A 71,356-nucleotide genomic window follows, 5' to 3' on the forward strand; every position below is an offset into this window, starting at 1 on the left:
TCTTTCTTTCTTTCTTTCTTTCTTTCTTTCTTTCTTTCTTTCTTTCTTTTTCTTTCGTTTCATTTCATTTATTTATTTGACAGAGAGCACAAGCAGGCAGAGGGATAGGGAGAAGCAGGCCCCCCGGAGAGGACCCTGAGATCATGACTTGAGCTGAAGGCAGACGCTTAACCGACTGAGCCACCCAGGTGCCCTAGTCACAGCTCTCTTAATGAATATGTGACAATGAGGAAAAGGTGTTTTCTTAAGCTTTTCCTCCACTCACATATTTCAGTCCTGAGGCCTGCAAATTAAACTGACAAAAGACAGATCAACAGGAGAAAAGGCATACAAATGTTGTTGATGTTAATATTTTTACACGCACAGAGGCTTCACAGAAAAGAAGTGAAAGCCTAAGGAAGTAGTTAGATTCAGGGGTTGTACATTTTAACAAAGGGCAATAAACTGTAAAAAAAAAAGCCACTAGACAAAGTAAAGGGAGGTTTGGACTTCTAGAGGTGATAAATTATGGGAAAGTGAGAAGGAAATACATGAGGAAAACTAATGGAAGCGTTATTTTAGTAATGTATATTTATACAGACTCATCTTAACGCCTCCATCTCGGGATAATGGTCACTCTCCTCATCTGGCACAGGAGATGGGGTGAATCTATGCCACCTTCACAAAGGGAAATTTACACTCTGCTTTAAGGCAGATAAGAAGAGGGCAGAGAACTTTTCCTGTATTTATTGATTCTCAATTTCCTTCAGCTCAAAATAATCCAAAGCCAAAGTGGCATATTTTGGGGTGGCATATTCTAGACTGTTTCATTACATACATCCACAGCCATCATGTATTTATGATTTGGAACTCTTTTTTTTTTTTTAAGATTTTATTTATTTATTTGAGAGAGAGAGAATGAGAGAGAGCACATGAGAGGGGGGAGGGTCAGAGGGAGAAGCAGACTCCCTGCCGCGCAGGGAGCCCGATGCGGGACTCGATCCAGGGACTCCAGGATCATGACCTGAGCCGAAGGCAGTCGCTTAACCAACTGAGCCACCCAGGCGCCCCTGATTTGGAACTCTTTTAAGTGCAAATGTCAGAAGCCCAAAACAGATTCACTCAAAAAAAAAAAAAATCTATTGATTCACTCATATGAAAATGACTCAAATATCCATTAACTGATAAGTGGACAAATAAAATATGGTATATCCATACAATAAAATAATCTTCGGCCATAAAAAGGAATGACATAATGATATATACTATAACATGAGTGAACCTTGAAAACATCCACCATTTTTTGTTCCCGCAGCTATAATTCAACCTTCAATCCACTGAACCCACCATTTCTCACTATTCATCAACCTCCTCTTGGCTTCATATTGGGAGCTACTTGTCCAGCCTAGATTTCATAGTCTCATGCTTAGAATCATTTCTCTGCGAATATCCACAATTATTTTGCCCCTCTCTGTCATCCATGCCTAGTATCTTAGTCAGTCAACTTAGGTTGCCATAACAAAATACAATCGACTGAATGGCTTAAACAACAGATAGTTGTTTTCTTGCAGTTCTGGAGTCTGGAAGTCCCAGATTAAAGTCCCGCAGAGTTGCTTCCTGGTGAGAGCACGCTTCCTGCCTTGCAGATGACCACCTTCTCACTGTGTCCTCATATATTAGGGTGGTGGAGCCCTCTGGTAGGTCTTCTTATAAGGACACTAATCCTATTCAGGGCCCCACCCTCAGGATCTGATTTACCTTAGTTACTTCCTTATTCCAAATATAGTCACACTGAGGGCTAGGGCTTCAACATAAGAATTTTGGGGACAAAGTTAAGTCCATAGTACCTAGAAAACCCCAACCCTAAGTGAATCCTACCCCTCATTTTCTCCATTCCTGCACCAAACAGGTAAAATTTGCTACCCAACTGAATGGACTAGTTTCCCCTGAAATTCATGATCACAAGTCTCAAAGAGCACACAGCAATTCATCAATGTCAGGCAATCCCATCATGCTTCTTAAGTAGATTCATTTTTCCATTCCTCAAAATAACTTCCTTCCTAAACCTCATATACTTTCTCTTCCCACTCTACCCTGACTTTCAGCTGCTGGCCTTGCCTCAGACTTCATTACAGACTGAAGTCAAACAAATCTCCCTAATTCTCCCTGAGACAAACTTTAAAATTCACCTGCATCTGCCCTACCTTTACCTACCCTTACCTTTCTTCTGTTACAAGTCAAGAGTAGTTTCCTTGATGTTGAATGAGGACTTTTCCTACTGCATCAGAATTTAGGTTAAGGCTCCAAAACTGAAAATTATGAGTGATAATTATGCCAACAGTGAAGAAGATATATCACTTAAATAGAATGAGTCCATAATTAATCAGCTCCCATCTTCCACTCCAGTCCAAATAGAGAATACTAGAAATTTGGAAATGAAATTGAAAAGAGTCACTGAGCAGAGAATTTCCAATTTAGTTAGGAATGATGTGATATCTTTCCTCCCTATTCTGTAGAGGAAGACAGAGCCTTCCTTGCTTGTCCCACCCTCAAAACCACGCCAAGCAATGGGAGCCCAAGAGAACCACTGATAGAGAATGAGGAAAATATTGGCATTTATTAAGCTGTAGAATAGCCCTGTGCTACCATGAAATAGGAGCAAACACAGTAAGAGAGTTTTCAGGAAGGTTTGACGTATGTCTCCTAGAGCTGGAGGACTATAAATAAAGAATTTGAATAAATTTTTTAATGTTTAATTGCTGATAACTTCTAACCCTCATCACTCTCTCTTCCCTTTATGCCCTACAGCTGGGCAAGCTGATAAGAAACTTTGAGTGCTCTCTCCTTTGGCACCACTGTAAGTAATTATTTAAACAAACAAACAAAAATAAAATATTACTTACATAATAAACCTTTTCATACCCATTTGGGATTTGTGTGTGTGTGAGAGAGAGAGAGAGAGAGAGAGTGCGTGTACATGAGAGAGACATCAGTCTTGACATCCAAACCAAATTTTGGATGAGGGTCCATTCTGCTACTACAATGTGGCCATAAAGGGATATTTAAGAATATAGACACCAGCGCCTGCTTCCCAATAAGAGAATTTAGAAGGTAGAGGCTTACTGAATCCACCTGCAATGAGAGGGCAAGAATAGAAATCACTGTTTAAGATAGGCTCCAATTCTACTTGTTTGTGGATGTATGTGGGCCAAAAGAACCCAAGAAAGCCATTTTGATGGTATTTCACCCTAGAAGGCCAAGAGCCAAGACAAGGGAATCCCAGCAATAAGAAGCTGTGCAACAGACCACCAGGAGTGGAAGCTGGAAGGGTCACAAGAGGTCACTCAGAGAGTACCCACATCAGGGAACTATGCGGTTTTGGTGTTCCCAGCAGAGGTCACCAGATAATCTCCACATCCACCCCATATCATCACCAGCTTTTGGATGTCTGCAGTAATGGTAGATATGAAAACCAACAAGCATCTGTCAAATAAAAACTCCACTGGCTCCAGAATTTAAATTCTTCCATCCCTCTTTTATTCCCTGTTCCTGTGTCCCAATCCTGGAAGAACCATAAAAATTATGGAGGCAGGAGCAAGCTAAAAAATACTGTGGCAAAACAAATTATATCCTTTTTTTCACTTCTCTAGGCTAAGAGAGAGAAGAGGTCTTCAAAAGCACGTGAGACTGGCTTTTGCTTAGGATGCAGAAATCTGGAAAGATCACCCCACCCTCATAACAACAGGGGAGTAACAACAGTAATAACAAAGCCAGACAGTGAAAATTCACAACTTTTCTGGAACCCATCAGAGAGCTAAAAGTGACAGGAAAACCAATGAATCTGAAATCTAAGAAAAGATAGGAGCCTCCAAAGAGAAACAGGACATGAGCTCTTGCTCACCCAGTATAGTCACCAACAGACAAGGGTAAGAAGAATTAAACTAGGGCTGCCTGGGTGACTCAGTCAGTTAAGCATCTGATTCTTGATTTCAGCTCAGGTCTTGATCTCAGGGTCGTGAGTTCAAGCCCCACACTGGGCTCCATACTGGGTGTGGAGCCAGAAGGAGAAGAAGAAGAAGACTTCAACTAGACCTTTTAACCAATCACTAAGGGCTGAGTATAGACTAAGGAAAGTAAACAGAACCCCTGAGAGCTGCAGACACAGGAATTTGCAACACCTCACAGGCTCTTCTCCTTGGACATCACTGAGCGCTCACAAAAAAGACTAGGGTAAAAGCAAGACTCCTGAGAAAGGTGCAGGCCTGGGGAAGGCACACAGCAGCCACTGTGGGGAATGCAAAAGCCCTACTGGATTCCTATGTCTCCATAGGAATCAAAGCTTTATGCACTGTGGGAATGTGACAAATACTGCTACTCCTAAGGCACTGTGAAAACCCACCACAGATAGAAGAAGGAACAGAACATAACCCTTTACCCCTGGCCCAGAATTACAGCTGGGAGAGGGGCAGGAGCACTGAGAATCCATGGACACAGTACCTTCCTAAGACTGAGGGTTAGTCAGAACAGCAGAGAACAGCATGCCCCTCACCTCCCACCTCCAGAGTAATAAACTTATTCTAACAAATAACAGTGGTCTAGGGCTGGGACAGAGGTCAGAGCATGCTCTCAGAAGAGCAGTGCAAAGGGGAGCAAGGAACAGAGGGCATACTCAAATGAGTTCTATCCCATTTTTTTTTAAAGATTTTATTTATTTATTTGACAGAGAGAGACACAGCGAGAGAGGGAACACAAGCAGGGGGAGTGGGAGAGGGAGAAGCAGGCTTCCTGCCGAGCAGGGAGCTCGCCGCGGGGCCCGATCCCAGGACCCTGTGATCATGACCTGAGCTGAAGGCAGACGCTTAACGACTGAGCCACCCAGGTGCCCCCTCAAATGAGTTCTAAAGAGAACTTAATGAAGAGACTATTTACAGAGGTTAAGGCAGATTCTGGAACTAACAAGGAATGCGGAAGGCACTGAGTGATCACCAATAGTAGGAAAATCTGAAGGCTTAAAGTGGCAAGAAAAAACAGAGTAATTGGAGTGATAGCTAGAGCCACACAAGCAGAACCTGGCAGGTGCTGTACAGGTGGTTGCAGTCATTGCCACAGCATAAGGAATTATGGTTCTATAATTTTAGTTTCTCTCTCATCTTACCCTCCTGCTAGTGTCTCTCATTAGCTGACCCAACCAAAAAAGAGGGAGTTTGGGTGTTGTTATCTATACATTAGCTCCATAATGGCACAGAGAAGAGCCAAAGGAATGGATGGAATGGGTGCAAATGGAAAACACCCAGCATAATACAACCTACCTTGACTTCTCCATCAATGTTGGCTCCATCTCCATAGACTTGGCAGCCTCTCCCTCCTCAGAGCTCAGACCTGGGCCTTCCTTTTTCTCTCTCTACCATCTTTCTAAGTGATACAAAGCATTTCCATGGCTTATGATATCACTGGTACGCTGATTACTCTTATATTAACACTAGTCCTTTCCTTGAGTCCTATGCTCAGATCCAACTGTCTTGACAGCTACTCTCAGGTGTCTCAGACACTACATTTATGACCCATCTAAGCCTGTTAATAGTCTTAATTCACACCTCCCAGTATCCAATTCACCAACAAGTCCTATTAATTCCAACACTAAAATATATTGCAAATCTCTCCATCCTTTCTCCTTGTCACCCTTGACACCACATTACTCCTGATTTCTATACCTCCCTCTTATCATCCTCCAATCCATTCTAGATTCAACAGCCAGAGGGATCATCTTAAAATGTAGACTAGGTCATGCCACGTCCCTGTTTAAACTTTCCAGTGCATTCCTCTCCTACCTCATCTTTGCCACTTTCCTACTTACTACTCTCTAGCCACACTGGCTTTATCAAGTCCTCACAGAAGCCAAACTCTCTCCTAACTCAGGGGCAACCCTCCTCCCTCCAAGTCACTGCTCCCACCTGGCCCCCATGTTTCAGAACCTGTCTCTTTTTCATCCTTCAGGGCAGCTTAAATGTCTCCACAGAAAGGTTTTCCCTAGCCACCATATTTTCATCCATCCCATTATTCCCTATTTTCTCATCTAGTTTATTCCTTCTTACTATTAATCACACTCGAATTTTTCTTTTTATTTGTTTGGTTGTGTTTTTATCAGTCTCTCATGCTAAACTTCAAGCTCCATAAAGCAGGAATTATTATGCCCTATGACTATCTTGACACCCCTACATCCCTCAGCCTAGTATAGTGCCTGGCATAAAACAGGTATTCCATGGGCCAGGGACTATGCTAAGTTCCATAAAAATAAGATTGCACTTAAATCTGCCTAACAACCCTAAGAGGTAGATATTTTTATCATTTTCACTTTGCAAGTAAGGAAACTGAGACATAGAAAGGGTAAGCAACTTATCAAGAATCACATGTTTAGGAGGTGACAGGTGAGATTTGAACCTAGACAATTTGATGCCAGAGCCAGCACTTTTAACCACTACACAATACCTACTTCCACATTCATTTCCATGGATGAGATAATGATTGTATAAATTAATAAAGTGGAAGGATGGACATAGGTTGTACCTACAGGTCAGCATGGGGAAGTCAGAGAGGCTAGTATTGAAGGCTTCCAGTATTAAGATCTGAAGACTGATTGTACCAGGCTGACACATTGGAGAGAATATGTACCAGGCACACGGAATCATATATACAAAGACACAGAGGCAGGAGAGAGGGTTGTATGTTAGAGGGGAATGAGTAGTTCAATTTCCTTGGATTATAAAATGAGAGGAAGGGAAGAAAATAGGTAGTAAAAATTGATGAGGTTAAATAGGGAGAGTTTGTAGTCAACACAAAGCAAAGATTAGGAAGTGATTGAAGAAAATCAATCAGAATGGAGACACAATTAGGTTTGCAATTTAGAAAGGTCCCTCTAGCTACATTCCTTCAAGAGAAAAAAATTTTCATGGATACCCTTGGTGTCCACTGATACTTTTTGTACAAATATATAACAAGACACAAACTCCTTAATCTTGTACCTCTTATACAGTCATAAAACTAAAATAATCGTATATACTTTATAAGCCAAACTACAAACCAAATTAAATCTTAATTAACAGTAATTTAATGCAGTGATGTTTTACTTCAGTGAAATTGCTACTCAGAGCCGGTAGTGGTATTAACTATTTTGACACACATTCATTGGAGTTTGAAGAAAAGAAAAAAGGAGATCTGAGGAATATTGCTGGTGGATTTAAATTAGATCATCTTTAATGTCCTTCAGAAGTTATAGGTAAAGAACTTCCTTTTAAATTATATTTTGGCTGTCAAACTATACTTGGTAAAACTATTATTTCTAGAATGAGACATCTCAGATTGAACCTCAATGGATCATAGCTTCTGTGAATAAAACTGATGCTGGCAGGCTGGGTCCAGGGACCCAAAGAGGGTCTCCAGGACCAGCTAAGAGGGTCCTTGGCTTCACGCAGGATGAAAATCAAATGCAAGCCAGCAGGAAGTGATAGCAGAGTTTATTGAAGATACAGAGAGATCAGATACAGATGGAGCATCTGGGAAATTCAGAAAGAAAAGGAGCATGAGCCACGTCTTTGTTCAGGGTTTTTATTGAGGATTGTGGTCTGGCATCCAGGAACCAGTTAGAATAAAGACAAGGGCCCAGGTGTTATTCCTTGGAGCCAGAGGGTCTTGGCCTCAAAAAAAGTCTAGTGCTGGTGGTCTGGAATATGCATATGATAGCTTTGTCCAGTCATTCTCATCTGGTCTTTCCTTAGATGTTATCTTTTCTAAAGAAATCATTAACTTTTTGTCCCATACAATAGCGACATACACTATTTGCATCTTGAGGCATGTGTAAAGTGGACGTGCAGGTCCTAGCAAGCATAGAAGCAGGGAAAAGAGCAAAAACCATGTTTTTATGGAGTCCTTCAGTTTCCCTATCTTACAACCACAAGAATTTAAACTTTTTATACTTCCGTTTCTGTGTTAATCTTAAAATGCTTAATGTAGAGGCTGCTTTTATGCAAACAGGGTGAGCAATGGAATTTAGACCTTTCTAGATTGGCGCAGCCTGGAGCAATCCCCTGGCTGAATATAGACAGGCTGATCAGGCAACCCACACAAAATATCCATAGGCCCTAACTAACCAATGGGCTACTTACAACCAGGCACAGTTACCAAAAAAGGGAAAATTCCATAAGTTGCACACCTCACCTACCCCCTTTAAAAACAGCCCCCACCCACTGCCTCCTGGCAGACAGTCTCTTCTTTGCTGTCTTGCTGGCTCCTCTGTTGCAGTGTATTCAGTAAACTTCTATCTCCTAGGTTCTGCTTTGGGTGAATCCTTTTACCACCCCCGTCGATGGCTTCCACCGGATCACTGCCCTACATTTGGGGGCCCCCATCCAATCAAGAGAGACACCACACTTAATAGAAACACAGTCTGGATCATCTTTATGACTACTTAATAACAAATTTCAATACCCACATGGCCTTTAAATTTATGAAATGATTACTACCATATCAATTATTTGGGGTTGGTGTGAGGAAACAGGTGGACTTAATGTGTAAATACTGCTTTCCAATATTTCCAGATGGATGAAAGCTTAACAGATTCATGGGGCTCTACAGCAAAGAGGGTTGTTCAGTATTTCAAACAGGAAACTAGAGGGAAAATTTAAAAAAGCCTAGTCAAAGCTGAATCTACCATTTATTGAGTGCTGACAATGTTGGCAGGTACTGTGATAAACATCTTACATGCTCTGTCGCATTTAATCTTTACAAAAACCCTATGAAATTCATATTAATATCCATATCTATAAATGAGGAAACTGAGGCTTAGAGAGATAGGGTCAGACAACTAGTAAATGGCAGAGCTAAGATTGGGACCACTCAAGACTAACTTCAAGTTTATGCTCCGAACTATTACGCAACACCACCTGAATGAAATGATTAAATAGTACTTAAGTGCTTTAGCAAAAGGTGATTTAGTATTCTTATTTTATAAATTCAAAATCATGTTGTATTATGGCAAGTAGATTATGATAGATTTGTCATTAGGATAGGTTTCAATAGATTGGTCTAGAAAACACTGTAGCAACAGGGGGTAAAGTCAAATGTAGAGGAAGAGGCAAAAAACTTCTTTAACACTAAATATCCCTAGCAGATTTAGTAGCAATTCCTTCTATTGACATGGAAATTCCAAATCTGTGCTAATATCTCATGGAAACCAAGGTGTCAGGGAGCTGCTTTGCCACTAAATCATTTGTCTGTTTGAAGTTCAACATTTTTAGTTCTTAAAACCATGTTTGAATGTATGTTGGATTTTGTTGTTTGGATTTCTTCGGAGGAAGGGGGTTATGATCTTAAAAGAGAAATATGACCCTCATAATAAAAAAAATATCATTGATTCATTCAAGGAACCATATGAAGATGTTCTAACAGGATTAAGAGGGGTGGGAGAGATTTATTTACTCCCTGAAAATTTATCAAATTCAAATTTCAAACACTATTTTTCATTTTCCAAAACATTTAAATAGTAGCTGGCATTTTGCATTTAATAAGAGTTGGTTTAAAAAATAGTAACACTTGATCAAAAGGGGCAAAGAAATGAATTCTAAATATTAACAATGGAAACGAAAATGAATAACAAATGATGTCAAAAATCTAAAATGGTGATATAGATCAATAAGAACTGAAATTAACTTACTAGAAATAAATTAACATAAACCTTTTCAGTAATATTTGTGTGAAATTTACAAAATAAAAACCAAGGCAGAGAACAGGAGAGAGAGATCTCTTTCCATGGTCCACTACATAAATTCTCCTCTAATTCTCAGTTTACAGAAGCCAAATAATGTTTTGTCTGATGGCTTCTATTATTACTATATTTACCCTACTTATTCAACATTTGCATTATTCTAGGACTTTCTTTTAAATGACGATAGCACACACATACACAAAAGGCATTAACTTTCTAATTGCCTTTCACTGGCAGATACTTAAATAGGAAAGATAAGTTGTCACAATTGCGTTCAGATAGGTTTGACCCTTTCTAGGCTTCGTAGAAAGCGACCTAGGTATCCGCTTCCCCGCGTTCCCCCGCCCCGCCACCACGGAAACGAAACTGCACCAGGCTCCGCCCCACCATCGGCAGAGTGAGCCAATCAAGGTGCAGCCCGGGGTGATCGCGTGCCGGGTGTCATGGCGGCCTGCAGGCATTGCTGCTCGTGCCTCCGACTTCGGCCGCTTTGCGATGGTCCCTTTCGTTTGCCAGGGCGGGATCGGGTGCTCACCCAGTTGCAGGTGCGAGCACTATGGGGTGGCGCGAGGTTCCGAGCCGTGGCCGTGGACTTAGGCAGCAGGTAAGGAACAGCGTGTGTTCTATGTCCTTTCACAAGGCGTCCTGTCCAGGCAGCCCGAGGTAAATTCATCTCCCAGGCTAGGAATCCGGCAACGCAGATCTCATTTACCCCTCTTTATCCCAAACCTAAATACCAGATTTCTCTTTCCGGGTTTGGAGTCTGCTTCCTGGCACCCTTCCCGCACTGTCTCAGACTCGTGTCCTTTGCTTCTCGGTCCTCCTTTTTACCCTGTTCCGGCTCTTTTCTCTAGCTGAGTCAGTCCACCTGACTTTCATCCCCTTTATTTGCGGGGACTCCTGGACTCTGAGGGGGGAAACATTTCACTTCAAGATAATGAGTTGACAGTGGATGCGTACGTCATCCAATCCAATTTACTGCCTAAATGCATGGCCAATATGACCCTAGGTAGGAAGGGAAGGAAAACATCAATTTATTGAACGCTAGTTACGTGATACACGCTTTTTAAATCTGCAGTAAAGGTGCTCTTACCTCATTTCATAGTTAAAACAGAAGCTCAAAAAGGGTAACTTTCTCAGAGTCACCTACTTTGAGAGTAGGTGGATTTTGTTTTCTCTCCAAGCCCATACTTTTTCCATGGGTCCGTTTGCCATAATTCACATTTAAAATCACTTTTTAGGGACGCCTGGGTGGCCCAGTCGGTTAAGAGTCTGCCTTCGGCTCAGGTCATGATCCCAAGATCCTGGGATCGAGTGCTGCATCCTTGCTCAGCGGCGAGCCTGCCGTTCCCCTGCTTGTGCTGGCGTGCTGTCTCTCTCTCTCTCTCTGACAAATAAAATCTTTAAAAAATAAATAAAATGACTATTTAAAAACGGATTTTTAGAGTAAATGAAATTGCTAATGCTTACTTTATATATCTAATTTTTCACATGTACTAAATTTTTTTACCCTAGTGTGTACAAAAAGCTGAAAAATCTGCCATTGATTACAGGTCTGCCTTCCTAACTTACTGAATGACTGATCCTGAACAAGTTACTCACCTTTTTTGTCACAAAATAAGAAGACTGGCCTAGGTCAAGGGTCAAATTTTTCTGTAAGGGGCCAGATGTAAATACTTTAGGCTTTGTTTTGCTGCATACTGTCTGTCACATAGTGGTGTATGTTTACAGACCCTTTAAAAAATGTAAAAACATAAATAACTGAAAGGCTGTACAAAAATAGGCTATATAGTTTGTTGATCCCTAGACTAGATGATCTCTAAAGCTCTTTCCACCTCTGGCATTCTCTGATTCTGATTTTTTTTAAAAGATTTTATTTATTTATTTGACAGAGACAGCGAGAGAGGGAACACAAACAGGGGAAGTGGGAGAGGGAGAAACAGGCCTCCCACGGAGCAGGGAGCCCAATGTGGGGCTCGATCCCAGGACTCTGGGATCATGACCTGAGCCAAAGCTTAACAACTGAGCCACCCAGGCGCCCTTGATTCTGATTTTTTGAGGGAGAGAATCTCTTCCATTTTTCAATGACTTCACATTCTTTGAATAAATGCCTCAGAACAGACACCTGCTGTGCATTAAACGGACCTTTTTAACGGACTCAAAGCAAGAGTAGTAGCCCCTGCCTTCCAAATTTTCCATAATCTACTTTAAATATTTCATTTATCAGTCAACCTGGATCTCTTGTAGTTAGTTCTTGAACCTGTGTCATATGTTGTAACAACCAGATTCCTACATATCATACCTTCTGGGTAAATCAATTCTTCCATCTTTGTGTTAAGTTTTTGTTTGTTTTTTTTTTTTTTGCAACATTTATTGAATTTGACTATGTACCATTCACTTTATACTTGTTACCATGTGTATTATATACAATGCTTTAGGAGACTATATACTATTGTGTTTTTCAAATGCTGTACTTAATACTCAGAGTAGCCTTTAAGGCAACTGTTTAATTTTCAGTTCAACAAGCTTTTATTGAGTATCTACTATGTACAGGGCACTGTAGATACAGATTCTGATAAGGGAGTAAGATAAACAGAGATGCTGGGAAAATCACTGTAGGAGAGGTGTGAATGGGGTGCCAAAGGAGCACAAAGGTATATTTATCCCACCCTAAAGCTTGTCATTGAAGGTGAATCTTGAAGGGGGAGGAGGAGGAATTAGCAAGGAGAAAGTGGAAGTGCAATTACAGGGAAGTGACAGAATACATTTGAGTAGCTACAAATAACTCACTATGTATGAAGCAAAAGGTGAAATGTGAGTTTAGCATCAAAGGTAAGGCCAAGTGACAGGCAGAGGCTGAATCTTAAAGATGTTTCGGGTTTTTGTTTTTGTATTAGTGAATTTTTCCTGGTGGAAGTTGGAGGAAGTTGGTTACACTCCACATCATTCTGTAGATGTTTCTAAAAATGTTTTTTTTTTTTTTTTAACATCTCTCTCCCTGGAATTGTACTCCCTGTGGCAGCTGGCTCTGCTCTTGCCCTTCTCTTCCTCAGCCACCTTTTCCCACCCTTCTTCCCACCAATAGAATCTCACTTCTCCTCCTAATCCTTTTTATTTATTGTTTTCAAGTGGTTTTTTTATTAGTTATTCATTCACATTAGGCAAACAACTCATATGGCTCAACATTTTTAAAAAGCTCAAAAATCTCCTTCCGTAGCCACCCAATTCCAATCCCCAAAGGCCATGTGTGTTATCAATCTTGTATGTATCTGGAGCTATTTTACAAGTAAAATACTGAAGAGTAAATTGATAAGAGGTAAAATCAATCATGATGTATAAAAGTAATAATAAGCCTACACCAAAAACTGAACTAAAATTGCATGAATAGGAAAAATTTACATGTCAGTTAACACCAGCTGAGATCATGAGATATAATGAAAAGTAACCACCTGGTTCTTTGTGTTAATATAAATTGCACACACCTGGAAGAAAAACAGTTCAAATCAGGGCAATCACCAAGGCAGGACCATAGAACTATCTGGTGGATGGCCTAGGACCCCTTCTGGAGACACTGAGTAGACTCAGCAGAGGGAACAAAGAAGGCAGGAGTATGTAGTGTTTGAATAAATATATAAATCCTAGTGTTGTTTGAATAAGCATATAAATGGAAGTGCATGTATGAGAATATTTGGGGTAGTGCAGACCTGTTTGTTTTTCTCACTGATTCAGTCAGTTCCCATTCTCTGCCTGCTGATACAATTGGGAAGGGCTGGTTAGCAGAGGAGTGGGTCATCTACTCCTTGCCCCAAGCTTTGTGAGTATGTGTGCTCTCTTTGGTATACTGCTAGTCCCTACATAGGTGGGGCCATGTGACTGGTATTCACCAGTGGAACCTAATAAAAAGTGATACATGTCATCTGCAGGCTGAAGTATTTTATTCCAATGAAACTTACCATTATTCACAGAGAACCCATGTTCTTAACCTCTGTTCTCTACTGCCTTCTCTTGGTCCCCTGTACAAATTATATCCCCATTAAAGAATAAAGACTATCACTGAGGACATGCAAAAGAATATGCCACTGTGGGCATTCTCAAAAATTCTGGGGCAAGATTCCCATTAATGGAATAGAACTAGAGCTTTCACAGCTCCTCTTCTGTCAATGTACAATTCACAGTTTTGCAGCCATCACCATAATCAATTTTAGGACATTTTCATCATCCCCAAAAGAAACCTCAGGCCCATTAGCAGTGACTTCCCATTTCTCCCCAACCTCCATAGCCCCGGGTACCACTAATCTAGAGACTTTCTGTCTCTTTGGATTTGCCTCTTGTGAGCATTTCATAAAATAGAGTCAGTGACATACGGTCTTTTGTGACTGCCTTCTTTCACCTATTATGTTTTTTTGGGTTTTTTTTTAGGTATGAAAATTCTTTTTTTTGTTTTTTTTTTTTAAGATTTTGTTTATTTGCCAGAGAGAGATTGAGAGAGCGCACAAGCAGGGGTGAGGGGCAGAGGCAGAGGGGAAGCAGGCTCCCTTCCAAGCAAGGAACCCAATGCAGGACTCGATCCCAGGACCCTGGGATCATGACCTGAGCTGAAGGCAGTCACTTAACTGGCTGAGCCACCCAGGCGCCCCCACTTATTATGTTTCTAAGTTATATCCATGTTGTAACACATAGCAATACTTCATTTTTTTTAAACGATTTATTTATTTTTAGGGGGGGAGAGAGTGTGCGAGAGTGGGGGGAGGGGCAGAGGGAGAGAATCTTTCAAACAGACTCTCTGCTGAGTGAGGAGCTTAATTTTTTCTGGGGGGAGGGGACTCGATCCCATGACCCATGAGATCACAACCTGCATGGAAACCAGGAGTTAGACACCAAACCGACTGAGCCATCCAGGTGCCCCAATACTTCATTTTTTAAATGGCTGAATAATATTCCATTGTATGCAGTGAGACCACATTTTGTTTATTCATTTATTAGTGGACATACATTTTGATTGTTTCCATTTTGGGGCCATTATGAATAATGCTGCGGCTATGAATGTTCCTATGCAAATTTTTGCATGGACATAAAAAGTTTTCATTTCTCTTGGGTATTTACCTTGGAGTAGAATTGCTAGATCGTTTGGCACTTATGTGTTTAACCTCTTGAGGAACTGCCAGATTATTTCCCAAGGGAGATGGACCATTTTACATTTCCATAAATACTGTATGAGGGTTCTAGTTTCTCCTCACCAACACTTGTTACTGATCTGTTTGACTATACCCATCCTAGTAGATGTGATTTTGATTTGCACTTCCCTAGTGGCTAATGATGTTGAGCATATTTTCATGTACTTACTGGCTACTTAGAAGATTTTCTTTGTATAGACTTCTATTCAAATCCTTCACCAATTTTAAAATTAGGTTGGTTTTTTATTGAGTTATAAGTATTCTTTACATATTCTAGATACAAGTCCCTCATCAGGTGATTTGCAAATATTTTCTTTTATTCTGTGGGTTTTCTTTCACTTTCTTGATACCCTTTGAAACAAGAAAATTTTTAATTTTGATGAAGTACAATTTATTTTTTCTTTTGTCACTTGTGCTTTTGATGTCCTATATAAGACATTGTCTAACCCAAGTTTATGAAGATTTACTCCTATGTGTTTTCCTTAGAATTTTATAGTTTTAGCTCTTACATTTAGGTCTATACTACATTTTGAGTTAGTTTTTTTTTTTTATAGTATGAGGAAGGAGATCCAACCTTGTTAACTTGTCTACATATGGGTATCTAGTTGTCTCAGCACTACTTGTTGAAAAGGCTATTCTTCCCCAACCATTGACTTGTCTTGGCACCATTGTTGAACATGAATGTCTCTGTAGGCAATATTTAGGAATTTATATTTTGTCCTGAAAGTACTGGGGGATACTTTAAAGGATTTTAAGTAGAGATATTATCCTGTTTGTCTGTTAAAAGGCTACTTTTATCAACAAGGCAAGAGATGACACACTAAACAAAGGTTGTAAATGGGAATTAACATTTAGGAACACAGCTCCTGCACCCCCAAGTACTTTATCTCTCATTCAGATTTTTCCTATGCCTTGGTTTCTGTATTTTTCCTTAAGCAGGTCTTAAATTCGCCTGGTACTTTTAATAACAATTGTGAATTCGATCCCTTTTTTGTTTTTTGCTGGGTGGGGGCCTGTGTGGCTTGGTTCTTCTATTAGAATCTTAGATTATTTTATACTGAGCTGGGATCTGTATTGATGACCTGAGTCCTTTTGTATTGAATATTTATTTTTAAACAGAAAACTAGAAATATCCTCTGGAAAACTGGCCAGATTTGCAGATGGCTCTGCTGTAGTACAGGTAAAAAGTCCACATTTTTAAATTTTCGTCTTAAAAATGGTTATGGAGACTGCTACTAATTATCTTTACAACATCATGTCACTTCTTAGAACTGTGGTAGTGTAAGTTAATGCAGACCATTTCTAGTTTCAGAACCATTTCAGAGAACCAGGGAGTCAGAGGGCTGGATATACTAAATGACCTTTAAGATCTCTTTGAAACCTGGGGTTCTGTTTTATTCTGTTAATAAATTCTGTAATGTTTCTCTATAGAAAGTGATTTTACTGTTTTCTTTAATTGTGATAAATTTTTCTTTTCATATAGCCTAAATTTCTTCTTAAGAAGTAGAAAATACGATTGCTTGTGACTAAGCTAGCAGTAAGCCTTTTCTTGATTTCGTAAAAGGGATCAAGATTGGACTAGTTGTGATTAATTATTTTCATTATCATTGTGTCATGGAATAACAGTTCTCTTTCCTTGTATTTAACTGGAGCAAGGATTCATTCACTCACTACTTAGAGGTTAATGTCTGGCTTTTAAGGAATTTGCCCATGTTGTTGTTTATGTTTAAGTCAGGTGACACTGCGGTGATGGTCACAGCAGTCAGTAAAACAAAACCTTCACTTTCCCAGTTCATGCCTTTGGTGGTAAGTATTTGCTGATCTATCTGAACAGTAATATGGCATAAATGTAGAATTTGTAATATTTTTGTCTAATGTCTAACGAGTGCACAGTGTAAACGTCACACAACAAAGGATTTTCTTTTGTAGTTTGATACTGTCATTAAAAGAATTTAGACCGACTGCTTCATAACCAATTCTCATATTAGTAGTAAGCATGCTTTAGAATGTCCAGGTTGATAAGAACAGTGAAGTGCATGAAGATTTTGATCTTGAATAGCAGTGAATTCATTGCTTTCATAGGTTTCCCTTCAGTATGAGTTTGCAAGTATATGTTTGGTGAAGAGTAAGGAGTGCTTTGGGAGTTTATGGCTTCTTTCTGTTATGAAAACGAGAATGCAGTTTTATGTAACAGAGTTGATACAAAAAAGGGAATGTTTGATTTGACCAGAATAAGCCACTGTGGGAAATAATGAGGCTGCGTAGTCCACTGCTAAGCGGAAGTCTTTTTAAAAATCAGTTTATTGAAATATTTCTATCAGTTTTCCCTTCCCAAAGAGATACAGAATGCTAAAGGTAAATAAAATAACCTTCATTCTTAATCTGGACCATGTTGTTAGCAACCTCAGGAGAATTAGTATCTGTATAGTTGTTCTTGGGAAATAGTTTGTTGCCATAAAAAGAAGTCAAATGAACTTCATTTTTTTTTTTCAATACTACTTCAGGTTGACTATAGACAGAAGGCTGCTGCAGCAGGTAGAATTCCCACAAACTATCTCAGAAGAGAGATTGGATCTTCTGATAAAGAAATTCTTACAAGTCGAGTAATAGGTAAGATAGTAAGAGGCATTAACTCTCTGTTATGCCTGTGTTAGCATTTCTTCTATCTATATTCTACAGTTCTTTTAAATTTTCTTCCATTACATTAACACTGCCTGAGATTATTTACTTTCTGTATCCCCTCACTCAGATGTAGGCTCCAGGAAAGAAAAAAGTGTTTGTTCACTACTGAATCCTGGGTACTTGTTATACTACCTGGCACAAAATAGGCATTCAGTAAATAATATGTCGATGAAATGAATGAATCTCTATTGAGCATATAAATTCTGTGGCTCGTGCCTCTACTACTATGTTCAATCTACCCCTAGTATTTTTCATTTTCATATTCAGCATAGTAATTCCTGAAAGCATTATATTCATCAACTACCGAAATATACCTGTAATCTTTCAAGTCTTTGACATCCTTAAATATTGTGGGATCATTTGAGTTTCTAGCTCTTCTATACAGAAATTGTTAGTGTATATTTATATGCATTTTTCAGACACAGAATACAAAGGAAAGATTTTCTTTTGGTCTGCTGCTGGCCTTAAGTCTCTTTGCTCTGTTTATATATGTAACTGATACCTATGGAACCAAAATGAAAAGTTGTTGCCCAATTTTATACGTGTATGTTGCTGCCCTGCTAATTTTTTGTTATTAGGGCATGGTATATATTAATTGAAGCATTGACATTTATCTATGACCCTTTCAGTAAATCAGTCCAAGGGAATTTCTTTTTAACATATTGAACAGCTAGCTATAGGGGAAAAGGGCAAACTGTAAAGCGACTTTTGTCAGTACTATTTAGTGTCTTTTCTTTTTCTTTTGGCAGATCGTTCAATTAGACCTCTCTTTCCAGCTGGCTACTTTTATGATACACAGGTAGATTCTGCTTTAGGTTTATTTGTTTCCAGATCAATCAAAAATTACTTAATGAATTTCTATAATACTACTTAGACTAAACATTGGAACACAAAATAAGAATTTTTGGTAATGCTGCATTTTACATTAAGCTTTTTAAAAAACAATAATTTTAAAAATTCATATTTATTCAATGTCAATTTGAGTTGATACCTTAATTATGAGTAGGAGTTAGCCAACCTAGGAGTGTGGGGGAAGCATTCTGAGCAGATGGAATGGAAAGCACAAAAGCCCACAGGCAGGAAACAAACTGGTGAGTTTTAAAGTTTAAAGTGATTAAGGAAGGTGGGGACCGACCCTATTGGGACCTGTTAAGTCATATTAGTGTCAGAGGCTAGGACAATTGATAGAACTAGTCTTTTTTTTTTTTTTTTTTAATTTATTTATTCATTTGAGAGAGCGAGAATGAGAGAGAGTACATGAGAGGGGGGAGGGTCAGAGGGAGAAGCAGGCTCCTCGCCGAGCAGGGAGCCCGATGCGGGACTCGATCCAGGGACTCCAGGATCATGACCTGAGCCGAAGGCAGTCGCTTAACCAACTGAGCCACCCAGGCGCCCGATAGAACTAGTCTTTATTACCTATTTTATTGGGTCCTCTAAACTTCTACTTTATTTTATTATTTTGTGAATATTATTCTCTTTCAGAATGACCCATATGCTTTAATGAACTTTTATTTATTTCATAAAAATAAATATGCCTTGCAAATACGCCTTTGCAAGGATGTCACTGCCTCAAGTAGTTGTTTTTTCTCTTTTTTTAATAAGTTGTTTTCTTAAGTACATGACATAGGCATATTATTGCAGTATAAAGGAATTTATCAGTTCGTTTTGTATATGCTTATAAACAGAAAACAATATTTTTGTGTACTAGAAATAGCTAACATTTACTGAATATTTTCAACATGCCCAGTATTGTAAATGCTTTACAAATAATATTTCCTATAATTTTCACAAAACCTTTTAAGAAAATGCTATTATTTTTTCCTTTTAAAGGTGAGAAACTTTTGAGGCTTAAGTAATTTGCCATAGTCAAGCATATAGTTAAATGATAGCCAGAAATAAGGGGTTTGACTACAAAGCTCATGCTTTTAACCACATAGGTACTCCTTTATTTTAGCCCAGAATGTTAACCAAAATGATAATCCTCCTAAATCAAGTAGATTTTTTTTTAAGTGCTCTGAATTTTTTCCCTTGTACCAGGTACTTTGTAATCTGTTAGCAGTAGATGGTGTTAATGAACCTGATGTTTTAGCAATTAATGGTGGTAAGTATAAAAATCGAGATTAAAATTATCACTGTCTTTTTAAAGGAATGAAATCTTTTTACCTCAGTTCTTTTTTTTTTTTTTTTTTAAGCTTCTGTAGCTCTCTCATTATCAGATATTCCTTGGAATGGACCTATTGGTAAGTTAGGATTTGAAAATAAGAAACATTATGTTTTTTCTTGAAATACTAGTGAGCATGCAATAGCAAAAGCATAGATTTATTAGCTCTGATTTATCATCTCGTAGGGAGTTAAATTAGATGACATTCTAAGACTCCTTTTAGCTCCTTGAGATATTTTCATCCTTGCCTTAGGTTTTGTTTTTGATAGCAATATGTTATGGTGTTAGAGACTTTATGTTCCTAGATACTTTGACTTCTTAGTTGTCTCTCTGTTTAAGGACTTTCGGTGTGTTGGGCCGGGGGTGGGGAATAGGAAATTGTTAGAGTACATAGTCTTTCAGAATAAAACAAATATGTTTATAACTTACAACTCTTACAGGTTGTAATCATGCAATATAAAAATGATTCATCGAGTAAATAATTTTTGAATATCCTAAATGTCAGATACTAAGCTAAGAACTGAAGGAAGAAAGGCAGTCTAGGAATAGTTCTTGCTTTCAACATAAGTAGGAGAAACAAATAATTATTTATAAACAGTATTATAAAGGTATAGTAAAAATGCTAAAAAAAAAAAAATGATAGAGAAGATTGGGTTTAGTCTTTTGAAGTCAGGTTGTCAAGGACGGCTTCTCAGAGTACTCAACATTAAAGCTGAACCTTAGTAGGATCAAATGGTAAGCATTTGCCTTGGAAAAAGTATAGTCTAGCCCAGGAAAAGAGCACGAGCATAATCACAGAGGTATGGAAAAAAAAAAATAATGTATTTAAGCAACACAGAGTGCTCCAGTGAGGCTGTTAGGTAGGGTGGGGTAGGATGTTCTGTGGGCCTTAAATACCATGGTAGAAATACAGATTTTATTGTAGTCACAATTGAAGAATAGGGATTGAAGCTATCACTGGAATAGTGTCTTGAAAACTGAGACTTTTTATTACACAACTGCCCATATTTTGATATATTTTAGGGGCAGTGCGAATAGGAATGATTGATGGAGAGTGTGTTGTTAACCCAACACGGAAAGAAATGTCTTCTAGTACTTTAAATTTGGTGGTTGCTGGAGCACCTAAAAGTCAAATTGGTAAGTAGTTTAAGTAGAACATTTTTTCTGGATTTTACTTATAAGTTCTGGCTTCTTAAAAATGCATTTAGGGGCGCCTGGGTGGCTCAGTCGTTAAGCGTCTGCCTTCGGCTCAGGTCATGATCACAGGGTCCTGGGATCAAGCCCCGCATCAGGCTCCTGCTTGGCAGGAAGTCTGCTTCTCCCTCTCCCACTCCCCCTGCTTGTGCTCCCTCTCTCGCTGTGTCTCTTTGTCAAATAAAGAAATAAAATCTTAAAAAAAAAAAAAAAAGCATTTATATTCCTGTGTATGTATGTCTTGTCACTTAGCCATAAAGATTTTTGTTCTGTTTTATTGCTGCCCTATTTTGGTGGTACTCTTGCTTCATAACAAACAATACCTAAATTATAGAATGTGATACAACTTTGGGACGCGTGGGTAGCTCAGTTGGTTAAGCATCTGCCTCCAGCTCAGGTCATGATATCAGGGTCCTAGGATTGAGCCCTGCATCGGGCTCCTTGCTCAGTGGGGAACCTGCTTCTCCCTCTCCCTGCTGTCCCCCTGCTTGTGCACTCGCTCTCTGACAAATAAATAAAATCTTAAAAAAAAAAAAAGTGATATAACTTTAATTGAAATATACAAAAATCTTTATTTGCCAAAACAGTTCTGGTAATTATTTTTAGACTAATAAGCTAGTCTAAAAATCGAATTTCTAAATCTGGTAATAAATTGTTTTATTAGTTTAAATATGTTAATTTAGCTAATTCATCATTTAGAGCCTGTTTAATGTCCTTTGAGAAAAAGGTGACCTATTTTTGGTAGGTAGAAAACTAATAAAGAAGAAATGCACTGACCATAGGTCACCCTCACTCCTCGTAACAAAAATGTCATAATTGCATGAATGAAAATTGGCCCAGTTCTCTTGAAGGAGAATTGGCTTTGACAGTCAGAATGACCTGTGTTTGAAACCCAGCAGCTATCACACAGTTAACTGTGTAACCTTGGACAAATTAATTAAGGTCCCATAAGTTTATTCTACTGTGTGATATTTGATGTCTGGGACTCTTTGACATGGGATCTTCTGATGTGGGAATATTTTGATAAAATATAAACTATTAAGCTTTTAGTAGTTTTGTGTACAATTAATGTGTGAAACACATTTCCAGCTTCTTTTGGAATACTGGTCAGTAATGGAAATAGAATAAGGTACTATATGGTAGATAAAACATATGAGTTGTACGTTATCTACATATTAGTAGATTAGTTAGGGATTGTGTTGCTAAAGTAACAAGGGAGTCCAGGACAGTTATAGTGGCTCCATGATATCTTTTTTTTTTTTTTTGGGGTAAAGATATTATTAATTAGTACACAGGAGCGTGCATGGGTCAGTGGGGGGAGGGGCAGAGGAAATCTCAAGCAGACTCTAGGTTGAGTATGGAGCCCGTCCCAGGGCTCGATCTCATGACCATGAGATCATAACTTGAGCTAAAATCATGAGTTGGGCGCTTAACCAAATGAGCCATCTAGGCGCCCCTGGCTCCATGATGCCTTAAGAAATCTAGATCCCTTCCAGTTTTCTGCTCTGCTATCCTCAAGGTGTGGCCTTCATCTTTATGCTTATGAACTTGCTTTTGGAGCTCTGGCCAACTTACCTGATTTATAGGCAAGAGGAAGAAAAAGGAGGGGAATAACAAAAAGGTGTATGCCAGCTGAGTAAGTCACCCTCCCTTTCAAGGAGCTTTCTTAAGAGCCCCCACATAGCAATTTTCACTTTCACTTATATCACACCAGGCAGAACTATAACACATGATTGCATTCTTGAATACAGGGGAAGCAAGGAAATGGATTGTTGGATTCTAGCTCCTGAAGGTGAGATTCTTACTGTGGGAAACTATCACAATGTAGAGAGAACATTCCAAAGATTTGGGGAAGCCATGAATAACAGATGACCCCTACATATTTGAGCATCCCAGAGCAGAGTATTGGTTTACTGTCTCAAGTTTACTTGGTCTGCATCTGAAATTTTTTTTGCTTGAAGTTACAGTGTTCATTACTTTCACTTAGTAAATTGATTTGGCTACTTTATAGAGTTTTTGTGAAGATTAGAGTCAGGGTTTGTAAAATGCCAAGCATAATACCTAGTATCTAGTAGGCATACTGTTAATACCTGCTGTTATCATTAAGACACAGAAATAAACTTGCTTCTGAATGGCCATAAGTATATAGCCTCTACCTGCCTTAGACTTTGAACCCCTCTAATTTTATGGAGATCTTGGAGGAATGAACTGAGGATCTTTGCTGCATCTGTGGCATGCTGTAAAAACCCCATAGGCAACTTCTAGCTTGCTCTTCTTACTTCTTGCTCTCTAGTTGGACAAATTAGACTCTAGAGACTGCATAAAGCATCAGAAGGTTGTTCTGAGTAACTAGGAGACTGAGAATGATTCAGAAGCAACCTGTAAGGAGACTGGTTTCAGAAATTACCAGCCTCCATTTTAGGTCTTTTGCATCACTGTTTCCATGAAGATATTCAGCTACTTCTTTGCTTTCATAATAGTGCTCCAAATATACATTTGACTTCATGTCCCTTGTCAAAGTTAATATTGGGCCCAAGTCCCATCATGGAACTTCTGGGATACAAAAATACAAAAAAGTAATTGCTGCCATTCCATTATTAAAATATTTAGTAATCCAAATCTTTAAAGTATGACCTTAAAGGGCAAGAATAATTTCTTTGGGCTGTTGGCTGCTAGATGACTTCGGCAGTCATCGTTCTGCACATTCTGCTTGTTTTCAACTGGTACATTTAATATCACTCATCTTTCTATGTATGCTAGGATAGAATTTAGGAAAAAGTATATCAGTAACAATTTTTAAGAAGAAATTTTTATCTAGAATTCATAGTTTTCAGTTAATCTCAAAAATCTTTAATCTTCAGGCACCTGGGTGGCTCAGTTGGTTAAGTGATTGCCTTTGGCTCAGGTCATGATCCCAGAGTCCCAGGATCGAGTCCCGCATCGGGCTCCCTGCTCAGCGGGGAGCCTCCTTCTCCCTCTGACCCTCTCCCCTCTCATGCTGTTTCTCACACACACTCTCTCTCTCTCTCAATAAGTAAATAAAACCTTTAAAAAAAAATCTTTAACCTTCAACTACTGAAAGGTTAACAGAAATCATTTAGACAACCTTTTTCTGTGTAAATTTTTAGTCTACATGGCAGTGCTGTCCAGTGGAACTCTGCAATTAAGTAAATGTTTTATATCTGAATGTGTGGCTACTGTGTACTTGAAATATGGCTAGAGTAGCTAAGGAACTGAATTTCTAATTTTACACAATTATTTTATTTTATTATTATTATTTTTTTTTAAGATTTTATTTATTTATTTGAGAGAGAGAGAATGAGAGACAGAGAGCATGAGAGGGAGGAGGGTCAGAGGGAGAAGCAGACTCCCTGCCGAGCAGGGAGCCTGATGCGGGACTCGATCCCGGGACTCCAGGATCATGACCTGAGCCGAAGGCAGTCACTTAACCAACTGAGCCACCCAGGCACCCTAATTTTACACAATTTTAATTAAATGCAAATAACCACATGGAGCTAGTAATTGCCAAATTGGACAACACAAGTCTATAGACACAAAACCATAAGGAATTTTCTTATATTTTTAAAAATGAATTGAAGTTTAATGAAAACAAAGTCTGAGGAATATTAATTTTCCTTACCATATTATTCCTTTCATATTCTCTTTTAAATCAACTTATTGAGGTATAATTTACATGTCAAATGCATTTTTAAAAATCTCCAGTTCAGTTTAATTCTGCAAAAAGTGAGAGAGGATGTCATGGGAATACTGATGAGAATAATAATATAAGTACAATCTCAGTATCGTGTCAGAAAAGCTGCTTTATGCCTCAAGTGAAGTATTGAAACCTTACTTTGCCTTACCCTCCCCCATTTGTAATATAATCATTTTAATATTCCTCTGCATTTAGAACCACAACAGGCCATGTTATAATTTTTGCTTTTGCTTCAGCCATCAAACATAATTTAGAAAACTCAAGAGGAGAAGAAAGTATATTGTATTTACCCACATTTTTGCTTAACAGTACTTTTCCTTCCTGATATTCCGTGGTTTCTTTTTTTATTGTTTCTGTTTAGAGAACTTCCTTTAGCCATTCTTTTAGGGTAGGTCTGCCGGTGACAAATTTTCTTAATTCTCCATCTAAGAGTCTCAATTCATTCCTAAATATGCATTCCTTCTTTCCTTTATTCCCTAAATATTTTCACTGGGTATAGGATTTTGGCTTGACAGTTCTTTTCTTTCAGCACCTAAAAAATATTATGCCACTCCCTTCTGACCTGCATGATTTCTAATGATAAATCTGTTACTTTAATTGCTTTTCCCATATGGATGAGGTTGTGTTTTTCTCTGGCTGGTTTCAAGATTTTTTTTGTCTTTGGTTTTCAGAAGTTTAATTAGGATATGTATTTCTTTGGGTTACCCTATACAGGGTTTACTCAGCTTCTTGAATCTGTATGTTTAGGTCTCTGCCAAATTTGGGGAGTTTTCAGCTATTATTTTTCTAGTACTTTCCAGCCTGCCATCTTTATCCTCTCTTTCTGGAACTCAGATGACACAAATGTTAGATTTTTTATTTTAGTTTCACAGGTCGGCTTCAATTGGCTGTTGGAATTCCAACATACAATACAAAGCACATAAGGAGATTTTTTTCATTCTAGATTATACCTAGAAGCTTTACAAGTGGTGATTTAGATAATAATAAATCTTAATGACAACATGATGTGGTTAATATTAAATATGATAGTTACCTATGCATTACATGATCTTTGGCTGTACAAATTGAGAAGGGCCAGAAATGACATGAGTAGGCAGGAATCTAGCGGCCTGGCAGAAACCAAAGCCAAACCTGAATAGCAGAATTTAGTGGATACCATGCTAGAAGTGCTACTTGGAGCTTCCCTGCTTTACGCAGGAGTTTTACTATCACAAAACCATAAAAGATTTTGCAAAAGATTTCCCCCCACCTGTGCAAGCATTAGACAATGTGACAATGACAGAATTAAGTAGGAGGTCACATCAAATAATTGTTAAACAGAAAACATTTATTGGATTCCTATTATACTGATATTTTAAAATTTCATTTTAAATACATATTAAAAATAAATGCAGCTGTATGCTTTAAAGGTGGAATTTTATGGTATTTGAATTATATCTTAAAACTGTTATTTAATAAGTATGCATAGTTTATTTTGTTTCATTTTTTAATGAGAAATCCCTTATTAAATTCAAGAAAATTGTAAACCTAATTTCAAATATGAAGGTTTCTTTATTCTTTACTGCTGTTTACATTTTGGAAGTCTGTTGATTCTAAGGAAAGAAATTAAAAAGGTAGATTTACCATTAATAAGCAAAACTGATCTGCAGTATTTATGTCGTGTCAAGGTGCTTAAAAATGCTATACTGGTAAAAGATTCAATGGCAGTCTTTTTTTTTTCCCCTCTTTAGTGATGATGGAAGCCTCTGCAGAGAACATTTTACAACAGGACTTTTGCCATGCTATTAAAGTGGGGGTAAAATATACCCAACAAATAATTCAGGGCATCCAGCAGTTGGTAAAAGAAATTGGTATTACCAAGAGGACACCTCAGAAGTTATTTACCCCTTCACCAGAGATTGTGGAACACACTCATAAGTAAGAATATCTGTACAAAAGAAAATTTGAAGTTGTTACCAGATTTAATTTCCTCTCAGAAAAAAACTTCCCATGGAAACATAGGCCATGCATTACTTCCTATATGGCACTCTTCTATTTTAAAAGTGAGGGACATACATACCAATCTAATGCTTTAAAAAGGATAAACCCAGTTCCCACTTCAAGGGCCTAAGTTTGAATCTCAAATGAAAGGGGGAGGGACTTTATTGGTTAAGATTCAGATAATCCGCATCTCTCTGTGTCAAGGAAAAAGAACAAATCATAAGATATTTGAATATCTAAGGAAACTGTTGAGGTTCTTGCAAAGAAATCAAGTATAACCACCTCTACATGCCCAGTGCTTAAAATAGTGCCAGCACATAAGCACGCACTAAGTATGAATGAAATTACCAGAAAAATATTTCATTTTATTTCAAATAAATTGAAAAAGTTAATATTTCCCTTAGTATCAGTCTTACAGCCATCAGTCAGAGACTAAAGAGATGTAAACTGTCCCCAACAAAACAGTTGCCTGCAATAACTGCCGAAGTGGATAGAATAGAAAAAAGCAAGAAGTTAAAAAAGAGTGGGGAGAGAAAGTTTGTGTGTAAGAAAAATCTAAGGTGAAATAAATTGAACAATTAAGAAGAGAGGGCAGGGCAAGATGTCCATCGACAGATGAATGGATAAAGAAGATGTGGTATATATATACGATGGAATATTACGCAGCCATCAAAAGGAATGAGATCTTGCCATTTGCAACAACGTGGATGGAACTGGAGGGTATTATGCTGAGCGAAATAAGTCAGACAGAGAAAGACATGTATCATATGACCTCACTGATATGAGGAATTCTTAATCTCAGGAAACAAACTGAGGGTTGCTGGAGTGGGGGGTGGGGGGGGAGGGATGGGGTGACTGGGTGATAGACACTGGGGAGGGTATGTGCTCTGGTAAGCTCTGTGAATTGTGCAAGACTGTTGAGTCCCAGATCTGTACCTCTGAAACAAATAATGCAATATATGTTAAGAGAAAAAAAAAAAGAAGGTAGCAGGAGGGGAAGAATGAAGGGGGGGAAATCGGAGGGGTAGACGAACCATGAGAGAGGATGGACTCTGAAAAACAAACTGAGGGTTCAGAGGGGAGGGGTGTGGGAGGTTGGGTTAGCCTGGTGATGGGTATCGAGGAGGGCACGTTCTGCATGGAGCACTGGGTGTTATGCACAAACAATGAATCATGGAACACTACATCTAAATCTAATGATGTAATGTATGGGGATTAACATAACAATAAAAAAAATTTAAAAAAAAAAAAGAGAGGGCAGGGCGCCTGGGTGGCTCAGTCATTAAGCATCTGCCTTGGGCTCAGGTCATGGTCCCAGGGTCCTGGGATCGAGCCCCGCATCTGGCTCCCTGCTTGCTGGGAAGCCTGCTTCTCCCTCTCCCACTCCCCCTGCTTCTGTTCCTGCTGTCACTATGTCTCTCTCTGTCAAATAAATAAAATCTTAAAAAAAAAAAAGAGAGGGCATAGTACCATGTGTGAGTGATTTCCCTGACAGATGGAGAGAAAGAGATTTGGTATACTGTACTATAAATAGTAAACAGATTAGCTGTGTTAAAGAACAATAAATACATTTTTAAAATTCTTTATGAAATGCTTATTATTAAATATTTTAGCTTACTATTAAATATTGCAATTTTGTTTATAATAGTTATACTATTAACAATAAGATAATTATGCTGACATTTATTTTGTGCTTAAAATAGACTCGCCATGGGAAGACTCTATGCAGTTTTTACTGATTATGAACATGATAAAGTAGGTATTCCTGAATTTTGTCTTATATAATTGTTCTGGGAATTCTTTTTTGTCATAATTCACATAATCTTATGAATTTTTATTAAAAATCTAAACAGAAAGCTAAAGAGAAGCCTAGTTATTTGCTTCTCCATTCTCCTTTTGTTGATTAATGCAAGTTTTAGGGTAGTGTGTAAATATATTTGAATGAATTAAACAGGTAATATTTCTTATAAATCAGTATCTAGCTCTAATCTTTTAAAGAATACTACCAGTAGAGAAATCTGAATACTATTACAATGTGTTATTTGTATAATAATGTAAAAATAGAAATGTTAAATATGGCCATGTATACTGAACCTCACCTCACCTCTCAGATTTCCAGAGATGAAGCTGTTAACAAGATAAGATTAGATACAGAGGAACAACTAAAAGGTAAACTTTGCTCTATTAATTTAACTAAATATTTAAAGGGAAAAATGGATTTTTTAAAATTTCAGTTGTAAGACCTCAGAGAATCAGTTATTTTCCTTGTTCCTTAGTTTTATTTTTGGTAAACTCACAATAATGATGCATCCCAAGGTTACTGTTAACTTCTGTGAGGGACGCCTGGGTGGCTCAGTCAGTTAAGCGTCTGCCTTCGGCTCAGGTCATGATCTCAGGGTCCTGGGATCGAGCCCTGAATCAGGCTCCCTGCTCAGCGGGGAGCCTGCTTCTCCCTCTCCCTCTGCCTGCTGCTCCCCCTGCTTGTGCTCTCTCTCTCTCTCTGTCAAATAAATAAAATCTTTAAAAAAAAAATTAACTTCTGTGAGGGGCACCTGTGTGGCTCAGTCGGTTAAGTATCCGACTTTTGATTTTAGCTCAAGTCATATCTCAGAATCATGAGGTAAAGCCCCACATGGGGCTCAGTGCCAAGTCCGCTTGAGATTCTCTCCCTCTGCCCCCCACCCCCTGCTCATACACATGCATGTTTGCTCTCTCTCTCTCTCTCACAAATAAATAAATGAATAAAATCTTTAACTTCTGTGAATGTAGTCAGCACTGCACTTGAAATGTTGAATGTGAAATATTCCCAATCTTTTCTGGATCAAGTTCTAACACTCTATGATGGAAAACTTTGTATCATGTCATTTGAAAATCTGAAAAATAACTCTTTAAAATTCTTGAGTTCTTAATCTGTGAAACTGTAATACTGATAATATCTGGTTTATGGTGATTAAATAGGTAAGTCATCTGAATTTGTGCCTGCTACATACCAAGTATTCAAAAAATGTTAACTGATGCTGTTATTAATATGTGGAATTGTAAAATTTAGATTTTAGAGAATTTAGCTCTCTAGAAATTATATTTAATAAAACAAATGCTTAAGAGAACATTGCTTAAGACTTGGCATGAATCAGTTGATAAAGTAGCTTAACATTTAAAAACATAAGCCTAGGCAGGCAGACAGACCTGTATTCAGTTCACAGCTGTATCTGTCAACTGCCTGTGTGATTGCAGGCAATTTACTTTGTTAAGGCTGTATTTTCTTCTTTAGAATGGTGATAAGAATAGAATATACCTCATAAGTTGTTACAAAGATTAAAGGCATTTAAAAAAACATGTATAGTACATGGGTCCTGAAAGAATTTGATAAATGTTAACTAAAAAGGCAGCCAGTAGGGATTTGTAACGTATAAAGAAAATTATTTCTCTATTTGCAGACTAAAAGTTCCTAAGGCAAACCATTGAAGGTGATTACTCTTAATCTTAAAAGTGTCACTCAGACCTTTTCATAAAATGGCTGGATTTGTTAGTAACATAATACAATAGAAAGCTAATTACAAAGCACTGTTGTTCTGGTAAAAAGCAAATTAAGTTCTCAATAACAATATGTTTGAGGTATAATACTTGTGTCTCTCCTACTTGAGAATATTTAATTTATCTACTTTGTTTGCTTGAGGACTAAATAGTTCAGTATCAACTCCCTTGGTTTACTCCCATAGTTAACTGATTTGATACAATGAATTGAAGAGAAATCTTATCTTCCAAAAAGAGAAAACTTTTGTTTTGGTTTGTCTTTCTTTCTATAGAAAAATTTCCAGAGGCTGATACATATGAAATAATAGAATCCTTCAATGTTGTTGCAAAGGAAGTTTTTAGAAGTATTATTTTGAATGAATACAAAAGGTAAATATACCCTTTTTTGATGGAATTGAAGTATGTGCCTCTGTAAGTTGCGTTGAAAGTGGCAACTTGCACAAAGCAAGGAACTGGTTTTTTCAAGTGAACATTAAAGAATTATGATATTTCATAAATGGGTTTTGAAGAGTGTGTGTCTGTTTCTCTATGGGACTTATGTGTAGAGCAGTGCTTCACAACCCTGAATACACGTCAGAATTGCCTGTAGAACTTCTTTAACAGTACAAGTGTATGGGTCACAACCTGAGATTCTGATTCAGTGGGATTTAGGGTGGGGATCGGGTACCTGTATTATTTTTAAAGTTCTTAAAGCTCCACAGGTGATACGATACACAATTGGGATTGAGAACTTCCTGGTAGGAATAAGAGATAATAGGTGATATTTCTGATTTTGAACACTGCTTTACATACTTCTTTATTACTATAGGTGCGATGGTCGAGATTTGACTTCACTTAGGAATATAAATTGTGAGGTAGATATGTTTAAAACTCTTCATGGATCAGCATTATTTCAGAGGGGACAAACACAGGTAATATATGTAAAACGCTATAATTGCTGATTCTGGGTTGCTTAATTAGATCTAATAGAAGTATATTATGTAGAGACTGTAGATTTTTATCATATGGAATTTGTTAATACCTGATTTTTTAAAAATATTTTTAACAGCTTTTTTGAGGTATAATTGCCATCCAAGAAACTGCACATATTTAAAGTGTATGTTTAATAGATTTTCCCGTGTATACAACTGGGGTAATGAACATATCGATCACCCCCAAAAGTTTCCACCTGCCTCTCTATAATCCCTTCTTCCTGCTTCCCTCCCATTCCTTAGACAACTGTTGATCTGCTTTTGTCACTATAAATCGGTTTGCATTTTCTAGAATTACCTGGTATCTTTATTGTATTTTTCTTTTAATCTTGATGCACAAAATTTAGTGTATGGCATATTGTCTATTTTTGGTCTATTCAGGGCCCTCATTTGTTTTCTCTATTTAGCCTGTACCTCAGTCCTATTCTTTTCCCTTACCTGTTCTCTTATATTTAACACATATGTGTATCCATTGTTTTGTGTATGGTATTTGCTTTATACCTCCTTCTTTTTCTTATATTAATCACTACTTTAATTTTGCCAATCAAATCGGGACCAAGTGGTATTCCTTGCTTTCATTTGTATTTCCCTGTGAGGCTGAGGATCTCTTTATATCATAGCCAGTCAACGTGGTCAGTGCATAAATCATACCCTGGGGGCCTGCACACCCTCCAGGGCTCTCTTGTCACATGGATAGTGTCCCTGAACTTGAGCAATATGGTGGCCCTGGTTCAGGTTTGCTCTTTTGTGAATTATCTGGTTGTAACCTTTTTTCTTCCTATTTTTAAGTGTTTTTTTTATGTGTTTCAAACATTAATCCTTTTCAGTAACCAGAATTTGAGTATATTATCTCCCTCTTTATCATAAGCCTTTTAACTTTGCTTGTGGTAGCCTACTTTGTCTAGAGTGAACCTGAAATCTTTAGTTTTGATGTTGTTAATCCTTCCCTTTTTTATTTTGTGATTTGTGTTTTTAAAGTCTTATTTAAGAAATCTTTCCTTACCCCCAAAGTCACAAAATTAGGCATCTAGTTTTTCTATTAACTTTCTAGTTGTAGCTACTAGACCATTAATCTGTCTTGGAGTTTACTCTTAGATATGGTGTGAGATGAAAACCTCCAGAGTGAGCCAATTTTACAACACATTTACTAATAATTCATTTTTTCCGTTGACTTATAATGTCAATTTATCTGTATTCAAAGTTTATAAACACGTTTTTGAACTATATTCTCTTCCATCGTTCTGTGAATTTCCTGGGCCAGTGTAACACTGTTTTAGGTACTATGGTTTGCAGGTATGTTAATAGATGAGAAGCAAATCTTCCCTTTTTTATTCTCCCCTGCCCCTCAAAATTATCTTAGCTATTCTGGTACATTTGTTCCTTCATTTGAATTTTAGTATTATATTAAGTTCTGGGGGGGAAAAAAATCTTTCTTTAGATTGGTATTGCACTGAATTTATAAATTAACTTGAGAGAAATTTTATTTTTACAGTTTAAATCACAGTCTTTTCAATAAACAGTATCACTCTTGATGCAGGTTTTCTTTTATGCCTTTTAATAAATTTTTAAAAATAACTCCATTAAGATATCCTGCATACTTCTGTTAGCTATTCTGACCAGTCTCAGCTTTTGAAGAGTGTTTAGTTCATTAATGTTCCATTTAATTATTGATGTGATTGAATTTAGCCTGTCATTATTTGTTTTTGTTTGCCCCCTCTGTTTTTTATTTTTCTATTTTGCCTTCTTTTTAGATTAACTGAATATTTTTTAAAATTCAATTTTAATATGTCTCTTTGTTTTTTAGCTATACCTTTGCATTATTTTTTTAGTGGTTACTATAGAGAATACAGTATATATCCTTAACTTTTTGTACTACTTCACACATTATGCTGTAGTTGTCTTATGAGTTACAGCTACATATTATAAACTCCACAAGGCAGTGTTATAATTTGTATTTTAAATAATCATGTATATTCAGAAGTTAAGAGGGAAAAGATAGTCTTTTTTATTGACCTATGTATTTATAATTTCTGATGCTTTGTATTTCTTTCTGAAGATCCAAGTTTCCATCTAGTATTGTTTCCTTCAATCTGATAAGACCTTTTTTACTATTGTCCTGTGGGCCTTCTGACAACAAATTCTTGTATTTTATTTATCTGAAGATGTCTTTATTTTGCCTTTATGTGCAAAGAATGTTTTTTGCAAGATTTAGATTCTGGGCTGATGCTTTTTTCTTTTAGCACTTAAAAGAATGTTCCACTCTTTTTTATTTTTTTTATTTTTTCTTTTTTTCCTTATAAAAAGGATGCATTCAAATCATTGCTCCCTGTTTTCTATTTATTGTCTTCATCTGGGTGTTTTCCAGATTTTCTTTCTGTTTGGGTTTTCAACAATATAACTATGAAAAGTGTACTTTTCTTTATATTTATCATACTAAGAGTTTCCTGAGCTTGAACCTGTAAATTTGTGTCTTTCAACAAACTTTAGGGATTTCAGCTATAATTTCTTCAAATATTTTTTCTACCTTATTCTCTTATCTCTCCTTATGAGATTGTAAGTATATATGTTAATGCTTTGGAAATTGTCCCACAGGTCCCTGAAGATATGTTTTCCCTACCCCACCCCACACCCCTTCTTTGTTCGTTAGATTTGGCAATTTCTGTTAATCCATCTCCATGTTCATTGACTCTTGTCATCTCCTTTCCATCATAAGATAATGTATCTTTAAGTTTTAGAATTTCCACTTGTTTTTCTTTATATCTTTGAGCATAATTATAAGAGCTATTGAAAATCCTTGTCTGTTAATCCAACATCTGAATTAGCTCGGGGCAATCTACTCATTATTTTTTTTCTTGAGAATGGCTACCATTTCCTATTTTTCTGTAGGGTGTATCGTGGATGTTGTGAATGATGCATTGTTGAGTTTGGATTACATTATGTTCCTCCAAAGAAGATTGGATTTTTTTTTTTAAAGATTTTGTTTATTTATTTGACAGATAGAGACATAGAGAGGGAACACAAGCAGGGGGAGTGGGAGAAGGAGAAGCAGGCTTCCCACCGAGCAGGGAGCCCAATGTGGGGCTCGATCCCAGACCCTGGAACCATGACCTGAGCGGAAGGCAGCCGCTTAACAACTGAGCCATCCAGGCACCCCAGATTGGACTTTTTTTAAGTAGGCAGTTTTATTGGCTGGACCTTTACTTATTTATTTTTTTAAATTTTATTTAAATTCAATTAATTAGCATATAGTATATTATTAGTTTCAGAGGTAGAGTTCAGTGATACATAGTTGCATATAACACCCAATGCTCATTACATCACGTGCCCTCCTTGATGCCCATCATCCAATTACCCCTCCCCCCTACCCACTCCCTCCATCCAGCAACCCTCAGTTTGTTTCCTATAGTTAAGAGTCTCTTACGGTTTGTCTCCCTCTCTGATCCCATCTTATTTTATTTTTCCCTCCCTGGCTGGACCTTTATTGGGGCTTCCTTTATAGCCAGGTTTTACAAACATACTTTCCTCTTCCTGTCCTCCCTCAGTACTTCTAATACAGTGCTTTACATATGTAGTCTATGATGTTAGACCTTTGGATTATTGAGATTTGCACATAACTCTCATATTTATAGAATGAATAAATGTTTACTGTATTAAGTAGCATGGCAAGGTTTGTATAGAATTTACTTACCCCATTTCTTTAATAGCTAACTGGGTTTTTGAAATAGTTTTAGTTTTCCTCTTCATTGTTAGTAAATTAAAGTCTGACAGGTTTTTTCTTATTATTGTAGGTGCTTTGTACTGTTACATTTGATTCATTAGAATCCAGTATGAAGTCAGATCGAATTATAACAGCCATAAAGTAAGTTATGTTTTTTGGTAAGTTTTAAAGTATGTTAGTATGTCCTAAAACATATGTTTGCTATGTTTTAAAGTTAGTTATGATATTCCAGTATATAATTGAAGCTCATACAGTATATTATTGTTTATTACTACTTTTTTAAACCAATTATCTCTGTACTTTATTTTTCTGTTTACGTAATAGTGATTTTTAAGGTGTTTTTAACGTGGGTACATTCAGTTTAGTCTCTGTCTCTAGAACCATTCCTCAGGACAGATATGGATAGCTTTTTCTGTTATAAACAAGAGAGCAAATACATAAGCAAGAGTCTCAGTTGCTAAAAAGAATCTGGAGGCTGTTAATAAGTAAAAAAAGCCTTACTTAAACCCAAGTCACATTGAAATTTATGTTCAGAAATACTTGGCTCTCCTTCTCTGTTCCTAAAGAGTCAGCAGTAAAATCTTGTTCATCGATTTCAGATGATGAGAATCTATGTTACAGTCCTCACCAGCACTACTGCATCAGCCACAGTTCTTTTCTTTGCTCAGTGCCTACCAGGGTTGCTTCCCTTTCTCTTGGTAAGGGTCTCAGAAGACCATAAGACTCTGCCTCCCTCTTCCTACTGCTCAACTGATGAGGATAACCCCCAGTATCTTCAGGATAGCATCACTAATTGTTTTTCACATATCTGATAAAATTGACAATGCAGCTGTGTGTATAGGCGAGATTGTTATTGTAATAATCCTTTTGAGGGGAGCTCTTAGACTTTGTATTTTAAATTCCCATCTGAGCCCAAACTTGGTTGCCCTGCCCTTCCTCACTTTGACTCCTTTCTCTTCTAAAAGGCAACACAGCTTCATAAGAGAGCACTGGCCTTGGCCAGGGTACCTCTTTATGTTCTAATCTTTGGTCTGTAACCTACGTAAATGAGAGGGCACATATCAGTCAGCCATGCTGGCCTTTGGTTTCATCTTGTAAAATGCAGGTACTGCACTAATGATCCATTTCCTCCTCTCTAGTCACCAAGATCTGTTATTCCTTTAGTCTTCCATAGTCAGGTTTTTAGATTTCTCTTCCCAACACTGTGGTTTATGGTTATGCAGATTCAGCCCTACCTCAGGACTTTTTCAAGCCTCTGTACAGAAAGGTGCCTTTTGTAATTCCACCCACCCAACAGGGACACTATTTTTGCTAAGACCCTGTATATGCCAGTCTTTTCCTTAGTTAAAGATAAGTCTGGTTTCCTGCTTCCAGGAATTGTATTTCTTCTCATTCTTATTTTCCCCATTGTTCTAGATACAGTCATAACATTTCTCATTTCAAACCCTGAAAAAAATCTTTGCCTGTCTGATCTCCTGGTTGCTCTCCCCTATATCATTTCAGTTACTGATCTTCATTTCACATACTAATGGGAGAAAGATCATAATTCTGAGATTTAACTAATATGTTCATAACATTTAAGAGTCTCTCAGTAGTTACTAATGCTTAAAAATAACTGTCTACTGTCTTAGTATACAAATAGAATATTTAAGTATTTCGGGGCACCTGGGTGGCTCAGTCGTTAAGCGTCTGCCTTGCACTCAGGTCGTGATCCCAGAGTCCCGGGATCGAGCCCCGCATTGGGCTCCCTGATCGGCAGGGGGCCCGCTTCTCCCTCTCCCACTCTCCATGCTTGTGTTCCCTCTCTCACTGTGTCTCTCTCTGTCAAATAAATAAATAAAATCTTTAAAAATAAAAAAAGAATATTTAAGTATTTCTATTTGAAGCAAAATCGTTCTCCTAAATCTCTATAAAATTCATTCATAAAACCCCAGAAAAAAATACTGTCTCTGACATTCATCCTTCTAATTCTTCTGGTTTTCAATTTCAGACCAACTCTCTTTAATATGTAATTATTTTTTAAAATCCCCTTAAATCTTTTTTAGTTGCTTATTGAACTTATTTTTTTGTATCTATATGATGTTTTTAATATTATGCTTTTTGTTTATAGTGGAATAAAAGATAAAAATTTCATGCTGCATTATGAGGTAAGGTAAATTTTATCCCCAATATTTTATGAAAAATTTTCAGGATATAGCAAAGTTGAAAGAACTTTAGAGTGAATATCCGTATGCCCACTGCCTAGGTTCTACTATTAACATTTTACTATGCTGGTTTTATATATCTGTTAAGGTGGATTTGGGCATGTTCTTTTATTGCATGCAGAAGGGAATTTAGAGAAATGTCATAGTTTTCAATCACTAATTCATGTTCTGAATCATACATAAAAGTTAAAGTATAGGGGCGCCTGGGTGGCTCAGTCGTTAAGCGTCTGCCTTCGGCTCAGGTCATGATCTCAGGGTCCTGGGATCGAGCCCCGCATCGGGCTCCCTGCTCTGCGGGAAGCCTGCTTCTCCCTCTCCCACTCCCCCTGCTTGTGTTCCCTCTCTCACTGCCTCTCTCTGTCAAATAAATAAATAAAATCTTTAAAAAAAAAAAAAAAAGTTAAAGTATAGTAGACAATTTTATTTTACTCAAGAAAAAGTTGTACCCATTCACTGGTATCAAACAAAAGTGGGGTTTTCAAATACCTCAAATGACAAATCACCGCCTCCCTTTAGTTCATTTAAATGTTCATATTTTTACTCAGTTGATTAGTAGTAAAAAAAAAAACTCTGTGGTATTTAATATTAAATTACTTTATGTGAAACTATTGAGTTGGTGATTGACCTCATTTACAACTAAGTCCTAAGGCACTAGATGCAACATATAAGCACTTTAATTTTAGTATTTGGAGCATATATGCCGGAAGGCTAGTGTAAAAGTAGCAAGTCACTTCACTTTTGAGTGACCATTGTTGGCTGCCCAGAATCCCAACATCTCAATTTTGTTGAGCATACTATAATTAATAGAGAATATACAGAAACCTGGAGATTTTCACAGATTTTGAGTCCCTTATAAATATCCTGTTCTGCATATACTCAGATGCTGCAGAAGCCAGAAAGGAATTATAAATGAGTAAAGCATATCCTTTGTCATGAGCTGCACAGCACATGGATGGCAGTCTTTAAAAAAGGCAGCTGTGGGGGCGCCTGGGTGGCTTAGTTGGTGTCTGCATTCAGCTCAGGTTATGATCCCGGGGTCCTGGGATCGAACCCCACATTGGGCGCCTTGCTCAGTGGGGAGCCTGCTTCTCCCTCTCCCTCTCCCTGCCACTCCCCCTGCTTGTGCTTGTTTTCTTTCTCTCTGTGTCATATAAATAAATAAAATTTTTTTAAAAAATTAATAAAAAGGGCAGCTGTGAAAAATGTACCTGTAGCTGATTACTGGCAACAGAAGTAAAGGAAGGGGGCAGTAAAAGGATATGGGCTGTTATTGCTACATCATTTCATTTTTAAAAAACTTTTTATTGTAAAATAAAAATAAAACACAGATACTGAAAATGTTATAAAACAAAGGATGGCATAATGAGTTTTTATAAGGCAGAGACCCTTATAACCACCACCAAAATCAGAGAGTAGAAATGTTCCCAGTCACCCCTGAAACCCCTCCATGCTTTTCATCCCAGGCTCAACACCCTTCTTTCCCTGAAAGTAACTACTCTCCTAAATTTTATAGTAATTACTTCCTTGCATTTCTAGTGTACATTCCCTAGACACTGTAATCTTGTCCATTTTTTAAAAATTTGATATTTCTCTTTTAATCTATAGGTCTCCAATACGTTCTTTTCTTTTCAGTCTGTCTGTTGAAGTCCCAGAGCCATTTGACCTGCAGTCTGGGTGTTGTTGAGTACACACTCGTGGTGCAATCCAACAAATTTCTCTATCTCCTAAAAATTGACTGCAATCCTGAAAATTGACTGCTAGATCCAGAGGCTTGAAGATTCATTTACCATTACTCCTTTTTAAAAATATTTTGTTAGAGAAACTGGAATTCCAAATTTTATGGGACATTTCCCATTATTTTATTTTATTTTTTTTAAAGATTTTATTTATTTATTTGACAGAGAGAGACACAGCGAGAGAGGGAACACAAGCAGGGGGAGTGGGAGAGGGAGAAGCAGGCTCCCCGCAGAGCAGGGAGCCCTATGTGGGACTCGATCCCAGGACCCTGGGATCATGACCTGAGCCGAAGGCAGTCGCTCAACCGACTGAGCCACCCAGGCGCCCCCCCCCATTATTTTAAATGATTGAACTAAGTCATATTCCTTTGAGACACTGTACTGGTCAAATAAAGTAGTTTGCAACCTCTGACTAAAAGAAAACCCTTACTGGAAAAGATCTGTTTCCTCAATGTGCATTTTTAAATTTGTATATATTTTTCTTACTGTAAATATATAATATTTCAACATTGTTAATAATTTAAACATTATAGAAATTTATGTTGTGAATCCCCATAACCATCTACTTCCCACTCTGGTTCAAATACACATTAGAAATAGTTACTTTTAGTAATTTGATGTATAGTTCAGATATACAGACATTTTCTGTGTATATAAATGAACTTTAAAAAAAATGGGATTCTACTATTTTGTAACTTCTTTTATCATTTTGGTACTATATCTTAGATCTTTCCATGTCAGCTGTTTATGTATCTGTTTTTGTTTGTTTTTAAGTTTCCTCCTTATGCCACTAATGAAATTGGCAAAGTCACTGGTGTGAATAGAAGAGAACTTGGGCATGGTGAGTACAAATCTATAAACTTTCTTGTATTCTTATGGGGACTTAGTACATTTATGCTTATTATTTTCTATTCTAATTTAGGTGCTCTTGCTGAGAGAGCTTTGTATCCTGTTATCCCCAAGGATTTTCCTTTCACAATAAGAGTAACATCTGAAGTCCTAGAGTCAAATGGTAGGATATTAAAATAAATTTTTCCTCTAGTCAAAAGACCAGAATTCCCTGTTATATTCTTAACTTTCCATAACTAATGTTACATTATGCTTATTACCACAGTGCCCAAGTCCATGACAAAAGAAAAATGTGTTTAGTTAATCATATATTATCTAAATCTCTGTTCGTAGCTAATGAGATATTTTGAAAGCAATATAAAACAAATATTTCTCTTTATGTATCTTTTATAACAGATCCAATTGGGGTTATTTGTTTATTTTTAGAAACCATAGAGCAAGGCCAGCTTCAAGAGAGAAAGAGCCAAAAGAGAGTGACACATTAGGCAGGGGACACCTATCAGGTATCACAGATATAAGTAGACAGCACAGAGAGAGAGGCTGGACTAAAAGATCAAATTTAGGGACACCTACGTGGCTCAGTCAGTTAAGCATCTGTCTTTGGCTCAAGTCATGATCCCAGGGTCCTGATATCGTGTCCCGCATTGGGCTCCTTGCTCAGTGGGGAGCCTGCTTCTCCCTCTACCTGCCACGCCCCCTGCTTATGCTCTCTTTCTCTCTCTCTCTCAAAATCTTTTAAAAATATATTTTAAAAGATCAAATAGAAATTAAAATTAAGTATCTAGGTCAAGGCAAGGTATGGCCATTAGAGACAGAAAGGTCACAGAGATGGTCACAGATACTTAAAAACAACAACAACAACAAAAATCCTCTGAATTTAAACTAGAGACTTTCTGTTCTCTAAAGGGTGTGACTAGGCTATAACTTAGGGTCCAGTGAGAGAGCCAGAGCCTGTATCTTTAACTACCTTCTGATTAAGCAACAAAAGAGGCATGGTGGTTTTTCTGGGAGGTTTCTTAGAATCTATAGCACTGCTGTCCAATAGAACTTTATGTGATGATGGAATTTATCTCTGTGCTATGCAGTTTTTGAGGGACTGAATTTATTTCAATTAATTTAAATTTAGTAGCTACATGTACCTAATGACTATCATACTGGACTGTGTAGTCCTATAGTTTGTGGTTTAACAGAGCTTGCCTTAATTGCTTTTAAAAAGAAGAATACTGAATATTTATAAGGAAATAACCAATAGTAATAGTTTTCTACATTTAAAAAATCAGTATATTAAAAAGCAAGTATTTTTTGTTTCTATAGGATCATCTTCAATGGCATCTGCATGTGGTGGAAGTTTAGCATTAATGGACGCAGGTAAAGTTATGTGTCAAAACTACTAATGCTTTATCTGTATTTGATTAGTATAAAATATAAGATCTCTTTAAAATTGGATTTTGGTAAGACCTGGAGAAGTCAGATTACAGATTACCAAACCAGGCCAGAGCAAGATAGTTACAAAGTACAGCTTCAACTATACAGATAATTACTAGAATTCTTATCTTTGGCAAAAGGGAGAACACTAAAATTATTTACTTACCTTGGTAATCAGTGGGCTTTCTCACCTTCTAAAAGGTAAAGAGCTCTGCAGTTGATTCCATTCACCAACAAAGTTTGGACCAGCAAGAATAAGTATTTAGGACCTGTAAAGTAAAGTAACCATGTAATCTTCCAGTCAATTTGCAAGGCATGAGAAGAACAATACCACCCACAGAAGGATACACAGAGTTCTAGGAAGAAAGACTGTAAGAGGTTCAGTATAATATCTCAGTTTGAAACACCAAAAGGGAACACCAACGATGCTGTTCAAGAAGAAAGAGAAAAGGAACCTAAAGATAATCAAGAGCCTACAAGGAGCTCCCTCTAAGTTCACACATTTATAGTACAGAAAAACAGAAAGATAGGATACTATAACCAAGGATGAGATAAAAGAATCATGGGAATATATAATAACACTGTCTAGAAAGATGAAAACTTAAGCCAAAGCAAAAAAACCCTAAAGGTACTTTTCTAGTTGTGTTCAGTGCCAGAAAAACATAAGCTGGTATTTAAGGTTGCTGGTAAAATACTTTTTCTGTTTTCACCTTCATGCATTCATTCAACCAATCTTTACTAGATGCCACCCCTCTTCCAAGCATTGACCTAAACCCTTGGGACACAGTGATGAACGAAACAAAGTCCCTGTCCTGGTGGAGCTTGCATTCAATCAGTCTTACATTTTCACATTGGAAAACACAACATACTCTCAAAAAGGTGAACTGAAAGATAAAATAAAAAGAGATCATAAGAGAGTCTTTAACTACTTTAAATGAATTCAGATCTTTTGCTCTAGACAAAAACCCAACCTAAGTAAAGATGAGAACTTCAGGATGAGATAACTGACCAATGTTGGCAGTATTTGAAAAATCAGAAACTAGTATACTAAGGACACAAAAAGTTCTTAATTTTGAAAGAAAGTAAGGTATTTTCTGTAAAGCATAACCTAGTGAACTTGACAGTGACCCCTGATAAAACTCTTAAATAGGTAATATTAAAAAAAAAGGTTTGTAAGTATTTTTAGGAAGGAGGGGGCTGTGAAGAGAAGGGACCAGAAGGGACTCATTTGAAATAAATCCTGTTGTAAAATAATGTTCCACTTTGGAAAACATTACCAGATTTGGAGCTGGGAGGGGGGTTGCTGCCTATGCCATATATCTGGAGTCAGCTTGGCAGCTCATGATTTTTCTGTAAATGATACAGAAATTGAGATGGATGATAGATGCACCTTCATAACTGGTTGAAGCATGAGTAGAGGAAACAAGCGAATCTGATCAGTAGGATGGTTTGGTCGAGTGGAATGCCTGAGGATGTTTCCTTCTAAATCCTATCAATGGTTTTATTACTGAATTGACTCAGAACACTGGCCTGCTGATAAAAAGGATACTGCTAAAAAAGAATGGGTGACTGATATGTTAAATGACAATTTTGATCTCTAAAAAAATGTCAATAAGATAAAAAATAAGAAGCCAAATAGAAAAAAATTGAATTTGACAAGAATGAATGTCAAGTCCTGTGGGAAAAGCCAACAAAGGTGTGCAGTTCAACTCAAACACATGAGTGCTTATCATTCCTCACATCAGGCACTGTCTTGCTTCAGGGATACAAATGGTACCCATTTTCTAAAAAGTTTACAGGTGTGAAAAACATACTAATAGATCAAGAAGATAAATTCAGATAGGTAACATAAATATGTACAATATGGATGAAGAATTAGGTTGAAGGCAATTAGCTCCATAGAGACAGCAACATTTCATCTGGTTCTAAAGGCTGAGTAGTTGATCTGTCATTAGGAGCAGGGCCCATATTTCATGTGAAAGGAACAACATGGGCAAAGTTATGAAGCAGTATGGTGTGTTTCTGAAATGTATTTGAAAAAACTAAGTAATAAATTGGGACCAGATTTTAAAGGTCATTGTTATGTTAAGGACCTATTTTGAACTTAAAGCTAATATTTCACAACTCAGTATTCTATGACTAGTGTTCCTGCTGGATGTTGATTATTGTATACCATGAGAAAAAAATCATTCTGTTCTAAAGTACATTTGAGCAGGATTAAGCAGGTTTATTTAATAGGAGTTAAATAAACTTTAATATGCTAATGTGAATTCTGAATCTCTAGGAACAGGATATGCACTATTTCCCAAATGATTTTGACCAAAGAACATGTATAAAATTTCCTGATAGCATGGGGCGCCTGGGTGGCTCAGTCATTAAGCATCTGCCTTCGGCTCAGGTCATGGTCCCAGGATCCTGGGATCGAGCCCCACATCGGGCTCCCTGCTCGGCGGGGAGCCTGCTTCTCCCTCTCTCCCTCTGCTTGTGTTCCCTCTCTCGCTGTGTCTCTCTCTGTCAAATAAATAAATAAAATCTTTAAAAATAAATAAATATAATTTCCTGAAAGCAGATAATGGGGAACTCAGGAGAATTTTATGTACAGGAATAGTGTGATTTGAATCTGATTTTTCTTTTTGGTAATTTTTTTCAGCTTAGGTGATAGACCTAGAGGATGAAGTGGGAGAGAATGAAAACTGAGGGGAGAGACTAAAATTGGGGAAACCAGACAGGGAGAATGTTGTCAGAGCAAGAAATAATGCGGACTTGGACTAAAGGAGTAGCAATGGATGTTACAGTATTTAGGGGAAAGGACAGCTTTATAAAAAAATTTAAAGGACAAGCTATCAGATCTTTGTAACTTCATATAGGAAATGAGGAAAGAAGTGTTGATTCTGGCATGAGTGTCTTAGTTGCGTTCAACCAAGATAAGAAAGGCAAGACAAAAAGGACTTATTGGGTGTGATTACATTTTGAATATATGTACATACATATAAGGTGCTTTGGGGACATTTAACTGGAAATGTCCAATAGGCAAATTGGCTGTACAGATCTAGGGCTTATTAGAAAAGAGAAACAGGCAGGAGAGAGAGGTTTTTAGGTCATCAACATTATAGGTTATGGTTAAAAACCATGAGCATAAGTGAGATTGCTTAGAGAATATGAAATGAGATCCCCGCCACACTCCTTTGTAACAGATAAGTTCCAAGTGATAAAACCTTAAATGTTTTGTAAAAAATTGAAACATGGAAGATTTTATCAAAATATTAGGAAAAACCTTTCTTTTTTTTGCAAAATCCAGGAACCATGATTTCATATAATTTTAAAATTCTGTACAGGAAAATAAATCACAATAAACAAAGTCAACTGACTAGGAAATAATATATTTCCTTTAATATTCTGTATTTGTATTTAACAAAGATGTACTGTCCATATTGAAAGAGCTTTTATAAATCATTAAGAAAAAGACTAGCAAACAAGTAGGGAAATGGTTGAAGGCCATGAACAGGCAATTCACAGAAAAAGAAATATAAGGGGTGCCTGGGTAGCTCAGGTGGTTAAGTGTCCAACTCTTTTTTTTTTTTTTTTTTAAAGATTTTATTTATTTATCTGACAGAGAGAGACACAGCGAGAGAGGGAACACAAGCAGGGGGAATGGGAGAGGGAGAAGCAGGCTTCCCGCAGAGCAGGGAGCCCGATGCGGGGCTTGATCCCAGGACCCCGGGATCATGACCTGAGCCGAAGGCAGACGCTTAACCGACTGAGCCACCCAGGCGCCCTAAGTGTCCAACTCTTGATCTCAGCTTGGGTCTTAATCTCAGGGTTGTGAGTTCAAGCCCCGCATTGGGCTCCACACTGGGCGTGGAACCTAAATAAATAAATAAATAAAATAAACAGTATGTAAACATTTAAAAAAGTTTAATCTCACTTACAAAAAATCAAATTAAAAACAATAAGCTACCATTTTTATCCTTTATGTAACAAAGGTCAAAAGGTTTGAAAGGAATTAACAAGAAAGTAGAACAGGAGGCACCCTCAAATACTGCTGGTAAAAATATAAAATGCTACACTGTGGAAGGCAGTTTGACAGATTTATAATAAATGTAAACCCACACACCCTTTTACTCTGTAATCCCACTTCTATTATGTGACTTATAAATAAATCCATTCAGGGAGTACTAAGCAGCCATTCAAAAGAATAAGGTGGGAACTTTGTGTGGCATTATGTGTCAATATCCAAGGTATGCTATTAAGTGAAAAAACGCAAGGTGCAGAATAGTGAGTGCATTCACTATGCTTCCATAAGTAAAGAAAATAAAAGCTTACACTTCGATTCATATTTGGGCACAAATTTTCTGGGAGGATACACACACAAAAAAACCTACTGCTGGTTTTCATGGAAAGGTGAGCTGAGGGGTTTAGGCTGGAAGGATTTACCAATAACATGGTTACTTTTCCAAAAAAAGAAGATAAATATACCAAAAGTAAAAAGACAAATGGATTCCATTAAGAGTTAAGTTTGCTATTTTTATAGAAGTTTTTGTGAGAACAGTGATTACCTGTTTAGAATTGTTTTAAGGGGCTTTTATCATGTGCTTAAGAAGAAATGAGGTAGATAGAAGACCCTTCCAGCTTAGTTCTGATGATGTCAAATTTAAAACACCACTTAAAATAAATATTAACAGAATGATAAATATGTGTGTTAGGCTGATGTACACATTACATACAAGCTCTTTTTCTCAATTACAGGTGTTCCAATTTCATCTGCTGTCGCAGGTGTGGCAATTGGATTGGTCACCAAAAACAGTCCTGACAAGGGTGAAATAGAAGATTATCGTTTGCTGACAGATATTCTGGTAAGTATATCCATGTTTTCAAATATTCAGTGGTGAAGATGATGATGCACATTTTATAAGCATTGGATGCTTAGAAGAATAACATTTGAGAAACGGTCCTTGTTCTTACTTTCCTCCTCTGCATACTAGCCTTGGATTTTATAGGATGTGAGTTAAAATATATATATGACGGTATAAATATCCATAACGGCTTACTTCAGGGTGATCATAAATGAATCCCTGTGCATTTTTGGGGGGGGGCAACATGATTTTAAAGTGATTTTATGATGAAACACTTCTAACTTAAAAAGCCACAAATTAGAAGCAGTAGTTAATGTAGAAGATACTTTTTTGTATTTAGTCTTAGAGGACATGGTTCACTTCTACAGCTGTTTTTTAAAATTCCTCTATAGTGACTGGGTGAATTTTTTATTTAAAACTATATCATTTCTGGGGCGCCTGGGTGGCTCAGCCGTTAAGCGTCTGCCTTTGACTCAGGTCATGATCCCAGGGTCCTGGGATCAAGCCCCGCATTGGGCTCCCTGCTTGGCAGGAAGCCTGCTTCTCCCTCTCCCACTCCCCCTGCTTGTGTTCCTGCCCTTGCTATCTCTCTCTTTCTGTCAAATAAATAAATAAAATCTTTAAAAAAAAAAAAAAAAACCACTATATCATTTCTTAAATTCCTTCAGGGAATTGAAGATTACAATGGTGACATGGATTTCAAAATAGCCGGCACCAATAAGGGAATAACTGCATTACAGGTAATTTTAAAACCTATTTTGTTTCACTTTTATAATATTTAAATAATGAATCAATATTTATATAATTTTTTGACTTTTCCACATTAGGCTGATATTAAATTACCTGGAATACCAATAAAAATTGTAATGGAAGCCATTCAACAAGCCTCAGGTAAGTTAAGCCAGTGTGCCTGATTCTCTTTCCATCATTGTTCATTTGTTCATGGCAACTATAATTCCCATTAGGCATATTAAAAATGGGCTTATTATAAAATACTGCTTTAGAAAATGAAATTTCATGTAAAAACCTTTATGAGAGACCAGAGAAAATTCAATTTTTACAAGTTAAGTGACTAAGATAAGATTTATGGAGAAAGGGGACTATAAGTAGAATTGTAAAGGTAATTAGGATATGAAGAGCTTTGATTACTAAGTTAAAGAATTTGGATTTTACTCTATAAAAACTAAGAATACTGCTCTATCTTATCACATTTATTTTATATACAGTTGACCTTTGAACAATGTGTGTTCAAACTGCATGGGTCCACTTATACATAGATTGTTTTTATTAAAGAGTTGGCAACAAAAGCATTTATTTACAACAGCAAGTCATTTATTTACTACTGCCCATCCCACCAGACCAACTAAAGGCAGCTGGCACAAGAGGTCATGCCCGCTGCACTGAGTATCCTAAGAGGCCTGCTGAGGCAATTAGCAGCCCCTGGGGGTTGGGGGAGGCGGCCATGACTGGGCAGGGCTGCAGATCGCCCAGTGTACTGAGAAGGTGGTCCCATCGAGCATCCAGGGCTGGCCAGCAGAAGACTGGGCTGAAGTGGAAAAACAAGCCCAGAGGGCAGGGACAGCACTGCATAGGACGTCCCTGCACTAAGTCCTCTGTGCCTGTGGGATTAGGAGGGGACTCACTCCCCACCAGGGCACCTTGGCCTCGAGGCCTCCTGGAGACCAGCATACTCACATGTGGCCACAGGTGCCAGTGTATGGCCATGGGCCAGTGGTACATGTCCAGGCAGATGAGGCAGCTATACTATGCCTCCACGCAACTGTTGCAGCCTGCAGGCCACCCAGGGGTTGCCACTGCTGAGCCTAAGCCACCAGGCTGTGGAACTTTGCCATCCCAAGGCCAGCCCCCTATCCCATGCCTATGCACAAATGTTTTTCAATAAATATACATACAGTACTGTAAATATATCTTCTGTTCCTTATGGTTTTCTTAACATTTTCTTTTCTCTAGTTTACTTTATTGTAAAAATATAGAGTATAATAGATACAACAAACAAAATGTGTTACTTAACTGTTTTTTTCCATGGGTAAGGCTTCCAGTCAGTAAGTAGGCTATTAGTTAAGTTTTGGGGAATCAAAAGTTTTACACGAATTTTTGATGCAGGGGTAGACATCCCTAATCTCTAGTTGTTCAAGGGTCAACTGTAGTTATAATTTTTATGTTTTTATCTCTTATAGTGGCAAAGAAGGAGATACTACAGATTATGAACAAAACCATTTCAAAACCTCGAGCATCTAGAAAAGAAAATGGACCTGTTGTAGGTAATGGACTAAAGTTATTATTTATTCTGTGATAAGGTAAACATTAATATATGAAAGTATATTATTATATTTAAATTTCCTTTAACTTCATACACAAAACGAAAATATTTTACTACACTTGATCTTAGCCAAAAGGCCGAGAAGCGATACAAAACGAAAATATTTTAACTATTTCTATAGTTAAAATATTTTAAATTTAGGGAGATATTTTTAGGCATGAGTACTTTCAGAAACTTTAGTCAAGTAACTATTTTTCTATTTCCCATGAAATATTTTTACATGTGTCTATACCAAAAAAAATCTTGACTGATCAAGATATGTTTTAGGTTCATATATGTGCTTGAATTATTTACAATTTTGTCTGTACTGCATTTCAGAAACTATTCAGGTTCCATTATCAAAACGGGCAAAATTTGTTGGACCGGGTGGATATCATTTAAAAAAGCTTCAGGCTGAAACAGGTAAGAGTTGTATAAAGTTTGGGGGTTTTATTTTTTTTTAGAGAGGGAGGGGGAAAGGCGGAGGGGGGAGAGAGAATCTTAAACAGCCTCCATGTCCATCATGGACCCCAACTCGAGGGCTCGATCTCACAACCCTGAGATCATGACCTGAGCCGAAATCAACAGTCAGACACTTAACCAACTGAGCCACCCAAGCACCCCAAGTTTGAGGGTTTTAATGGTAGGCTACATAAGTTGCCATTTCATCTCTATTGTGTTCAAAAAATATGTTTGAGATATGCAAGAACAAGAGAAAAGAATATAACACTGACATGTCTTTACTGTAAGTTTTCTGTATGCCTCTTAATAAATCAACATTCATTCTTAACCTAGGATGACCTAGAATTCATCAATTCATCAAATGGTTTGTGACATTTTAAAATTGAACATTTAGAAAAATGTTTAGTTTTTCACTTTAGAGGACTTTGCTGTCATTTTCTATTCTGCTATTTTTCACTTAGTCTTATTTAGACTCTTTTATTTAAAGAGTGTAGAAATAGTATGCAATCTTTGAGTTACCTAGTACTTAACAGCTTTGAGGTTATTGAAGGAAGGTGAGAAGCAGAGTTGTCTTAGCCAGCTCTTTAGATTGAGAAACTGACACGATTTTGTCCCTCATCCATCTGTTCACCACTCTAGAGTAAGAAAGAAAAAAAGGTGGGGCGCCTGGGTGGCTCAGTCGGTTAAGCGGCTGCCTTCGGCTCAGGTCCTGATCCCAGGGTCCTGGGATCGAGCCCCGCATCGGGCTCCCTGCTCCGCGGGAAGCCTGCTTCTCCCTCTCCCTCTGCCTGCCTCTCTGCCTACTTGTACTCTCTCTCTCTAATAAATAAATAAAAATCTTTAAAAAAAAATAATTAAAAAAAAAAAAAGAAAGAAAAAAAGGTGAGGAAAAGGTTCTAGTATAGTTTCTACTTACAATTAAGAGAGCAAAACCAAACGCTGCAAAATTAGGACTTAAATATGCGTTCTCCTACCAAACTGTGAGCTCCAAGAACACAGAGACAGTGACTCACTGTTGTTTCCCCAGGGCCTAGTACAATGTCAGATACATAGCAGGTGTGCAATGTGTATTTCTTGGTGAGTGAATCCCTTCATTCCTAAAGCAATGAATAAATATAACACAACCCTGCCCAGCTACTTACAGGTCAGTCCCCTGCTCTCACTTCTACTTTCTGAAACTAGACTCCGCTAGAGTGAGCAAGTTAACTTTAATATGTTAAATTATCTTTTTAAAAGGAGTAACTGTTAGTCAGGTGGATGAAGAAACATTTTCTGTATTTGCACCAACACCAAGTGCTATGCATGAAGCAAGAGACTTCATTACTGAAATCTGTAAAGATGATGTAAGTATAGATCTTATAATACTTTTTTCTACATTTTGTTGCTGTTTATTCATCTTATGGCTTATTTTGCACTTACAGCAAGAGCAGCAACTAGAATTTGGAGCAGTGTATACCGCCACAATAACTGAAATCAGGTAATATCAACTAATATGCCATGCTGTTTTTTGTAAGATTTATATTACAAGCACATGTTAACTTCACATTTGCATTATGTACTTTGAAAGTGTAAGGTATTTAGATTTTATGTCAATTACCTACCATAAAATCATTATTTTTAAGGTATAATTTATTTTCTATACCAGTTTGTTGATTTTCAATAACATGATTCTGTGATTATAATTATATTAATAGATTCATCTAAATAAATGTTTTCTTGAACCAAATTTCCCACCATTTAAATTTTCCCAATAAACAGTAAAACAGGCCGAAAATAGACCTAGCAATATTTCCTTTTTCTTTCTTTTTCTGATAGTTTCTTGTTGGTTTGTTTTAAAGATAGTACTACTTAATGCCTAAGGAGCACATTTTTTTTATTTTATTATGTTATGTTAATCACTATACACTACATCATTAGTTTTTGATGTTCCATGATTCATTGTTTGTGTATAACACCCAGTGCTCCATTCAATACGTGCCCTCACATTTTTTTAAATGTCAGTTTCAACCTCAAAGCATTTTTTGTCAGCTAAAAAGATCGATTTTTGGGGATGAGAAAATGCCCCCCCTTTATTAAAGATTTTATTTATTTATTTGAGAGAGAGGTAGCGAGAGAAAGCACAAGTGGGGAGGAGAGGGAGAAGCAGGCTCCCTGCAAACAAGGAGCCCAATGCGCGGCTCAATCCCAGGACCCGGAGATCATGACCTGAGCCAAAGGCAGACGCTTAATGGACTGAGGCACCCAGGGGCCCTTGAAAATCCCCCTTTTAAGGAAAAAAATACATATATGTATCGATGTAGCCTGAGTGTTCAAAGCTATTTGAAATGAATAACAAAAGGGCGCCTGGGTGGCTCAGTCCTGGAGTCCCAGGATCGAGTCCCGCATCGGGCTCCCTGCTCAGCAGGGAGTCTACTTCTCCCTCTGGCCCTCCCCCTCTCATGTGCTCTCTCTCTCTCTCTCTCTCAAATAAATAAAATCTTTAACAAAAAAAAAAAGAAATGAATAACAAAAGTCAATGGAATAATTTGTTTAATATCACAGGTGACAAACTAAGAAACTGGATGGCTTATTTTAGTAGATGAGTGAAAAAAAGACAAATTTTTTAATGAAATAAATATTTTATCCAACCCCCTTCCTTAAATCATTATTTAATAGGCTGATGATTAATCTACACTACTTTAAAATATGTAATGTTGCTATCCCTCTACTCCCTGCTTGTGCTCTCTCTCATTATCTCTGTCGCTTTCTCTCTCTCATAAAAATCTTTTTTAAAAAAATAAAAATTTAATGTCATTTCAAAATGTTTGGAGAAATACTATGAAGAGAAATATAGAAGAATATATAGTCTAAAAGCTTGTCACTACACAATTTTCCTTTATCTCTTCTCTGTCCTTTCATTCACAAGTATTTAAATACTGGGTGTAGGGGTGCCCGGGTGGCTCAGAACATGCCTTCAGCTCAGGTCGTGACCTGGGATCGAGCCCCAAGTCGGGCTCCCTGCTCTTCAGGGTAGTCTGCTTCTTCCTCTCCCCCTGCTCATGCTCTCTCTCTCACTCTCTCTCAAATAAATAAAATCTTTTTAAAAAAATTTAAATACAGGGTGTATGTTCAATTGAAAAAATAAGTATCTCTTTTAGATAATCGTTTTTACAATTTTGTATGCGTGTTTACTTTGTTCTCCAATGAATACATAATCAGTTCGATTATCAGTAGGTACACAGATACTGTTTTAATCAGGCTTATTTCCTTTTCAGAGACACTGGAGTAATGGTTAAACTATATCCAAATATGACTGCAGTACTACTTCATAACACACAACTTGATCAACGAAAGGTAAAAAAAATAACTTATTTTTAAAACTGCCTTAAAATCATCATAGTGAAATTACCTGGGTTGATGAGGATTGTGCACTTTGTCCACTACTAGCCTAAATATAGAAAACTGAAAATGACAGCGATGTTGCTGACGAAAGTTTTGTACACTGTTTAACACAGGTATTTGTACTTGTATGATGGAATAGAAACACTCGAGTTAACACATCTATAGTTAACATATAACAGTTACTTTTTAAAAATACCTACTTATAGCCCTGTCTTCCCAATTTTCTTGGCCAACCAAGCATAGCAAGATAAAACTAAAAATATGAAACTATTCAAGAAAACTATAGGTGCAGAGGATAATAGGAATGTTTGGTTTACCAAATATTGAAATATAAAGCTATAGAGAATGAAACAGTATATTACTGACCTAGAATTAGACAATATGCAACAGAAAATAGAGACAGAAATCATCCAGTTATATACATGGGAATATAATACATACTAAAAGTTGCATTTTCAGTCTGAAGAAACAAAGAGGATTCAGTACACTGTATTGGAATAGCTGGTTTTCATGAAGCAGAATGTCTACTCTTTTTATTTAAAAAGATTTATTTATTTTAGAGAAAGAGCACAACTGCATGAGTAAGGGGAGGGGCAGAGGGAGAGAGAGAGAGAATCTCGAACAGACTTCCCTGCTGAGTGCAGAGTCCCACACAGGGCTCGCTCTCACAACCCTGAGATCATGAACTGAGCCGAAATCAAGAGTCAGATGCTTAGCTGACTGAGCCACCCAGGTGCCCCTGACGTCATTTTTAAAAAGTATATGGCAAAATTACAATGAAGTTGAAAGGCAAGTAGCAACTTAGGGGGAAAAGATGTATATAACATATGAGAGAGGCTTCATATGCACAGGGTTTATATGGATCAGTAAGAAAGGTCAATATCAACAGCAATTTTTTTAAATTAAAGATTTATTTATTATTATTTTTTTAATTTTAGAGAGCATGGGCGAGCAGGGTGGGTAACAGAGGGAGAGGGAGAGAATCTCCAGTAGACTCCACGCTGAGAGCAGAGCCCAACTCAGGGCTTGATCTCACGACCCTGGGATCATGGCCTGAGCTGAAATCAAGAGTCAGATGCTTAACCCACCGAGTCTCCCAGGCACCCCAACAGCAATTTTTTTATATGCAAATAAAACTAAGTTATCATTTTACAACTTTCAGAGAGTTGAAAATTACCAATGTGAGTAAAAATATGAAGGAAAAAATGGTAAATGTGTATGAGTACCTTTGGCCCTAGAAGTTCAACATTAGGACTTTGTTCTGAGAGGATAATTTGAGTAAATGAATACATAATTGTTGCAACACTGCAGTTACCTACAGAAACGTTGAAAAAAAATAGTACACTGAACCCACATATACCTTACATCTAGATTCAGTAATTATTAACATTTGCAATACTGGAATTTAAGGGGCGCCTGGGTAGCTCAGTCAGTTAAGCATCTGCCTTCAGCTAAGGTCATGATCTCAGGTCTGGGATTGAGCCCTGATTGGGCTCTGTGGACCACAATGAGTCTGCTTCTCCCTCTCCCTCTTCCTCTGTGCCCTACATTCACTCACCACCCAGTAAATAAAATCTTAAAAAAAATATATTGGAATTTAAAATGAATTAAATGACCATCTTTGGGGATCAGTTAAACAAATTATGTAGTTTGAACATTCAACTGTACTGTTTCATTTATTGATATAAAAGGATGTCAACATATTATTGAATGAAAAATCAACATATTAGAAAACAAGCTCAATAAGGTCCATTTTTACAAATGCAGTACGTACTAAGTAGACATTTGAAGGGACACTTGTTAGAGTATCAGCAGTAGGTATCTAAAAAGTAGAGAGGTTTGGATGATTTTTGCTCTCATTTGAATACGTATTATTTTAAGCCTCTATAATCAACAGATTTTATAATCAGAAAAAACAATAAAACTTTCCACTTAAAAAATGTGTACTACTATGGATATTAAGAAATTATGCACAACAACTAATAGATGAACATGTTCTCTTTCAGATTAAACATCCCACCGCCCTCGGATTAGAAGTTGGCCAAGAAATTCAGGTACTTGTATTCAACTTTTTAGCCTTAAAGTTGTAAACTGTACTCGAAGTTTCAATTTTTTTTTTTTTAAGATTTTATTTATTTGACAGAGAGAGACACAATGAGAGAGGGAACACAAGCAGGGGGAGTGGGAGAGGGAGAAGCGGGCTCCCCGCCGAGCAGGGAGCCAGATGCGGGGCTCTATCCCAGGAACCTGGGATCATGACCTGAGCTGAAGGCAGATGCTTAACGACTGAGCCACCCAGGCACCCCTCAATTATTTTTTTTTTCAAAAAGCTAAAAGAATCAAATCAGCATCTGTGATTTGTATTATTTATGTGCTGTGCTTTTTTAATTTTGTTTGCTTCTAAACAGACTAAGGATTTAAGTTGCAATTCTTTCCCTTAGGGAGCTTGCAGTTTAGTTAGAACAGTAGTCCCTCTTCAGAGCTTTTAAAAATACATGAAGTCAGTAATAGCTATGCAGTGATTTGCAGACAGGACAGGAGAACTCTGAAAATGTGACTCTGTTAAAGGCCTTGAATGTCATATTTGAGTTGAGACTTTAATTGGTTCTATACTGCTTACAGCTAAAAATTTTTGAGCTTGATGAAAGCCATGTTGTTTGTCCTTTTTTATAGTTTTTTATGAGTGGATAAAGGAAGTCACTGCCAGTCTGGTGTGGTTTGGTTTGGTTTGGTTTGGCCATACCACATTTTGTTCCAGCTATACCTATTACCCATGACCTGAGTAACCAAGGCTTCTAGTTTATTCCCAATCTGTAGTCCCATTGTTCAAGTAGCCTCTAGGGAAGATTAAGAACTAAGACCTAGTATCTGTATAAGGTTGTGCTTTTACATCAGAAGGGACTTAAAAACTGCCACATTTTCCCAGACTTGTGGTGTCTAAAGTCAAGCCAAATAATCCCCAGTGTGGTAGTCCTTTGAGGAATAGTGTGAATGACCTAACCATCATCCTGTATAGTTTATAGTACCCTTAGGCTCAGAAAGCTCTTGTCTAGAATCATACGCCATGGCTTTCACTGTTCTTCCAGTATAGGGACCTGGCCTAGGATGAAATAAGAAGGCATAGTTGAGTCTAACAGAAGGTTATAATAGGGCATCTAAATACCCGTCTCTTTTCTTATAAGAGCTATTTAACCAAATTATATTTATTACCATATACCTCTACTTAGCACTAAGCTATGCTTTCAGCAAAGTAAAATCATTAATCATTGTTTTGTTATGCACCATATAAATTTAAATATCTTCTAATTTGGATATTGATCACTGTACTACAACTGTAAAAGTAAATTGGCTTCTTTAATACAGGTGAAATACTTTGGACGTGATCCAGCTGATGGAAGAATGAGGCTTTCTCGTAAAGTGCTACAATCTCCAGCTACAACTGTTGTCAGAACTCTAAATGACAGAAGTAGCATTGTAATGGGAGAATCTATTTCACAGTCATCACATAATTCCACCCAGTGATTTTTTTTTTAAAAAGAATTCTAGAGTGATATTCTATAGAGCAAAATTTCAGTAGTATCTTCTAATGTGTAGATTTATATATAGTATAAATATATTCTAATGATTTGTATTAAAATGCACATTTTATGTGGTCTATTTTTTTATTTCAAGAGCTACCTATATTCTCTTATTTACATTATAAATCAATAAATATTATTAAAACTAAACCATTTATACATCTTTAAAAAGATTGCCCTTTAGTTCCTATAATTCTGAAATTGCTTAAAACCTTAGAATAGATCACATTTGCTACTGGATATCTCTTCCTACCTATCTTCTTTTTCTTCTTTGTATATAGTAGTGACAGTTTACTCTTAGTCATCTAATGGCTCACCTCTGCACAAGAGCTATATTTGGCTACATCTGTTTCACAAACTGGAACTTGCCATATTCAAAGCTAGTTTCTTTAGTACAGTTAACGGATATAAGTTGAAGGAGCTAATTTGATCTGCTTTTAATGATATAACACCTTTCAAATTGGTCACAAAACCATAAATGTAGTGGAATAAATATTATAAATGGGATCCTAATTCAAATGAGGGAGTACATTTTTCAAATTTAGAAAATATATTTATTTAGAAAACAAAAAAATCATTTACTCATCAAATAGAGCTAGGTCATTTTTTGAGTATATGTCGCAAATGTATGGATGTTCTTGGTATAAAGGATGGAAAAATCGTGGTTTTCAGTTAATGTTTGACACAGTCCTATATAGAGGCTGTTAACATAGTTATTAGTAATTGCTATAAGATGTTCATTTTAATGATTTAATATATTACATAATTCCACAAAAAAGTAAATGGCTTATGGAAGTCCTAATTTAGTCCTAATTTAGAATATGCAATCCTGGAGGAAAAGGAAGATGGCAGAGGAGTAGGAGACCTAAATTTCATCTGGTCCCAGAAATTCAGCTAGATAGGGATCAAACCATTCTGAACACCTACGAACTCAACAGGAGATCAAAGAAAATACCAGCAGCTCTCTGAACAGAAAAGCGACCACGTTCTGGAAGGTGGGACGTGAGAAGTGAATCCGAGGCGATATCCAAGAAGAGAGACAGCAGGGGGAGGAAGCCTCCGTCAGCCACTACCAGCAAGTGATAGAGCAGCGGAGCACAAAATCGGAAATTTTAGAAGTCAGCTCCACTGAGGATGACACTCCAGTGGTTAAGCCAGGGGTGGACCACACTGGGACAGTGTGGTCTCAGGACCCTCGGAGTCACAGAAAGACCAGGGGTGCCTGAGGGTGGCAGAGCTCCCAAGTATCGGAGTGGGGAAGCCTGCTGCAAAGACAGAGCCAAGGAGTGGGCTCTCAGCTCGGAGTTGCCATAAACCATGATCTGCAGCACAGTCGGGCCAATTCTTCTCCGGCAGGGACCCAACAAGCGGCAGATCGGGGAGACTCCCCTTCCTCCCCGCCAGGAGGAGCGGCGCGTAAACACACCGCAGGAATCTGCTGGGTTTGGAGACTGCAAACGGGGTCATGTGCCAGAGATAGAAACGCTCGGTCACAGGCCAGGTAAGCACAGAGTGTGGCCGGAGACCGGGGAGATGGGAGTGACTGACTGCTTTTCTCTGGGGGCTGAGGAGTGGGGCCCCAAGTTCTCGGCTCCTCCAGGGCAGAGATAGGGAGGCCGCCATTTCCACTCTCCTCCTCCAAAGCTGTAGGGAAAGCTTGCAGGGAACAAAAGCTCCTGAGAGCAAACCCGAGCAGATTACTTAGCCCAGCCCCCGCAAGGGCAGTGCAATTCCGCCTCCAGCAAAGACATCTGAGAACCACTGCAATAGGCCCCTCCCCCAGAATATCAGCAAGAAAAGCCAGCCAAGACCAAGTTTATTGATCAATGAGAAAGGCAGAACGCCAGCGCTAGGGAAATACAGCACATAGAATTAATGGCTTTTTTCCCCCTGATTCTTTAGTCTTTCATCGTTAATTTTTTGAATTTTTTTTTTTTGAATTTTTCTTTTTCCCCTTTTCAACCAACATCTTATCAATCCCTTTTTAAAAATCTTTTTTATTTTTCATTTTTAGAGTCATATTCTATCCCTTCATAGTACTTAACCTTATTTTTGGTATATATATAAGTTGTTCTCTCTTTAAAATTTTGGGATACAGTTTCTTCTAACAGACCAAAATATACCCTAAATCTTTAGTGTATGGCTTTGTTCTAGTCTCCTGCCTGATCACTTTCTCTCCCCTTTTTTTTTTAATTTCTTTCTTTTTTCAACCAACTTATCAATTCCTTTTATAAAATCTTTTATAATTTTCATCTTTACAGTCATATTCCATCCCTTCACCATATTTACCCTTATTTTTGTACATATATGAACTTTTCTTTCTTTAAAATTTTGGGAGGCAGTTCCTTCTAACAGACCAAAATATGCCCAAAATCTAGTGTGTGGCACTGATCTATTCACCAGCCTGATTATATTTGATCATATTCTTTTTTTTTCTTTTTTCTTTCCTTCCCTTTCTTTTCCCCTGATTTCAGGTCTTTTCTAATTTGTTTAGTGCATATTTTTCTGGGGTCGTTGTTACCCTGTTAGCATTTTGTTCTCTTATTCATCTATTCTCCTCTGGACAAAATGAAAAAACAGAAAAAATCACCTCAAAAAACAAAAAAACAAGAGGCAGTAATGACTGCCAGGGACCTAATCAATATGGACATTACTAAGATGTCAGAAGTAGAGTTCAGAATGATGATTATAAAGATACTTACTAGGCTTGAAAAAAGCATGGAAGATATTAGAGAAACCCTTTCTGGAGAAATAAAAACTAAAATCTAACCAGTCGAAATCAAAAATGCTATTAATGAGGTGCAATAAAAAAAGGAGGCTCTAACTGCTACGATAAATGACGCAGAAGAGAGAATTAGTGACATAGAAGACCAAATGATGGAAAATAACCTGAGAAAAAGATAACTACTGGATCACAAGGGCAGAATTCGAGAGATAAGTGATACCATAAGATGAAACAATATTAGAATAATTGGGATCCCAGAAGAAGAGGAAAGAGAGGGACAGAAGGTATATTGGAGCAAATTATAGCAGAGAACTTCCCATATTTGGGGAAGGAAACAGGCATCAAAATCCAGGAGGCACAGAGAACCCCTCTCAAAATCAATACAAATAGGTACACCCCAACATCTAATAGTAAAACTTACGAGTCTCAGACACAAAGAGAAAATCCTGAAACCAGCTTGGGAGAAGAGATCTGTAACCTACAATGGTAGAAACATTAGATTGGCAACAGACCTATCCAGAGACCTGGCAGGCCAGAAAGGACTAGCAGGATATATTCAGAGCACTAAATGAGAAAAATATGCAGCCAAGAATACCATATCCAGCTAGGCTGTCATTGAAGATAGAAGGTGAGATAAAAAGCTTCCAGGACAAACAAAAACTAAAGGAATTTGCAAATGCAAAACCAGTCCTACAAGAAATACTGAAAGGGGTCCTCTAAGCAAAGAGAGAGCCTAAAAGTAACAGACCAGAAAGGAACACAGACAATATACAGTTAACAGTCACCTTACAGGCAATACAATGGCACTAAATTCCTATCTTTCAATAGTTACCCTGAATGTAAATGGGCTAAATGCCCCAATCAAAAGACACAGCCTATCAGATTGGATAAAAAAACAAGACCCATCGATATGCTGTCTGCAAGAGACTCATTTTAGACCCAAAGACACCCCCAGATTGAAAGTGAGGGGGTGGAAAACCATTTACCATGCTAATGGACACCAAAAGAAAGCTGGGGTGGCAATCCTTCTATCAGACAAATTAGATTTTAAGCCAAAGACTATAATAAGATATGAGGAAGGACACTATATCCTACTTAAAGGGTCTATCCAACAAGAAGATCTAACAATTGTAAATATCTATGCCCCTAACAGGGGAGCAGCCAATTATATAAGCCAATTAATAACAAAAGCAAAGAAACACATTGACAACAATACAATAATAGTGGGGGATTTTAACAACCCCCTCACTGAAATGGACAGATCGTCTAAGCAAAAGATCAACAAGGAAATAAAGACTTTAAATGACACACTGGACCAAATGGACTTCACAGATATATTCAGAACATTCCATCCCAAAGCAACAGAATACACATTCTTCTCTAGTGCCCATGGAACATTCTCCAGCATAGATCACATCCTAGGTCACAAATCAGGTCTCAACTGGTACCGAAAGATTGGGATCATTCCCTGCCTATTTTCAGACCACAACGCTTTGAAACTAGAACTCAATCACAAGAAGAAAGTCGGAAAGAACTCAAATACATGGAGGCTAAAGAGCATCCTACTAGAGAATGAATGGGTCAACCAAGAAATTAAAGAAGAATTAAAAAAATTCATGGAAACAAATGAAAATAAAAACACAACTGTTCAAAATCTTTGGGATGCAGCAAAGGCAGTCCTAAGAGGAAAGTATATAGCAATCCAAGCCTTTCTCAAGAAACAAGAAAGGTCTCAAGTACACAACCTAACCCTACACCTAAAGGAGCTGGAGAAAGAACAGCAAATAAAGCCTAAACCCAGCAGGAGAAGAGAAATAATAAAGATCAGAGCAGAAATCAATGAAATAGAAACCCAAAGAACAGTAGAACAGATCAACAAAACCAGGAGCTGGTTCTTTGAAAAAATTAATAAGATTGATAAACCCCTTGGGCGCCTGGGTGGCTCAGTTCGTTAAGCGACTGCCTTCGGCTCAGGTCATGATCCTGGAGTCCCAGGATCGAGTCCCGCATCGGGCTCCCTGCTCGGCAGGGAGTCTGCTTCTCCCTCTGACCCTCCTGCCTCTCATGCTCTCTGTCTCTCATTCTCTCTCTCAAATAAATAAAATCTTTAAAAAAAAAAAAAAAGATTGATAAATCCCTGGCCAGACTTGACCCAAATCAATAAAATCATGAATGAAAGAGAGATCACAACCAACACCAAAGAAATACAAACAATTATAAGAACATATTATGAGCAACTATATGCCAACAAATAAGACAGTCTGGAAGAAATGGATGCATTCCTAGAGATGTATCAACTACCAAAACTGAACCAAGAAGAAACAGAAAACCTGAACAGACCTATAACCACTAAGGAAACTGAAGCAGTCATCAAAAATCTCCCAACAAACAAGAACTCAGGGCCAGATGGCTTCCCAGGGGAATTCTACCACACATTTAAAGAAGAATTCATACCTATTCTTATGAAATTGTTCCAAAAAATAGAAATGGAAGGTAAAACTTACAAACTTGTTTTATGAGGCCACCATTACCTTGATCCCAAAACCAGACAAAGACCCCATCAAAAAGGAGAATTACAGACCAATATCCCTGATGAACATGGATGCAAAAATTCTCACCAAAATACTAGCCAGTAGGATCCAACAGTCCATTAAAAGGATTATTCACCACGACCAAGTGGGATTTATTCCTGGGCTGCAAGGTTGGTTCAACATCCACAAATCAATCAGTGTGATACAATACATTAATAAAAGAAAGAACAAGAACCATATGATCCTCTCAATAGATGCAGAAAAAGCATTTGACAAAGTACAGCATCCTTTCTTGATCAAAACTCTTCAGAGCATAGGGATAGACGGTACATACCTCAATATCATAAAAGCCATCTATGAAAAACCGACAACAAATATCATTCTCAATGGGGAAAAACTGAGAGCTTTCCCCCTAAGGTCAGGAACATGGCAGGGATGTCCACTATCACCACTGCTATTCAACATAGTACTAGAAGTCCTAGCCACAGCAATCAGACAACAAAAAATAATAAAAGGCATGCGAATCGGCAAAGAAGAAGTCAAACTCTCACTCTTTGCAGATGATATGATACTTTACGTGGAAAACTCAAAAGACTCCACCCCAAAACTGCTAGAACTCATACAGGAATTCAGTCAAGTGGCAGGATATAAAATCAACGCACAGAAATCAGTGCCATTCCTATACACCAACAACAAGACAGAAGAAAGGGAAATTAAGGAGTCGATCCCGTTTACAACTGCACCCAAAACCATAAGGTACCTAGGAATAAATCTAACCAAAGAGGCAAAGGATCTGTACTCAGAAAACTATAAAATACTCATGAAAGAAATTGAGGAAGACAGAAAGAAATGGAAAAACATTCCATGCTTATGGATTGATTGGAAGAACAAATATTGTGCAGATGTCAATGCTACCTAGAGCAATCTACATATTTAATGCAATCCCTATGAAAATACCATCCACTTTTTTCAAAGAAATGGAACAAATCATCCTAAAATTTGTATGGAACCAGAAGAGACCCTGAATATTCAGCCAGAGGAATGTTGAAAAAGAAAAGAAAAGCTGGTGGCATCACAATTCCGGACTTCAGCTCTATTCCAAAGCTGTCATCATCAAGACAGTATGGTACTGGCACATAAACAGACACACAGATCAATGGAACAGAATAGAGAGCCCAGAAATGGACCCTCAACTCTATGGTCAACTAATCTTTGACAAAGCAGGAAAGAATGTCCAATGGAAAAAAGTCTCTTCAACAAATGGTGTGGGGAAAATTGGACAGCCACGTGCAGAAGAATGAAAGGGGACCATTTCTTTACACCACACACAAAAAATAGACTCCAAATGGTTGAAAGACCTAAATGTGAGACAGGAGTCCATTAAAATCCTAAAGGAGAACACAGGCAGCAACCTCTTCGACCCCAGCCGCAGCAACTTCTTCCTAGAAACATTGCCAAAGGCAAGGGAAGCAAGGGCAAAAATGAACTATTGGGACTTCATCAAGATAAAAAGCTTTTGCAAAGCAAAGGAAACAGTCAACAAAACCAAAAGACAACTGACAGAATGGGAGAAGATATTTGCAAATGACATATCAGATAAAGGGATAGTATCCAAAATCTATAAAGAACTTATCAAACTCAACACCCAAAGAACAAATAATCCAATCAAGAAATGGGCAGAAGACATCCAAATGGCCAACAGACACATGAAAAAGTGCTCAACATTGCTTGGCATCAGGGAAATCCAAATCAAAACCTCAATGAGATACCACCTCACACACCAGTCAGAACGGCTAAAATTAAGTCAGGAAACAACAGATGTTGGCAGGGATGCGGAGAAAGGGGAACCCTCCTACACTGTTGGTGGGAATGCAAGCTGGTGCAGCTACTCTGGAAAATAGTATGGAGGTTCCTCAAAAAGTTGAAAATAGAGCTACCCTATGACCCAGCATTTTCACTACTGGGTATTTACCCCCAAAGATACAAATGTAGGGATCCAAAGGGGTATGTGCACCCTGATGTTTATAGCAGCAATGTCCACAATAGCCAAACTATGGTGGGGGGTGGGAGGGATGGGGTGGCTGAGTGATAGATTTTGGGGAGGGTCTGTGCTACGGTGAGTGCTGTGAATTGTGTAAGACTGTTGAATCACAGACCTGTACCTCTGAAAGAAATAATACATTATACATTAAAAAAAGAAGAAGAAGAAGAAGATAGTAGGAAGGGCAAAATGAAGGGGGGGGAATTCGGAGGGGGAGACGAACCATGAAAGACTATGGACTCTGAGAAACAAACAGGGTTCTAGAGGGGAGGGGGGTGGGGGGATGGGTTAGCCTGGTGATGGGTATTAAAGAGGGCATGTATTGAATGGAGCAATGGGTGTTACATGCGAACAGTGAATCATTGAACACTACAAAAAAAAAAAAGCTTTGGGGTTAAGCATTTTCCTACTCAGGGGTTCTCTAGGAGAAGTATGTCAAGTAATAGCACAAATTATATAGTACTCAAAATATCTGTATGGTCATATGTGGACTAAAAAAATTTCCATCTTTGTTTACAAAAAAAAAAGAATATGCAATCCTTTTATAAATCTGACAAAATATTTGTATATTCATGACTCATAAATAGCTCATAAATACTAAAAATTTAGTTGGTGAAATATTTTTTTAAATATGTATATTTTATATATAGTGTGTAAAATAGTATGGTAGGCACATTTTCTGAAATACTGAAGATTAATTGAAAATGACATTAAATATAAACTACATGCTTTGTACATTTGATTTTTCTTTAATAGTGACAAAATCTTTCTTTCTCACTTGCCTTCTGTTTAAGACATAAGCTTGGGGCGCCTGGGTGGCTCAGTAGATTAAGTGTCCAACCCTTGATCTCAGGGTCGTGAGTTCAAGCCCTGCATTGGGTTCCCCACTGGGCATGGAGCCTAGTTTAAAAAAAAAAGAGTAAGCTTTAATTATAGCATTTCAAAATTGTAATTTTTTTAAGTTTTCTATTTTCTTAAAGGGACTCCTACTGGGAGAAAAATGAAGCTAGTTCTTAAATTCTAGAGACCAGTGGTTCCACAAAGTGACAGTATATATAGCCCACTAATCACAAACCACCAAAAAGATTCCATTTCCACTTAAACCAAGATCTCACACTTTATGTCTGAACTTACATTTTTGTCTTCATTCCGATCTTGGTAGTTTTCCCTACTCTCCATGAAGTTACTTCTAAAAGTGCAGTTATATGCTAAAAACACTATGACTAAAATTGAAATGCCCATCTTTGGTAGTTAGTGCAATGCGGGTACTTACAAGACCCTTCCCTTCATATTCTTTGTTATTGACACTCCCCTGCCCATACATTACAGTTTTTATGCAATAATTTTTTCATCTCTTACAGAATATTTTATATTTGTAGATCGAAGATAGTAGGGTAAATATCAGCATCTTTCTTAGTTCAAGTCTGCCAAGCATAGTATTCATTAATTCAACACTATGTTCCAGACACTATAAAGTGTGCAAGGAATGCACTGGTAAACAAAACATCAAGTTCCAAAGTTCACATTCTAGTGGATGGAAACTAACAGTAAAGTATATAGCATGTCAGGTGGTAGTAGGTTTTTTAAAAACAACTGGGTAAAGGGATAAAATGATCAAGAAAAGGTACTATTTTAGATAAAATGATCCAGAATGACCTAAGTAGGTAACATTTGAGCAAACACCTGAATGAAGTGGAGGAAGATGTGCAGCTATTCTGGAAGGAGAATTCCAAATGAAGGCACTAAACTTCATATTCAATTGGTATTTTATGTTTAGAATGGAGCAGCATTTTATAAACCAATTTAACAGTCTTCTACTCCGTAACCCTGTGCTTTTTCTTCACCAGAATTAGCAAATTTTATTAAAGAATACAAGTCAAGAGAAGGCTTGTACAAGGTGATATTTTCAAAGCACTTAATCAGGCAAGAATATGCTTGGTTACTTGCAAAAAGAAGGTAGACAATGATGTTATCAACAGACTTTTATAAAATTCTAGGCTCATGAGTTGAGACCAGGGTGTTAGGCAGTGTAATGGAAAAGTGAGAATATGTCCTGGTATCAAGGGGCACAAACCAACATAAGCTAAAGCGATTGTGGGGGTGGGTAGGGATGCTCATAGGGCCATGAATTTATTTCACAGAAGCCAAGTCACACTCCCTGTGGCTGGGTGACTCCAGGACTGTATATCATTATGAACAAAGGCCTTCTCTCTCTCTACCCTTCGCTTTGGAGTCTCCTGGCCTCCCATTTGTACTGTGCATACAACAGCTTATTCTTACATGCAAATGTTAATGTGATGTATCATACTGATTGATTTGCAGATGTTGACTATACTTGCATCCCTGAGATAAATCAACCTTGATCATGGTGTATGATCCTTTTAATGTACCGTTGAATTTGGTTTGCTAATATTTTTTTTTTAAAGATTTTATTTATTTATTTGACAGAGAGAGACACAGCGAGAGAGGGAACACAAGCAGGGGGAGTGGGAGAGGGAGAAGCGGGCTTCCCGCCGAGCAGAGAGCCCGATGCGGGGCTCGATCCCAGGACCCTGGGATCATGACCTGAGCCGAAGGCAGATGCTTAACGACTGAGCCACCCAGGCGCCCCTGGTTTGCTAATATTTTGTTGAAGACTTTTGCATCCATGTTCATCAGGGTTATGGCCTGGCCTGTAATTTTCTTCTCTGTGGTGTCCTTGTCCGAGAAGGATAGGTATTATATCTTCCAATGTTTGGTAGAATTCACCAGTGAAGCCATCTGGTCCTGGACTTTTGTTGGGAGGTTTTTGATTACTCATTCAATCTCCTTGCTAGCAACTGGCTTATTCAGATTTTCTATTTCCTCAAGAGTCAGTCTTGGAAAATTGTATATTTCTAGGAATTTTTCCATTTCTTCCAGATTATCCAATTTGTTGGCATATAATTGTTAGTAGTGGTCTGTTATGACCTTTTGTGTTTCCGTAGTATCAGTTGTAACTTCTTTCATTTTTTATTTATTTGAGCCCTGTCTTTTTTCATCAGTGAGCCTACCTAAAGGTTCATCAGTTTTGCTTATCTTTTCAAAGAACCAACTCTTCATTTCACTGACTTTTTCTGTTATCTTTTTAGTCTCTATTTCATTTATTTCCACTCTGATCTTTATTATATCCCTCCTTCTACTAACTCTGGGCTTCATTTCTTCTTTTTCTAGTTCTTTTAGGTATAGAGTAAGCCAGATCCACAGGCAGCAGCTTTCAAGGTATGTAAATATATAGTCTTGTGGGTCTGTAATCGTAAACCCTGCTGACTTTCAGACCAGGAAATCTGGAGTTATCACCAGGGCGACAACTGCTAAACTCCTGCTTTAGGCATATATAAGCGCCTTTCTGGGAGGCATCCGTGAACTGCTATATGGCCACGGGAGAGCACTAATATGGTTATCTCCCTACCCATCCTCCCTTGGGGGCACCTCTGTAGCCTATGAATATATGGCAAACCTGAATCCTGCCCCTCAGGGTGAAGCTCCAGGACAAGAAAATATGCCCTTCTCAAATGAACTCTGGGGGTATGTTTCAGTCTGCTGGTTGTGCAGTGCCCTTAGGGTGGTAACCTGTGAAGGACTGAATATTTTAGGCCCAGGGGGTCCAAAATAATCCCTCCTGGCCACCAGCGCCAGGCGCTCAAGGGGTGCCCCTTGTGTGGGCTGCACATGCCCACTGGTCGGCAAGGTAGACCACTGGGGCAGGGTACTCAGCTGGAGCAAGATAGGCCTGGGCTGTGATGGGAGCAGGACACTTCTACCTGAGCTAGCAGGCGGGGGGGGGGGGGGTTGCAAAAATGGTGTCTGCCAGCACCTCTGTCCCCAGAGAGTCCCAACAGGTTCCCGTCTCTCTGGCAGATGCTGTAAGATTAGCAAATGAGTTTCCTAAGCATATGGTCTAGGCGTCTTTCAGACTTACTTTTGTGCTGGGTCCTGGGATGAATGGGTCTATGCATGAGTCCTTTAAGAGTGGATATTCCATTCCCTAAAGCCCGATGGTTTTAAGCCCTGTTGGTTTTCAAGGCCTCGGGGGCTCATCTCTCTGATGCAGTTCCAAAGGGCTGGGGTGCCTGGTATGGAGCAAAAACCCCTCATTCCTTGGGGATAAGCCCTGTATTATGAGATTCCTCCCAAATGTTGGTCTCTAGGCCTAGGGTTGGGTTTCTTGAAAGACCATGTATTGCCTCTCCTACCCATCTCAATGAGGCCCTTTTATCCTTTGTTCTAGAGGTGTTTCATACCTGGCTGTAGGTTTGTCGTGTTCATGGGAGGAGGTGAGTTTAGGATCCCTGTTATGTTACCATCTTGAAGTCCTCCTGATAAACTGTCTTAATAAAATATTGACAACAGCTATTAGGACCAAGTAGATCTGTGGAAATGCAGGGATGGTAAGAATAAGAATACAATTCATTATAAAGATTTTACAAGAGAAAAACTATATGATCACCAGATACAGAAGAGGCAATTTATAAAATTTCCAAGAATGTTTAAAATATTAGGAAATGTCCTTAACTCGGTAAGTGTTATCAGAAAGAAATTAAGAACTTGTATACAACCCTGGGGACATGGCTATTAAAGTCAGGAACAGAACGAGAATCACCACTATTACTCTCATCAGTGTTCTCAGGTCCTAACCAACAAGATAAGATTAAAAGGAGGTTGAGAAGAAAAACAAATGCAGATGATCTTCTTAAAAACACTTTCAACTGGTACAAAACAATTAGTTAGAACTAATAAGTGAGCAATAACCATATAGGTATGCCCAAATAAATAGGTATCTTCTCTAGGAGTCAAAAGCTGCCATGGTATAAGCTCATTTCCTCTCACTTTTTCCAGGCTTCCAAGAGCTAGCTTAGCAGTAAATCTGCCCCATCCTGTTGGGTCCTGGCCAAGGTTAAATCTTCTGTTCCAAGGGTATCCCAAATCAATGAAATCTTGAGTAGTGGTTGATCAAGGACCCCCAAAGTCCAATCCTAAGAGTACTTCTCTGGCTCCTTGGTAGTACATGCTAGATTATTATTTCAATTCCTTCAGTGTGTAATCTCTTTGCTCCCTAGGCCCAGCAGTTCCTAGGTGGATTATGCTGAGATTTAACCCTAGCTATCACAACCTCTCAGCTAGGATAAGAAATGAGAGCAACTATGGAAGAGGTCTTTTTGCAAGGGGAGGGAATTGTTACCTCTTATAGGAAGCATGTGCCACTTCTGCAATCCCTGAGGGTTCAGGGGTATCTGCAGAACCAACATCTTCACAGGTACCCCCATCCCATATTTCAAGCTTCAGGATTACCCAACCCAGGACTCTAACTGCATAGCAGCCCCCCTTAAGCTGAACATTCAAATATCTTTAGAGCTCTGTAACTCCATCAAATCCCATGTCTGTTCTTCCATTGCAGGAAATAAGGACCTTTTTTTGAAGCCCACTCTCCCTCTGCAAGGCAGTAGTACAACTTAATTGGCCAGTTCTGCTATCCTTGTAGGCACTGTTTTCCCCATATTTTTTCAAATGCTTGAATCACTGTATAGACAACATTGCCCTCTTATGGGATGTTTTCCTAGGTCACTACTGGTCAAATCAGTAGTCAAGTGACCACCTTGTGCCAAGGACTGAGTAAACTATTCCCCAAATCCCATCTTACTGCCTGATTTCTTATACTACGCCCTGTACCACCTATGTCAGTTCTGGCCCTCAAAGATACAGTTGCCACAAAGGGATTAAACATGTAAGATACTGACTAGAGGAAATGTCTGTGAAGGATAAAACAGACAGGCTCAGGAATTGACAGTGACAGCCTACAGACCTTAGTACAAGTTTGACCTCTATAAAAGAGGGAAGGTAAGGAAACACTGGGTGGAAAGAGCTTCAGACTACAGTGTAGTTCCAAGAAAGTCTCATCCAGACTGCTACGAAGTTCCCCAACCCAATGCTGCCCATTGAAGGAGTTCTGCACTAGACAGTAAAAGATAAGTATAGTACCAGTGCTATGCTCAGTTAATGGCTGGGAGTAGCTCGAGGTCTTTATGGCTTCAGCGCAAATGCAATGGTGGATCCAAAGGGGTAGCAGCTGGCTATCAGTCAAGTATGTTTCCCAGAGTAGGTTCTCTTGAAGGAGATCTAAATGGTGCACTGATATGGCCACCACATCAACCAAATACCAAAACAAATAATAAAACTATAGCAATTAAAACTGTCATACTACAGCTGACCAACTAAAACAATGAAAACAGAGTAGTGAGTTTAGACTCAAATCCACACACGTGTATGTATATGTGTCTGTAGATTTACTAAAGACTATGACTAAAATAGCATTTCAAATTATTTCATATATAAATGATATTGACAAGTGGCTCTCCATTTGGAGGAAACATTTTAAATTGGCACTTACTTCACATATACAAAAAAAATCCAAGGGAAATATAGAACTAAACATTAAAAAAACATAAAAACATGTTAGAATACCTTTGTCAAAAATGCAAAATTAATCACAGTTAAATATTTTTTTAAAGTATAGAGTCCAAAGGACAAAAGATTTTAACAAATGTCATTTGCATGGCAAGCAGATGGTAGAGCACTAGCGGACCTCAGCAGAACAGAGGAAGTTACGACCTAACTGGCCACAGAGGTGATCAGAGAAGAGAACTAATTATCTCTACAGGGCTCAGAATCTGAGGACAGGGTCAAAGTCTATATAGAGAGGGGCTACACAACTGGATCCCCTTCCCAATCCCACATAACCAAAGGACTACCATCTCCCTCCACACACACTCATACCCATACAAGCCCTTTGAACACTACCGCCACCACCACCACCTCAGGACACTGAGATTTATTTTATAGGAGAGACTTTGATTTGGAGACACTAGTCACAGTAGTGGGAAATTGTGAAAAAAGGGTCAAAAGGAGTGCTTAAGTGAAAGCTTAAATACCAAACAGATGAAGGACCTCTTGCCTCCTTCCTCTGCCTTTACTCTGTCGGAGTATGAGGGAATACCTGGAGAAACTACACGCATCCAGAGAAAAGACTTCTAAAAACATTTGGTAAGGTGAATGGGAGGGGCTGTGATTGAAAAAGAAAATCACCCCCAGGGAAAATCACCCCAACAGTCCATAGCCTTGCTCTTCAGAGTAGAGAGCCAGCCAGAGTTTGGAAGGGGCCAAACCATGGAGAGCTTTGTATGCCATTCTAAAGAACTTTATCCTACAAGAAATCAGAAACTGTTGAAAGATGCAAAAACAATATAATATGATCAAATTTGTTTCAAACTATCATTCAGTAAGGTATCAAGAATTGACTAGTTAGATAGAAACTAGAGATACCAATCAGGAGCTTTCAAAGATGTAATTTAATCTCAGTTGATTTGATAGGGTAATTATTAAATTACTTGCTAGGGAGAATGTCAAATTGAGTAGTAAATTTCTAGTAGTAAACCTCTAACTTTCAACAGTTATTGAGTACCTGCTATGTTCCACATCCTCTGCTAGGCACTAGAGATAAAATGGTGAGAAAAAACAGTTCCCTGAACTCACAGAAATTTGTCACCTAGATGTAGAGATAGTTATTAATCAGAAATCATACAAATAAAAATAAGTAAAAATTTTAAAAAAGAAATCAACAAATAAACCTAAAGCTACAAGTATGACAAATGCTTCCATTGTAATGGAAGGGTGCATGGTGCTGTAACAAGATAAAACTGATATTCTGGTTGTCTTCCTACATTTCTTTTACCGTATCACATGGTGTAATATCTGTGGGATTTGGGTGGGATTAACCCCAGGCTCCAATGACAGGCCCTGATTTGCCTCAGCCAATCAGTGCTTGACATTCCCTAGACCTCAGATCTCTGGGTTCAAGTGTAGGCATGTGGACCTATATTAGTCTAATCACAATGCAACTGGGAATACGTGAAGAAACTCTTTTTTGCTGTGAATGAAGACTCTGGAACCTTGGGAGCTCTTGGCCACTATCTTAAGATACAAAAGGAGTCAGCCTTAGTATGAATTTGACAGAGCAGAATACAGAATTGAGAGGCAGAAGGAAATCAAGTTCTCACTGATACTGTCAAGTCAATCAAATCTACCCGAGGTTCCTCTTTATCTCCCGATTTTCCTTCATATGAGCCAATAAATTATCTTATCATTTAAACCACTTTGAATTGGGTTTTTTGGTACTTGTAATATTCCAAGGGGATATTGTCTAGACAGGGGAGTCAGAAGGGTCCTTTATGAAAGTGATAACTGTGGCAACATCTGAAGGATAAAGCAAGAATTGCCATGATATGACTGGAGTCACATCAGACAAAAAAGTGTCAATTTTAACTTAGATCAAGTAAGACAAGTTGAAAAATGTCCACTGGCATTATTAACA

The 71,356-nt window shown here is 37.8% G+C and overlaps 1 protein-coding gene and 1 pseudogene across 1 annotated transcript; one reads left to right on the forward strand and one right to left on the reverse strand.

Annotated features, from left to right (window-relative positions):
* Nucleotides 1-10,173: 10,173 nt before the first annotated feature.
* On the forward strand, nucleotides 10,174-55,823 carry PNPT1 (polyribonucleotide nucleotidyltransferase 1). The gene is made up of 28 exons (XM_021701305.2): nucleotides 10,174-10,340; nucleotides 16,030-16,090; nucleotides 16,642-16,716; nucleotides 17,415-17,520; nucleotides 18,342-18,391; nucleotides 19,630-19,693; nucleotides 19,785-19,832; nucleotides 20,777-20,890; nucleotides 26,393-26,579; nucleotides 28,346-28,397; nucleotides 28,754-28,811; nucleotides 30,449-30,545; nucleotides 30,985-31,087; nucleotides 34,936-35,006; nucleotides 36,976-37,012; nucleotides 39,580-39,646; nucleotides 39,728-39,817; nucleotides 40,969-41,022; nucleotides 45,826-45,932; nucleotides 46,601-46,672; nucleotides 46,760-46,823; nucleotides 48,131-48,214; nucleotides 48,592-48,675; nucleotides 49,951-50,057; nucleotides 50,136-50,191; nucleotides 51,969-52,047; nucleotides 54,102-54,149; nucleotides 55,459-55,823. The coding sequence occupies exons 1-28, from the start codon at nucleotides 10,180-10,182 to the stop codon at nucleotides 55,615-55,617; spliced, it is 2,355 nt and encodes a 784-aa protein (XP_021556980.1). The 5' UTR covers nucleotides 10,174-10,179; the 3' UTR covers nucleotides 55,618-55,823.
* LOC123326145 lies at nucleotides 48,266-48,362 on the reverse strand (annotated as a pseudogene).
* Nucleotides 55,824-71,356: the final 15,533 nt, after the last annotated feature.

The sequence above is a fragment of the Neomonachus schauinslandi genome, chromosome 10 (genome assembly GCF_002201575.2).
Source record: "Neomonachus schauinslandi chromosome 10, ASM220157v2, whole genome shotgun sequence".
Lineage (NCBI taxonomy): Eukaryota > Metazoa > Chordata > Mammalia > Carnivora > Phocidae > Neomonachus > Neomonachus schauinslandi.

Bases quoted from the DNA above. Each gene is read 5' to 3' on its own strand.
- PNPT1 (XM_021701305.2), top strand. From the start codon at position 10,180: ATGGCGGCCTGCAGGCATTGCTGCTCGTGCCTCCGACTTCGGCCGCTT. The intron at 10,341-16,029 runs GTAAGGAACAGC...ATTTTTAAACAG, and splicing joins GCCGTGGACTTAGGCAGCAG to AAAACTAGAAATATCCTCTG. The intron at 39,647-39,727 runs GTGAGTACAAAT...ATTCTAATTTAG, and splicing joins TAGAAGAGAACTTGGGCATG to GTGCTCTTGCTGAGAGAGCT.